Here is a 72089-nt window from a genome sequence, read left to right as displayed (position 1 = left end):
CCCTTGTTCTCCTGCTCTATGAAAATAATGACCCCATTATTTCTATAGCTGCTGGAGAAAAATCCTGTTTGACCCATTGTTTAATTTTTTTTCATGAAGATTGGGGTTATTTATGTTTTGATATCTATTCCATTAGCTTTTATAAATAACTTTTGAAAATATTTCCTCTCTTAAATTTTGTAAACATGTTGTATTTCTCAGCATAGGCATTCATAGTAATCATATCAGAATGCTTTGTAGGTATGTTATTCATCTATCTTTCCCAGAGAATCTGATTCCTCTCAACAAACTCCACTATTGAATGATGTGGCAGAAATAATGTTATATATTCATGAAAGGACTTGACTCTTCTATTTAAAAAAATTTTGTTTTGTTTACTAAAAAAATAAAATAACTATTAAAGTAGACATAATATTATATTAGTTTTAGGTGTTGAAAATGGTTATTTGACTAAATTTACAATATAAAATGGTCACCATAAGTGTAGTTACTATCTGTCACCAAGGATATTACATTATTGTCTTTATTCTTTATGTTGTACTTTTCATCCCCATTACTTATTTATTTTATAATTGGAAGTTTGTAACTCTTGATCCTATTTTGCCCAACTCCTACTTCTCTCCTCTGGCAGCCACCAGTTTATTCTTCACATTTATGAGTCTGTTTCTGTTTTTTGTTTCTTGTGTTTTATAGATTCCACATATGTAAATGAAATTGTGCAGTATTTGTCTTTGACTTATTTCACCTAGTATAATAACTTCCAAGTCCATCCATGTTGTCATAAATGACAAGTCTTCATTCCTTCTCATGGCTTAGTAGTCCAAAGTGTATAAATACCACATCTTCCTTATCCATTGTATATTTCATGTACACTTAGGCTGATGCCATATCTTGGCTGTTGTAAATAATGCTGCAATAAACACAGGGGCACAGACTATCTTTTTGATTCATCTCTTTGTATTGTTTGGTTAAATACCCAGAAGTGAAATTGCTCTATTGTATGGTATTTCTAATTTTTTGAGAACCTAATTTTTATTTATGGTATATGGAAAGATATATTTCCAAACCTGTCTTCCTCCCACATGTGTTCATGTGACCAAGTAATCGTGGAAGTTGTCAATGAATGGGGAGAAGTGATTTTGATAAAGATCTTTCCCACTCTCTCTATCCTGATCTATATGCCTGGAAATTAAAGATATGTTACTAGAGGTATAATGGAAGAAGAATGGATCATTGGGTTTATTACCTGGAGAAGGGCTACCAAAGAGAGCTCTGTGACAAAGCATATTCATGTCAGACTTAAAAGTGGGAAATGAAGCTTTATTTTTAAAGTCACTAATATTGGGTTTCTTGCCATAACAGATTATATTCTTCATACAGACAGAGACATGAAGCCCTGAAATTTGTGTGAGAAATGACTGAATAGGGAGAGAGGAGTACCTGAACTATATGGTAAAAAAATAGTGTTTGGCTAGTATGATTTCCCTTCAAGAAATCTGGAAATAGGATGTTGATAATTAAAATCACTTAACAGAACAGAATTTACTATTTGTATGGAATACACCTGCAAACTGTTATAGGAGAGTTCAAAATCTTTCACAACTGACATTCCTAAAACTGAAGTCCCTTACATTATCTCTATAACATATCCTTTAAATACTAAGTTGCATTACTTTGAATGGATTTTTATACCTAATACCTAATTTTCCTTAGGAAAAAAGGCTGTAGTCCTCTGGATTCTGTTATTAGGTATCTTGTCATCTGTGTAATCATCGTGAGAATCAAAATTCTTAGTCACAAGAAGAGCTGGATCCTGCTTCTTTAGTCAGACAATGAGTTCATTGAAAGGAAATTGTGTAGTTCACAGGGAAGGCTGGCAATGAAGGTCTGAGGCAAAGCAGCCAGGAGAAATGTCCTAAACACCAGGCAATACTGGTCTGGTAATAAACAGCTGTTAATGTCACCAAGCACTAGAAGCTATACTTTGCACCACTGTCAGTTCTGTGATAGAAAATAAAGTTCACATCAACAACTAGCAGAACAACTGCTAGAGTGTGTTCTGATCTTCATGTTTCTGGTATTAACTGGCTTATAAGAAAAGGTCTGTTGTAAATGAATATGTTGATAGTCCTCAAATATATATTGAACCCTTCTGTAATAGCATTCCTGGGTTCTATTTGGCACATGACTAACTAGAAACAACTTTGTCCTGGACTACTGGCAAAAACATGTAGCTAAGTTCTGACCAATAAGAGGTGAAACAAGTGATGCCACTAGGAAGAAGTAGCTATTTTCTTTCTTTTCCTTTTTCCTTCCTGCTGGCTACAAGATGTTAAGTGGAGAAGTCTTCTCTGACCCAGCAGCAAAACAGCCTAAGTAAGCAGGAAAACAATATTTTTCTTCCCCTTTAGTCCTGTCAGAAATCAAAAGTACATATAGTTGGTAAAAACTTTTATACCCCAATGCTATCTGCAATAATTTTGGGGGGAAAATGACTTTAAAAAAAAAAACAACATACACTAGAGTAAAGGTGGAATAAAAGGGTCCAATCAACAACAACTTCTACATAATGAAGATCTGTTCATAAGTTTAAGCCCTAAGGCATTACATCACAAGCTAAGAAACCAGTAATTTTTGTTTACGTAATATTTGGAATTTCTTAAACATGAAAAATATTCAGAAGCTGGACAAAAAAATCAAATAAATGAAACATTTCTCCTAAATAATCTTTCTTCATCCAAACTATAGATCACCATTGAATTTCTGAAGATCTTAAATCTAGCTCCATAGCTCTCTCTCTCTATTCTTGATCAATATATATCTGATTAGCAGTAGAAAAGTTTACCCGAGTTTTACTGACACTACAAATTCTAAATCACTGCTATTAAAAAATTATTTCATAGTTCTTTGTTATGTACCTTATGTGTTTATCATCTGTACTCTGCTTAGAACACAATAGTCATAGATATGACTACTAACATGAATGAACAGGTATTGGCAAAACCTCATGGAATAATGTAATATTTTTGCTATTTGTGTTTGCTATTTCTACATTTTAAAAATACCTTGAATATTTTTAAGGGAAACTACTGTTTCCCTAATGATTTGGGAAATTTTTTTTAATGTGAGAGAACATTTTAAGAAATCAAAATACTTTCCACACCTTACAAATATAAGCATACATAACTCTTAAAGTCTTATATTTTTCTTTTTTTTAATGATTGTTTATTACATGACTATATATCCAAACTGAAGTCTTGTTTTTAAGGTACTTGAGTCATTTTAATGAAATTCATTATTTTTTATGTACAGGTGTACTGTAAAAAGTATATGCACATGGTAAATTTATTCATTTATTTGTTGAATAAATAAAGCATTTCTTAAGTATATAATTTCATAGGTGATATAAACATATGCAAATGAGATGGAGGTTAAACTTATTTTGGACTTGAAATGTATATATATAGAATTGGTTTAACATATGCAACTACATACTGTGTGAAAGAAAAATGTCCTGCCCAAAACCAGTGTTTATGCAGATTTCTGGAGGAAAAAATAAACAATTTCATGATAAATTTTGGCACCAGTTTCCTTCTAACCCCAGGTGTCATTAATATATGTACATATATTCATATATATTTATATGTGTGTATATATATGTATCTTTCATCTACATATCAAATAACATAAAATTGTGATAAATATCTGTGAAGATCAGAGGATCTTGCAAAGTCGTTCAACATTATATCTTTTTTTATTAAGGTATCATTGATTTACAATTTTATGGTCAGATTTCACATGAGCAAAATTGTGGTTACTATATTCCCCCTGTTATCAAGTCCCCACCACATACGCATTACAGTCACTGTCCATCCGTGTAGTAAGAGGCTACAGAGTCACTACTTGCATACTCTGTGCTGTAATTCCCAGTGCCTCCCCTATATTATGTGCACTAATCATAATACCCCTTAATCCCCTTATCCCTCTCTTCCTACTCACCCTCTCCAATGCCTTTCCCTTTGGTAACTGCTGGTCCATTCTTGGGTTCTGTGAGTCTGCTCCTACTTTGTTCCTTCAGTTTTTACATCGTTGTTATATTCCACAAATGAGTGAAATCATTTGGTACTTGTCTTTCTCCACCTGGCTTATTTCACTGAGCATAATATCCTCTAGCTCCATCCATGTTGTTGCAAATGGTAGGATTTGTTTTCTTCTTATGGTTAAATAATATTCCATTGTGTATATGTACCACATCTTCTTTATCCATTCATCTACCGATGAACACTTAGGATGCTTCTATGTCTTGGCTATTGTAAATAGTGCTACAATAAACATAGGGGTGCATATGTCTTTTTGAATTGGTGATCCTGTTTTCTAAGGGTAAATTCCTAGGAGTGGAATTCCTGGGTCAAATGGTACTATTTTAGTTTTTTGAGGAACGTCCATATTGTTTTTCAAAATGGTTGAACTAATTTAGATTCCCACTAGCAGTGTAGGAGCACTCTTCTTTCTCCACATCCTTGCCAGCATTTGTTGTTGCTTGTCTTTTGGATGTTGGCCATCCTAACTAGTGTGAGATGATATCATATTGTGGTTTTAATTTGCATTTCTCTGATGATTAGTGATGTGGAGCATCTTTTCATGTGCCTGTTGGCCATCTAAATTTCTTCTTTGGGGAACTGTCTGTTCAGATTCTTCTGCCCATTTTTTGATCAGGTTATTTGCTTTCTGGGTGTTGAGGTGTATGAGCTCTTTATATATTTTGGATGTCAACCGCTCATTGGATACGTCATTTACAAATATATTCTCCCATACTGTAGGATATCTTTTTGTTCTACTGATGGTGTCCTTTGCTGTACAGAAGTTTTTTAGTTTGGTGTAGTTCTACCCATTCATTTTTGCTTTTTTTCCTTTGCCAAGGAAATGTGTTCATGAGATAGTTGCTCACGTTTATACTCAAGAAAGTCTTGCCTATGTTTTCCTCTAAGAGTTTTATGATTTCATGACTTACATTCAGGTCTTTGTCCATTTTGAGTTTACTTTTATGTATGGAGTTAGACAATAATCCAGTTTTATTCTCTTATATGTAGCTGTCCAGTTTTGCCAACATCAGTTGTTGAAGAAGCTATTTCCCCATTGTATGTCCATGGCTCCTTTATCATATATTAATTGGACATATATGTGTGTGGGTTTATATCTGGGCTCTATATTCTGTTCCATTGATCTATGGGTCTGTTCTTGTGCCAGTACCAAATTGTTTTGATTACTGTGGCTTTGTAGTAGAGCTTGAAGTTGGGGAGTGTAATCTCCCCTACACTTTATTTTTCCTTCTCAGGATTGTTTTGGCTATTCAGGGTCTTTTGTGGTTCTATACAAATTTTAGAACTATTTGTTCTAGTTCATTGAAGAATGCTGTCAGTATTTTGTTTGGGATTGCATTGAATCTGGACTGCTTTAGGCAAGATGGCTATTTTGACAATATTAATTCTTCCTACCCAGAAGCATGAGATGTATTGCCATTTATTAGTGTCCTCTTTAATTTCTCTTAGGGGAGTCTTGTAGTTTTCAGGGTATAAGTCTTTCACTTCCTTGCTTAGATTTATTCTTAGGTACTTTATTCTTTTTGATGCAATTCTGAATAGAATTGTTTTCCTGATTTCTCTTTTTGCTAGTTCATCATTAGTATATAGGAATGCAACAGATTTTTGTGTATTAATTTTGTGTCCTGCAACTTTGTTAAATTCAGGTATTAGTTCTATTAGTTTTGGAGTGGAGTCTTTAGGAATTTTTATGTACAATATCATGTCATCTTCAAAGAGTGAAGGTTTCGCTTCTTCCTTACCAATCAGAATGCCTTTTATTTCTTTGTGTTTCCTGATTACCATGACTATGATCTCCAAGACTATGTTGAATAAAAGTGGGGAGAGTGGGAATCCTTGTCTTGTTTGCTATCTTAGAAGAAAATCTCTCAGCTTTTCACCATTAAATATGATGTTGGCTATGGGTTTGTCATATTTGGCCTTTACAATATTGAGGTACTTGCCCTCTGTACAAATTGTGTAGAGAGTTTTTTTATGATGAATTGGCATTGAATTTTGTCAAATATATTTTCAGCATCTATGGAGATGATCATGTGATTTTTGTCCTTCTTTTATTGATGTAGTGGATGTTGATGGATTTTTTAATGTTCTACTCTCCTTACATCTCTGGAATGAATCTCACTTGATCATGCTGCATATTTTTGATGTATTGTTGAATTTCATTTGCTAATATTTTCTTGAGAATTTATGCATCTTTGTTCATCAGGGATACTGCTCTGTAGTTTTCTTTTCTGTGTGTGGCATCTTCACCTGGTTTTGGTATTACAGTGATGCTGGCTTCATAGAATGAGTTTGGAAAACTTTAAGGAGGATGGGCATTAGGTCTTTTCTAAATGTCTCATAAAATACAATGATGAAGCCATCTGGTCTTTGCATTTTGGTCTTGGGTGGTTTTTTGATTACTGATTCAATTTCATTGCTGATAATTTTTCTGTTCAGATTTTCTGTTTTTTCCTGGGTCAGTCTTGGAAGGTTGTATTTCACTAGAAAATTGTCCATTTCTTCTACATTATCGAATTTGTTGGCATATAATTTTTCATAGTATTCCTAATAATTCTTTATATTTCAGCAGTGTCTATAGTTATTTTTCCTTTTTCAGTTCTCATTCTATTTATCTGTATAGGCCCTAGTTTGGCTAGGGGTTTATCTATCTTGTTTATTTTCTCATTATATCTTGGTTTCATTAATTCTTTCTATTGTTTTATTCATCTCAGTTTTATTTATTTATTATTTGATCTTTATTATGTCCCTCCTTCTACTGACTTTGGGCCTCATTTGTTCTTCTTTATCCAGTTTCATTAATTGTGAATTTATACTGTTCATTTGGGATTGTTCTTCCTTCTTGAAATAGGCCTGAATTGCTACATACTTTCCTCTTAGAACTGCCTTCACTGCATCTCACAGAAGTTGGGGTGTTGAGCTGTTGTTTTCCTTTGTCTCCATATATTGGTTAATCTCTGTTTTAATTTGGTTATTGATCCAGTGATTATTTAGAGCATGTTGTTAAGCCTCCATGTGTTTGTGAACCATTGTGTTTTCTTTGTACAATTGATTTCTACTTTCATAGATCTGAGAAGTTGTTTGGTACAATTTCAATCTGTTTGAAATTGCTGAGGCTCTTTTTGTGGCCTAGTATGTGATCCATTCTGGAAAATGTTCCACATGCCCTTGAGAAGAATGTGTACCCTATTGCTTTAGAGTGGAGTGTTCTGTAGGTGTTTGTTAGGTCCATCTGTTCTAATGCCTCTGTCTCCTTACTTATTTTCTTTCTGATTGATCTGTCCTTTGAAGTGAGTAGAATTTTGTATTCTCCTAAAATAGCATTGCATTCTATTTCACCCTTTAAGTCTGTTAGTATTTGTTTCACATATGTAGGTGCTCCTATGTTGGGTGCATAGATATTTATAATGGTTATATCCTCTTGTTGGACTGTCCCCTTTATCATTATGTAATGTCCTTCTTTGTCTCTTGTTACTTTCTTTGTTTTAAAGTCTATTTTATCTGATACAAGTATTACAACTCCCACTTTTTTCTCCCTGTTGTCTGCATGAAATATCTTTTTTATTCCTTCACTTTTCATCTGTTTATGTCTTTGGATTTGAAGTGAGTCTGTTGTAGGCAGAATATAGACAGGTCTTGCTTTTTTATCCATTCTGTAACCCTATGTCTTTTGATTGGTGTATTCAGACCATTTGCATTTAAGGTGATTATCGATAGATACATACTTATTGCCATTGCAGGCTTTGGATTCATGGTTACCAAAGGTTCAAGTAAAGCTTCTTTACTGTTTAGCAGTATAACTTACCTCACTTCTTATGCTATTATAAACACAATCTGAAGATTCTTTTCTTCTCCCTTCTTTTTCTACCCTCTCCACTCTTTATATGTTACATGTCATATTCTGTACTCTGTTTATCCCTTGACTGACTTTGCCAGTAGCTGATTTAATTTTGCATTTAGTTGGTAACTGATTGGTCTACTTCTTTTACTATGTTTTCATTTTCTCTGGTGACAGCTATTTAGCCTTAGGAATACTTACATCTAGAGAAGTCCCTTCAAAATACATTGTAGAGATAGTTTGTGGAAGGTAAATTCCATCAGATTTTGCTTATTTAGGAATTGTTTAATCCCTCCTTCAAATTTAAATGATAATCTTGCTGAGTAGAATATTCTTGATTCTAGTCCCTTCTGTTCTGGCCTATAAGGTTTCTGTTGAGAAGTCTGATGATAGCCTGAAGGGTTTTCCTTTGTAGGCCACATTTTTTCTCTCTCTGGCTGCTTTTAATACTCTGTCCTTGTCCTTGATCTTTGCTATATTAATTATTATATTTCTTGGTGTTGTCTTCCTTGGGTCCTTTGTATTATGAGATCTGTGGTCTTCCTTGTCCTGAGAGTATTTCCTTTCCCTTACTGGGGAAGTTTACAGCAATTATTTCTTCAAACATACTTTCTCTGCCTTTTTCTCTCTCTTCTTCTTCTGGTACCCCTATAATGCAAGTTTTGTTCTCTTTGGATTGGTCACACTGTTCTCTTAATATTCTTTCTTTCCTAGAGATCCTTTTTTCTCTCTCTGCTTCAACTTATTTGTATTCCTGTTCTCTAATTTCTATTCCATTTACTGTACCCTTTACCTCTTCTAATCTGGTTTGCATTCTTTCATTGTATCTTTCATTTCAGCTTCTGTATTTTTAAAGGTGTCTATCTCCCTCTTGAATTAATCCCTTAGCTCTTGAATATTTTTCTGTACTTCCATTAGCATTCTTATGACTTTTGTTTTGAATTGTTTTTCAGGAAGATTGGTGATTTCAGTCTCACTGAGCCCTCTTTCTGGTGTTTGAGGGATTTTGAATTGAAGAAGGTTTGTCTTTCTTTTCATGACCCTATTGGATAGAGGGAAATATTAGATTTATTTAGGTGTTGCCCTCTAGTGCTATGAAGCCCTACTTTTCATAGATCCCTAGTATCTGGACCAATGACAGTGGTTGTATGTGAGTGGTGCCATGCCTATTCTAAAGAGCTAGCCTTTTCCTGCTTCCCACATGCAGTGCCTGCCTCCACTACCCTATGTCCATTGGGCTATGCACAGGGAGCAGCTCTATTTTAATCCTCTAAGGTGCCATGGGTAGGGTTGCCCTCAGGATGGCCTGGAGCAATGGCGGGGGTCATAGTCTGTTGGTACCAGTGCCTTCTGGGAGGAAAAAGCCCTTTCCTGTTTCCTGGATACACTACCTGCCTCTGTTTTCAGATTCAGTGATTGACACACAGGGAGTAGCCTCTGCATTAAGGCCCTAAGCTGCTGTAGGCAGGATTGCCCTCTGGCGGGCCTGGAGAAATGGTGTGGGTCACCACAGGTGAGTGGCTCTAGTGCCTGCCAGGAGGACAAAGCCCTTTCCTGCTTCCCAGACTTGGTGCCTGCTTCTTCTGTCAGGACCAGTGAGCCACATACAGGGAGCAGCCTCTGTGCTAATCTGCATAGTTGCTCTAGGTGGGACTTCCCTCCATCTGGCCTGGAGCAATGGCGGGGGTAGTGAGTTTTCATGCAGGTGCTGGTGTGGAGGAGGAACAACTAGGCTGCTTATCATAGCAGGAGGCATTGGGGCTGTGTTGCCAGCCAGGGGGATGAAGCACCTGGAGATCCTGAAAGTTCCCAATGTGCTGTGCTGTGTGCTGGGATGATTTTATCAACCTGTTCCTTCTTCTGAATCCTTGCCCCATTAGCAGTCCTCTCACTTTTGGGACGTCTTTCAAAGCACCCACCTTTCTTTTGTCCCAGGACAGCCATTTGTGGGAACCTGTTCACAGTCTCGGTCTCTGACTTTGGTTTTCAACCCCTCTAATCTCCAGAGCACCATGCAATGTGGGTTGAGCTCCCAGAGTAGATTTCTAGGGCTGGGAATTTAGCAGTGCTGGGCTTGTACTCCCTCTCTGCTCTGGTTCTCTTCCTCCCACAGGTAAGCTGGGGTGGGGTGAGTGCTTGGGTCCTGCCAGGTCATCTCTTTATTACTTTACCCTTTTCCATGAGATATTCTCTTCTCCCAGATGTAGACTGGCTGGTGCAATCTTATTTCTGGTCACTCTTTTAGGAATAGTTGTATTTGCTGTATTTTTGTGTTATATGTGGTTTTGGGAGGAGATTTCTGCCACACTCATGCCACCATCTTTTTTTCTCCCTCAACATTGTATCTTAATAAAAATAATTACATATATATATATATATATGTGTGTATATATATATTGATAATATACTCTCACTCTAAATTTTTCTACCCAAATAATTGCTATTTATAGCCATTCAGGTGTAACAGAGTGCCACATTTTGTTATCCATCTTTCTACATTTTTCCTCTTTTCTGCTATTCAGCCTTTCCCTCCTTGCTTGCAATGGGAACACCATTAGTTATATAATTATGTCTATAATATATTGAAATCATGCAGACACAGACATTCTAGGCACTGTCCATTACAGGTAATGCTTAATTTAATTATCAAAATCTTATGGTATAGGTATTGCTATTTTTATTTTGTAGATGGAAAAGTGGTATATTAGAGAAATTAACTTGAAATATTTTTTGGTATCTGAAATGTCCCAAATTTATGTCATGCTTTTTCAGAAAGATTGTCTGTATATGGATTAGGAAAACCTCCAGAGTCCTGTCCTTCATTATAAGCATATTATTGTCACAGACTTGCCCTCATATATTTGAAATACCTCTAGACTTTACATTGAAAATTAAAAATCATCTGTTTACTTTTGTGCAAGCTCTAATAGACTCCTTAGATAGCACAACAAGGCAGGAGTGCGTTTGCCTTGTTCATCCATTTATAATCAAGGCCTTTTACAATGTCAATTTTGGTGCATTACAATAAATAGTTATTGAATAAATACATAAATGTATAATTAAGATATCTCAAATGAACTGGTATATTGGAAACATTAGAGACTCAACTGATTTCTGATTCCAACAATTTATTCCGGTATCAAAATCATTTGATCTATAAGTTTAATCAGGTTGAAAAATTCAGCATCAATTTAGACAATTATCCTGCCAATATGAAGCCCATACATATATGATAAAAGATCAATACTCACTCATAATTGCATGATGGAGAGTTGAAATCAATATATACTACAATCATCCATCTTAGTTTCTTTTTCTTTGTTCAACATAAAATGTTAATATCATCTAGTCATGTTTCCATTTCAGAAGTATAAGTACAGACAAAAATATTCTGTAATAAATTATTTCAAGAAATTTGTAAGCAATAAATGATCAGTACTCAGATTTAAAATAATATTCCATGAATTATATTAAGATAGAGTGAACATTTAGAGATAACATTTTGAAAACTTTATATAGCACATCTTCATTAGTTTATTATTTTTTAAACATTGCACATTGAATTTCCATTTAGGAAACCAAATTATCTAATGAGCTTATTTAAACATGATTTCATTTCATTCTTTAGGAGAGCCAATCATATGACACTTATTAAATCATCATTCAATATTAAAATTCATACAGGAAAGGATCAAAGATCAGAAAATTCATTTCCATTATTTTCTGTCTAATTCAAAACTAATTCAGAATATTAAAATCACTTTTTATTGATAAAAATGAACTTGGTTTTCCAATTGATTAATCTCACAATTTTTTTCCAAGCTTTGCTATTTCTTGTCAGCCTGTCCTGTGAACCTCTCTGCTCTGCCTCCTCGGTATCAGTGACCCCTGGATTTCCACCCTCAGTCCACCTCCCTCTCCCTCTCTGCTTTCTCTGGAGAAGGTAACCTGCTCACACACATGTTATTCTATGGGCAATATTCAATTCTGTATTTCTAGCTCAATCAGTGTCCTGCTTTAAAAAAACTACTTGGACATATCAGGCACACATAAAACCTTAATTAATCTTGTTTTACAACCTTACATATTTGTCCCTGTACCCCAGTGGCCTTATTTTAGGTTTTCATTAGCTTCCACTTCTTCATGCTATAAATCCAAAGGTCCTTAAGCATATTTTTTTAATCAAATTTTTTCAACTTTTACCACCTCTCTAAGGAGTCTTTAAAATATGTGATACATTTTACTGCCACAAAAACAAAAGTATTACTGTCTTTGAGTAGACCAAAGCCAGATATCCTAAAATCCTGACATACACTAGATAACATAAGAAAGGATCCCTTCTCAAAAATGTAAATATTACCTATTTTAAAAGCAACGTGTTATCCACACTGTGTTACTTCCTTCTCTTATGCTTCTTCCTTCTTTTACTGCTATGATTTTCCATATATTTATTCATTATTTTTGATTCCTAATACCAGTTGCTATTACAGTATCTCAAAAATCTTGGCTATTCTACTGCAATATTTTCTGAACTGTTACATGAGTTGAATCTTTCATGTATCTCCTCAATGATATTTAAGTGCCTTGAAAACCCCAGACATTTTTCTAAGCAAAGGGGATAGAATAATGAGTAAATCAGACAAAATATACTCTTTTAAATAACCTCATTCTTATGAAAGAATATGAATGATATGAAAGTAAACAAATTCAAAACAAATCAGACATTAAAAAATAATATGTAAAAACACAAGTATGATGTGGTAGGCAATAACTGGGAAAGCAGAGGCAAATGGTGAAGCAGAGAAAGTAGCAGTGTACTGGACACATAGGACACCATTGCAGCTGACTTGGAGAGAATGAATTGGAGACTGAACTGTGATGAGGTTGGGTAAGTAGGCAGGAGGCAGTTCACATGAGCCATTGTAGGAAGGCCAACTGCATTCCAACATGCCCCAAATGAGGTCAGAACTATTTTGGCATAATTATTAATGGTGTAATTAATAATCTCTTTCACCCACAGAAATGTTTTTACCAGGAATTAAGTGATAATTCTACTTACAGAATATATTAAAATATTGCATGGACAATTAGTTCATTGGGAACTTTTTGAAAGTTTTTAACAATGTACTTGGCATGACATAATTTAAGTAAAACAACAATGCTGACTACTATGTGGAATTTTATTGGTGAAGGAGAAATAGGAATGGTTGGAAAGATTAGATGAAAACCAAACATAAGTATATTGCAGCAGACCTAGTAAGAGCTAAAATGGAACAGATGAGGGTTTATAACAGTAAGTATGGAGCTAAAGGAATAGTCAAAATCTGTTTAGGAGGTTATTACCATCTACAGTTGTCTATAATCTTCCTCTGCTCAGTTCATGTAGCGAGATCAACTTTATCGACCTTTCTCACATCCAAATATATCTAAAACTGCCTTTTTCTATTTCAGTGAGATCTTTATATTGCTAGTAACATAAGCTCTTTGAAAAAGAACTGATGGCTACATATCTTTGTGCCTTTTGAACTGCATTTCTTGATACATCCTAACTTTCACTCTACCAAAACTAACATTGACTTGATTTTCTTTCTTAGTACTCTCCACAATTTCACGTACATATGTAAATTTGTTAGCTTTTCTTCTTACCTGGAAATACTTCAACTAACTTTTCTTCATCTATTCATTCTTTGGACTGGGTAACCACTATTTGCCTTTTTGAATTCCCAGTACACTAATTCATGTGTTCTTCAAATCATTAAGCAGAAAATTTATTAGAAGTTCTGACCAAATCTTATCTTCTGTCCCCATGAGTTTTCTGGTATAAAAATACTGTTATTAGATACTTTAAGAATTAACATCATGTATTATTGTGCACTAGAATGAGATATGGAAGGCAGAGACCCTCTTTTTCTTTTTTTATTGAAGTATTACTCATATATAATCTTATATGGGTTTCAAATATACAACACACTAGTTAAACAGTTACCCATATTATTAAATATTCACCCCAACTAGTGCAGTTACCATTTGCCAACATAGGAAGATGTTACAGAATCATTGGCTATATTCTCCATGCTGTACCATGATCCCTGTGACCACCTTATAATATGATTGTGAATTTTTGTGCTCCTTTACCCCCCTCACCTTCCCCAACCACCCATGCCAACCCCTGCCATTTGGCAACAATCTGTCACTTTTCAGTGTCTATGAGTCTACTGCTATCTTGTTCATTTAATTTTGTTTTGTTTTTCTGTTCCACAAATAAGTGAAATCATATGATATTTGTCTTTCTACACCTGGCTTATTTCACATAGCCTAATACCCAGTCGGCTCATCTGTGTTTTTGCAAATGGCAGGATTCCTTTTTTTTAATTACTGAATAATATTTCACTGTGTACATATGAAACTTCTTTATCCACCCATCTATTGACACTTTTGTTTCTTACATATCTTGGCTATTGTAAATAATGTGACAATAAACATAGGGCTGCACATATCTTTTCAAATCAAAGATTTTGTTTCTTCAGGTAAATTCATATTATTGGAATTACTTTGTCACATGGTATTTTTATTTTTAGTATTTTGAGGAACCTCAATACTGCTTTCCACAATGGCTAAACCCCTGACATCCCCACCAAGAATGTAGGAGGGTTCACTTTTCTCCACATCTTCAACACTTGTTATTTATTGTCTTTTGGATGGTGGTCATTCTAACTGATGTGAGGGAATATTTCATTGTGGTTTTTATGAGCATTTCCCTGATGACTAAAAATGTGGAGCATCTTTTCACGTGTCTGTTGACCATCTGTATTTCTTCATTGGAAAAAATGTCTCCATCAATGTTTATATTGGGTTATTTGCTTGTTTGGTGTTGAAGCATATGAGTTCTTTACATATTTCTTCACATACATTAACCTCTTATCAGATAAATAATGTATTAATATATTTCCCCAAACTGTAGATTCCTTTTTGTTCTGCTGATGGTGTCATTTGCTGTACAGAAGCTATTTAGTTTAATGTAGTACCACTGGTTCATTTTTTATTTTGTTTCCCTTGACCAAGGAAATGTGTCCAGGAAAGATAAATTTCTAATGTTTCTATTCAAGAGATTTTTGCCTGTTTTCTCCTAAGTTTTATGGTTTCATGTCTTATATTTAGGTCTTTAATTCTTTTTGAGTTTACTTTTGTGTATGGAGTTAGACAGTAATGCAGTTTCATTCTCTTGATTGTAGTTTTCCAGTTATCCCAATAGCAGTTATTGAAGAGAATATTTTTTCCCATTTTATATCCATGGATTCTTTATCATATATTAATTGACCATATATGCATGGTTTTATGTCTGGGCTTTCTATTCTGTTCCATTGATCTATGGGTCTGTTCTTTTATTAGTACCATACTGTTTTGACTACTGTAGTTTTGTAGTATACCTTGAATTCAGGGAGCCTAAAACCCCAGCCTTGTTCTTCTTTATCAGAATTGCTTTGGCTATTTGGGGTCTTCTGTCATTCCATATGAATTCTAGGATTCTTTGCTCTCATTCATTGAAAAACATCCTTAGTATTTTGATAGTGATTGCATTGAATCTGTGAATTATTTTGGGCAAGATGGCCATTTTGACAATCTTAATTCTTCCTATCCATGAGCATGGGATATATTTCCATTTATTTGTATCTTCTTTAATTTCTCTCTTTAGTGTCTTATAGTTTTCAGAGAACAAGTTTTTCACCTCCTTAGTTAGGCTTACTCCTAAGTGTTTTATTCTATTTGATGCAATTGTAGATGGAATTGTTTTCTTGATTTCTCTTTCTGCTAGTACATTATTAGCATATAGTAATGCAACATGTTTCTGTGTATTAATTTTTGATCCTGCAATTTTGCTGAATCCATGATGTTCTAATAGCTTTTGTAATCCACTAATGTCCTAATAGATTTTATGGTTTAGTCTTTAGGGTTTTCTATGTATAGTATGTCAGATGCAAAAAGAGAAACTTTTATTTCTTCCTTACTACTTTGGATGACTTTTCTATCATCTGACTGCTGTGGTTAGGACATCTAGTTCTATGCTAAATAAAAGTGATGAGAATGGAAATCCTTGTCTTATTCCTGATCTTAAAGGAAAAGCTTTCAGTTTTTGCCATTGAGTATATTTGCTATGGATTATTCATATATAGCCTTCATTATATTGAAATACATACCCTCTATACCTGTTTTGTTGAGACTTTTTATCATGAATGGATGTTGAATTTGTTAAGTGCTTTTTCAGCACTTATTGAGAGAATCATGTGGTTTTTATCTTTCCTTTAGTTAATTTGGTGTATCACTTTGATTGATTTATCAATATCATCCTTGTATCCCTGGAATAAATCTCACTTGGCCATGATGTATGATAGTTTTTATTTATTTTTAAATTCATTTTGCTGATATTTTATTGAGGATTATTGCATCTATGTTCATCAGGGATATTGGTCTGTAATTTCCTTTTTATATAGTGTCTTTTTAGGGTGTTAGTATTAAAGTGATCCTGGTCTAAAAGAATGACTTTGGAAATATTCCCTCTTCTACATTTTGTAATACTTTAAGAAGGATGAGTATTAGATCTTCTTTATGCATTTGGTAGAATTTAGCTGTGAAGTCATCTGGTTCTGAACTTTTATTTGCTGGCAGTTTTTTAATTAAAAATTCAATTTAATTACTGATAACTGGTCTGTTCAGATTTTCAGTTTCTTCCTGAGTCAGTCTTGCAAGATTGTAATTTTCATGGAATTTGTCCATTTCTTCTAAGTTGTTTAATTTGTTGGTATATTTTTCATAGATTTCTCTAGCAATTCTTTGTATTTATGTGATATCCACTATAACTATTACCTTTTCATTTCTGATTTGTGGTTTACTCTTTCTTTTGTTCTTAGTAAGTCTGGTGAGGGATTTGTCTATTTTGTTTTTTTGTCAAAGATCCAGCTTTTGGTTTCATTGATTTTTTCTATTGCTTTATTTTTCAATAATTTATTTATTTCTGCTCTGATCTTTATTATGTCCCTCCTTCTACTACTTCTGGTTTCATTGATTCTTCTTTTTCTACTTTCTTTAATTGTGAGTTTAAACTGTTTACTTGGGATTGTTCTTATTTCTTGAGGTAGGACTGTATTGCTAGGTACTTCCCACTTAGAACTTCTTCTGTGACACCTCACAAATTTTTGCCTTTTGTATTTTGTTTTCATTTGTCTACATATATTGCTTTTCTGTTTTGATTTATTTATTGGTCCATAAATTTCTTTAGAAGTTTGTTGTTTAGCCTCCATGTGTTTGTGGGATTTTTTGTTTTATTTGTGTAGTTTATTTCTATATATACTATTGTGGTCTGAGAAGTTGCCTGATAAAATTTCAGTCTTTTAAAATTCTTTGATACTCTTTTTGTGACCTTGTATGTTATCTATTCTGGAGAACATTCTAGGTAAAGTTGAGAAAAATGTGTATCTTGCTGCTTTTGGTTGTAACATTCTGTAGATATTTGCTAAGACTATATGATCTAGTGTGTTTTACAGTTTCTCTGTTTGTTTATTTTCTGTCTGGTTGATCTATCTATTGATGTAAGTGGCATGTTCAGGTCTCCTAAAAATGAATGAGTTCCAGTCTAATTTTTCATTTAATTCTTTTAATATTGGTTTTACATATTTAGATGCTCCTACATTGGATGCATGTGTATTTAACATTTTGATATCCTCTTGTTGGACTGACCCCTTTATCATGTAATGTCCTTTTTTGTCTCTTGTTACTTGCTTTTTAAATTTATTTTTTATGATACAAATACTGCTAGTCCTGCTGTTTTTTCCCTATTATTTTCAAGAAATATCTTCTTCCATTCCTTCATTTTCAGTCTGTGCATGTCTTTGGTTCAGAAATGAGGGTCCTGCAGGCAGCACACAGATGGGTCTTGATTCTTTATCCATTCTGTCACTGTTTGTCTTTTGGTTGGTGCATTCAGTGCATTTACATTTAAGTAATTATTGATAGGTATGTACTTTCTGGTATTTTAGTAATTGTTGCATTTTTACTTCTTTTTGTTCCTCTGTTCCTTTCATCCTCTCTTATACCCTTCTCATGATATTTGAAGGTTTTTTTAGTTTTGTGATTGGATATCTTTTTAAAATTGTTATCTATTATAGGATTTAAGCTTATGGTTACGATAAGGTTCTTGGATTGCTACGTAACTGTATAACAGTCTGTATTAAGTTAATGATTGCTTTACTTTAAACACAATGTAAAAGTATTATTTTTTTATTTTCTTCTCCACACTTAATTTATTAGATGTTATAATCTGCATTTTTTTAGTATCTTGACTGATTTTGTGTATAGTTGGTTTTACTACTTTTGTTTTGTTTTAATTTCATAATTGCTTGGTAAGAAATTGGTCTACTACCTTACTGTGGCTTTATTTTCACTGGTAAAAACTATTTAGGCTTAAGAATGTTTCCATCCACATCAATCCCTTTAACATATCCTGTAATGCTAGTTTAGTGGTTGTAAATTCCTTCAGCCTTTGTTTATCTGGGAATTTTGAATATCTTTTAAAAATTTAAATGATAGTGTTCCTGGGTAGAGGATTCTTGGTTGAAGTTCATTCTGTTTCAATATATTAAATGTTTCATACCATTCCCTCTGGCCTATAAAATTTCTGCTGAAATGTCTGCTGATAGATTGATGGTGTTTCCCTTATAAGTAATTTTTTTTCTTTTTGGCTGCTTTCAATACCCTCTCCTCATCCTTAATCTTTGTTATTTTAATTACTCTATGTTTTTCTGTTATTTTCCTGGGATTTATTTTGTGGGGGCTTTCTGCATTTCCAGGACCTGGGTGCTATTTTCTTCCCAGCTTGGGGAAGTTTTCAGCAGTTATTTCTTCAAAGAACCTTTTTACCCCTTTGTCTCTCTCTTCTCCTTCTGGTACCCCTATTATGCAAATATTGTTTCATTTGGAGTTGTCACACAGCTTTATTAGCATCCTTTCATTTCTAGAGAGTATTCTCTCTGTTCCTCAGCTTTACTGCTTTTCTGTTCTCTAATTTCCATCTCAATTGTCTCCTCTACTCACAGCAATCAATTTCTCATTCCCTCTATTATATATATCATTTCAGTTACTCTATTCTTCAGCTCTTGCTAGCTCTTTTTGAACTCTTCTATCTCTTTTATGAAGTCTTCCCTGAGATTGTTAATATTTTTCCACAGATAAGTAAGCATATTTATAAATGTGACTTTGAAATCTTTATCAAGAAGATTGGTGATCTCTATATCATCTATCCTTCTTTCTGGTATCTTATCATGTAGTTGTGTCTGGAACATATTCCTTTCCTCATTTTTTCAGGGTATCTGTTTCTTCCTTTTTATTGGATATATCCTTTATGCTTCTTGGTCTGGAGCATAATGGCTTTATGAAGAAGGTGTCCTGTGGTGCCCCAAAGCTCAAAACTCTTTACTCTTCAGTGCCCAGTTCTCCTTTTTGGTGGAGTCCCAGCTGCTGTTGGTGGACTATGTGCAGGGCCATTCTGTCTGCCAGCTGTTGTCCCTCCTCTCCCTAGGATGGCAATTCTCCTCAGCTGGCCCCTCTGTGAGCCAGACAGTGTTGCTTCTGCTGAGATAATTGTTAATGGGGCCACCCTCTGCCTGCTCTGCAGTAATGGTGTCCCTGCAGGTCTAACCAGGTGTGCAGTGAGGTCTCTTGGCTTTGGAGATAGTGAGTAGCACTGGCATGTGCAGATATATGGTGCCAGGACACATAGGAGCAAAGGCAACACATTAGGCCCATGGCTGGATCATAAGCACATAGTTGTGCATCAGTGGCAGTATTTCCACTGAAGCATGGTTTCTGATGGTGGGCCAGGCCCTATGCATTCAGAGCTGGCTCATGCAGGCACCTCCTCAGTTGGTCTGAGATAAGGCCAAGAGATCTGGGAAAGCCTCCTTCTACCTGCCAGGCAGCAGTCTCCCTTTGCCTTCCAGACAGCCATGTTTGACTCCACTTGGCTAAGCAGACTGGGCAGGCTGGCAGGCTCATAGGGAAGCCCCTCAGGGCCGAGCTATAAGCAAGAGGAATGGAGCATTTGGGGCTCCAAGTGCCCAACCAGTTGGACCCAGGAAATGTTTCCACCTGTCCATTCTTCTCCTCTGTCCAACTGTCAGTCCTCTGGCACTGGTAATGGTAAATCTTTCAAACTACTTCCTCGGTTTTGAAACACTCTTTTTTCAGTGGTATTTTTTTTTCCAGTAATCAGAAAGAAAGGAAATTATTTCAATTATTTTGAATTTTGAGATTGACTTTTCTTTGAACAAATTCATGATTAAATTAGGCCAACTCTGGCTACATGATTATATTTATACCATTTGCAATCTGTCCCCAATTCTTTACCTTACACACAAGTGTTTTTCCCCTAAAAGGGTACTTTGTTTTAAACATTCATCTTTTGTTTTCTATATTTGCATTTCTAGTGTCTACTGGGTATTTGGATATCTGAAAATCAATAAATACTTGTCTTAAAAATATTTCAGTTGAATTGATATTTTGATGGAAAACCTAAAGATAAAAATTCATTGTTTTTTCCTTAATTTCTAATTCTTCCTTTATCAGTGATAAATTATCATTTGGAAAATTATAGAAAATTTATAGAATACTCATTGCAACCAGATATAAAATATGAATATTTGCTCTTGAAGCACTAGGTCTTACTTATATCAGCCTACTATGACTTAACATGCATGACCCTCACTTCTATTCTGCCTCAGTGGGGACATTTAGTTTCCTCTGTTGGAGACATGGCCAGCAGCTCTGCACCTGTGGTGTCTAAGTGAGGAAGTTGAACTGGTACTTGATATTTCAGACACTTTAAAACATTTTTTTGTCCCTAAATTGCCTAAAGTTAATTTTTAAAACTAGGCATCCCTTTTTAATTTTTTTATTGATAGATACCTAAAGTCTGTCAACATAAGTTTATATTGACATAAATTTCCAAGGTACTATTCAGATGTTGACATTTTCAAATACAATCATCATACTACCCATCTAAAAGTTAAAATAACCTAGCAATTTGATACTTATTTTATTTATTTAAGATATGTAAGACAAAGTCTTCTTTATAGCCAGAATTTTGCATGGCTGCTTCATTTCTACGGATATTCCATTTATGATTTTTCCTTTCATCTTAATATTTTATGTTTCTTGCTTACAACTTTTTTTTATCACAGTGTCTTGTTTCTGACCAACAAAATATTGTGGCTCCAAAGATTCTATTTAAAAAATCTTTTTTCACTGCAACTCTTTAGTGTACACTTTATCAGTTGACATACTGATCAGCAATTTAAAAGCCAAAAAATAAAATTCCTTTGGAAATATATTTCTTGAGAAAAATGAAGGCATTTTGTTTATTTCAAATATTTGATTTTGTTAGAACTAGTGTTTTGTTTTCATTAGTGTAACTTTTGAGAAATCTTGATCACATGAAATAGTCAATGGAAATGGAAGGAGTTTCAATATGTCTATAGCACACAATTATTTGGACTAATTTCAAGTTATAAGCCAAAATTTATGTTATTACCTACCAACACAAAACATAATGTTTATCATCTGATAACTAGGCCAAGTCTCTTATCAATTTTGTTGAAATCAAAGAAACAGAAACCAACTGATATGTAATAGATTTCTTTCTCTATCATTAGAAACATCTACTTTTTCAATTTCTTGAAATTTTACCAACAGCTTTATCAAGTCATGTTATGTGACTAATTATTATAGCCATTACACTTTCATGTGGAGAACCTTTATTTTATCAGATTTATAAACAATTAGGGATAATAATTATATTTATACATATTTGTTAGGGATAATAATTATAACATATTTATACAAATTATAACATATTTACACATATTCTATTACAGTTTTCAAATGAAATTTTTATGTATTGAAAATCTTAAGATTGAATTTTATATCTGTTTTCTAATTAAGTTTTTTATGATTTAATAATTTAGCAAAATCTTCCATGTCAAACCAATCAGCCATATCATGTTAAGTTCTCTAGTAATATTTATTTTCATCCTTAAATTCAAATAATGTTAGTGAATACCTAAGAAATATATTAAAATAATACAGATATATTATAAAATACAATTTTAATTCATGACATATCACTTGCAAATATAAATTATAATTTATCCATTTTATAATTATAAAATATGGTGATACAAAGCTTTTTATAATCCAAATTGCAATAAAGTGTTTCAATGTAGCATTAAAACAAATTATTGATGTAATGAGATGTATGATGGAGAAAAAGATATTATTTCAAAGGGTATTTATGGGTATGCAGATATCTGATTTTGAGATCTAAGTAATAATTAAATAAGAACATGAGTAAAATAAGACATAAATACATTAATTTTATTAGTTTTCACTATCAATTCCCTTGTATTTAATGAAAGAGAAAATTACATATTTATAAGATCAGTATATGAACCACAGGTACATTAGTAAAATAAGCAGAAAATACAACATAATGTAAAGAAAAATAAAAGAAGAAAGGATCATAACTTGAACAAACATTTCATGAAATTATTTTTGTAAATTTATGTTACCTATTTCATTAAATTATGAACAATTTATCTAAAATAAATCACATTTTTTTCGTTCAATACATCCAGAAAATTTTGACTGTTCTGGAGGTACTCCAATGACATTTAAAAGATTTGGCATCATAAGTAAATTTAGTTTTTTTTCATGGCTTTCCTTTCCAGCTACTCACTCATGCTAATCAATAGTTGTGAGGAAGCTTAAAAATATTGCTCACCTTTAGACTTTGCTTAATCATTTTGATATTCTGTCTTTTGATATTTTCTTTGATTTGTTTTTAGAAGTTTCATCTTGAGGGGCTATGCATTATTTGAAAATAATTAGGGAACAATGGAAAAGGAAAAATCATTTTCACCAACTTCTCTACTATATGTTTGAAATTAAAATATCTTAACAAATGCAAAATATTCTACTTCTGAAGCCTCATTAACTCAACAAGATGCATAAAAAAAGCAACAGTGATTTATGATATAATAAAACATGAAAGGAGCTTCTTCAAGAGCCTATAATCCTAATTGACACTTTCTTTTGCACCCCAAGCAGTTTTACTCTCAGGCACAATACATCAGAATAAAATTTAGGACAGCAAAAGGGTATATTTCTCTTTTTAGCAGATTTTAGGGAAGGGAATGTGGGAAAAGAGAACCAGAGATATGTATAAATCAATTCTTAGGAGATCAATTTTAGTAAAGAGACCATATGGAAATTACATATGTGGAAATTTATGTTTGTAACATTATCCATATTCTCACTGCTAACCTTGGAAACATTTCTTGTAGCATATTCTAAAGACTGTTTTATCAGAAGTTTCAGCTAGGACAATTAACATGTTGTGTAATTGATCTGAAAGATGAATAAGTATTAGCTTATTTATTGTGATGATCGTTGTAATTGCTGGGGCCAGGAAGGGCTAGTTAGTATATTAAAAATCCTCATTCATTGGCCAAAGTTATTCATTTCCTAGTACAGTTTTGATAGTTGTTTATTTGAGATGAAGTATGTAAAAGTACACTTTGTGTAACAATGACATCTAATTTTCTCAGTTAATGAATAATTTTGAATATTATATCTAAATCTTTATATTGGATTCTACAAGTAAAGGGTGGTCAATCACCAACTCCATTCTCAAGTAGACAATAATATATTAGCAGAAGCTAGCTAAGCAGAGACAATCAATGCAGAGTATGAATCATTAAGATAGGTTAGGCAGAAAGGTCACTGGAAAAATATTTATCTTAATTTTGACTGGAAAAAATCTTCCTGAAGGAAACAGATACAATGCAATCTGGATTATGAGAAGAATTAATGTAACAAAAGAAATACGTAAGAGCATGCTATGAAATAAAGATCACCTAACATACATTGATAAATTTTATCAGTCATACAGTGTGGACCAGAACAATTTCAGCATAGTTCTTTCAATAGGTAGTAGCCATATCCTAAGTGCTTTACTCATCTTATTTAGTAATTTGCTTATTGTAACTCTATGTCTTAAAAATTTTGTAAATGAAAACTCATTGCCAATGAGAGAGATGATATACAATAGATGAGTAAATATTCTCAAATAAAAAAGATTACCACCACTATTACAATCTAGTAAGTGTCTTAGAAAGTGATTAACTCTAATCATGGAGAAAATATATTAATTGTATTTTGTGTGTGTACATGCCTACGTGTGTGGGTATGTATGTGTTGGTGTGGATGTGGACTGAAGAATTAAATCTATTCAAATTTGGTGTTAGTTCAGAAAGAGTAAAAAAAATAATTGAGTAATTTGAAATTTAAAAATTATTCAGGGGACTTATAATGCACTAGGTTGTGAAACTAAATTCTGAAAAAAAAGTACTCGTTCATAGTTCTTTGTTGACATGGCAGACAGAAGAAACTCCATTGGTTTATAGTTGTTCAGGTAAAGCAGTGTAACAGTCTGTAGCATACTGATGAACTAGTCAATCTTTAATATATGACTAACATATCTTGCCTATTAAATTTTTGACACAGTAAGTTCTGAATCAGAACAATAGTATTTGTAAAAGTGCCTCATGAAGTTGTTGAATGACTTTATAGACCCAGACATTTTGGAAATGAATGTTTTAGAAATAAGAAATTGAAATATTTTAATCCACAGTGTTAATGTGTTTCTATCCTGGAAAGAAGTTGTTTTATTTCAGTATACTTATTGTGTTTATTATTAAACATTAATCTTTAAGAGAAGATGAAATATAAAGGAACCCAGAATTTTAGGCATGATTTTAATTTGAAAGAGGCAGTTGGAACTGTTAAGTATGTGAGGATACGGTGCATAGTGTAATCAGATTTGTTAAAGTTTGTTAATGTTATTGGAATGTGTAGAACTAATTTACTCTCTTTATTATTTTGACTTATTTTTAAAATATTTATTTAAATCTTGGAAATAATTTGCTTGATAAATCATTAGAGCATTCTATGAGGTATTGAACATACTTAAAAATAATGTTAACTGTGGAGACAGAGCAAAATGTTTTGGTAATTTAGCTAAATTTGTGAATGGAAAATGACATAGGGGAATTTAATATTTCAACTTGTCCAATGGAATATTAATTAAATCAAATGAGAAATAAAATTACTTGCAAAGTTAAATTGTAAGCTTAAAATAATCTGGCTTTTCAATTTTATGAAGTTAAGTTAAATTTTAATAAACACACATAATCAAACTGCAATTGTTCTATAGACACATACACAGACACACTTATTTACATACATACTCATAACACTCAAACATTAAAAATTCAAAATGACGCATATCAGCTTAGTGACCTTGGGAGAATATCTTAACCTCCTTAACTTCCCTTTGTCATAAAATAAAGATAATCCATAGTACCTATCTCGAAGAGTTCACTTGAGCAAGCAGAGCACTGAAAGATGAAAGTTTAAAAAAATTAAAAGTTGCTTGACTTCAAAAACATGCTCCAAAATGATAACAAATACAACCAAAACAATGATGTCACATTGTAATCTACTAAATTTGTTAAACATTTTCTTGCCTTTGTATGAAATGTTGTTTATTTTACTTATGAGAAATTACCTTAGGTGATGGTTTTCTTTCTTTCCATTGTGTAGTGAACATTATTTAGAAATACCATTTTTCAAAAAACATATGAAAGTTGATTTATATAATTCAAGGTATTTTTAATGTTTCCATAAATAATTATTGAGTATCTAATGTTTGTCAGGATTGGGCTGAGTGCTGGGAATCAAATGTGAAGAAGAAGACACAGAGTAGATTATTCCTTTTTTAAAGACTCAAATAGTAGTCAACATTCATTGAACAATAACGATAGACTAGGAAAAGGTTCTAATTTTTACGTACTGTATCTCATTTCTCTTTAATAGCATTCTTATGAGGAAAGTACTGTTAGTCACACATTTGACAGAGGACAAAACTGAAGCTTTGAGAGTTTCAGTTTCTTGTTCAGGGCCTTGGAGATAGACACTAGTAGAACTGACATTCACAGCCTTACTCAGCATTATGTGTTAAAATGGATTGTGTTGAAATGGATAGTAAACTTTTGTGTAAATTAGTCTGACTTTTATTTCAATATTGTATATTTCTATACATTTTATAATATTTACACTTATAACTTACATTTTTAACAGCTTTACTGAAGTATAATTGATATAAAAAGAACAGAATATATTTAGTATGTAGAATTCAATGAGTTGACATATGCAAAAATCCATGACACCATCACCACAATAGAGAGAATAGGCAGCTCCTGAAGTTTCCTTGTGTGTTTTTGTTTGTTTTGTTTTGTTTGTGGTACTAACACTTAACATGAGATCTACCCTCTTAGAAAATTTTGAAGTGCACAATACTGTATTGTTTACTACAAGCAATATGTTACACAACAAATCTCTAGAAAATATTCATCTAGCATAAGTGAACCTTTACACTCATTGAACAGTAGCTTATCTTTCCCTCACCCTACACCTTGCCAACACCAATAAATTCTTGGTTTCTATGACTTTGGCTTCTTTTTTATAAATAATAGTAAAATCAGTTGATAATCCTAGCATAAAATTAAGGAAAATTAGGAGATGTTTAATTGTTGTGTTCTAGTCCCTAACTAGTCTCTGCTTGTCTAAAATAGAATTCCTGCACTAAATAATATCACTTTTTATTATAATCTACTAACTGTTTATAATCCACTAAAAATGTGATTTTGTGATTAAAAGCAACATAAACCCTTAATGCCACTTTTGAGTTTTAGGCACTTTCGAGCATTAGATAACTTAATCATTTTAAAGTAGTTATAAAACATCATTTCCCTACAGACTTCACAGCATTTCATTTCTAGCCTAGTCCATTGGAGGAATCACCTTCAAAATCTGATATTTTATTTTTGAGGTATCATCAAAAACAATGATGTCAAATCTTATGTTCTTATTAGGAACTTCGTTTTCACAAACATGGGGAAATGGGCAGATACATAGTTATATCTAATTTCCATTTGTGACAGTTTTGGCTTGGAAAGTTAGGGCTAAGAATTTTTGTCTTTATAAAGAAAAGAAACAACACAGTCCATGAAAGAGTGTGGTACATGACTGACATGTCACCTGTGTAGTTTCAGGCTCACCAGCTCTGACTATGGAAGCTATTTGCTTTTTAATGACCATTTAAAATTGTCCTTTAATTTTATGCTCTCTTTTACTTTTATTCTTGTAATTTTTTTTTTTTTGCCTTCTCTTGCACTTCTTTTTGATGTTTATATCCTTCTAAACTTACATTCAATGAATCCACAACATTTTTTCTTAAGAGCTCTTTAAATACATTGAAGGGAAGAAAGGAAAGGCAAAAGATTATAGATCAGAATAATCAACAGTTGTTTTGTTCCCATTTATGGCAGTGGCAATGAAAATAATGGAGAGGAGGAAAAATATGTGACTCCTTTTCTATTTAGGTATATTAATTCTCAAAAGGAACAATGATTTGAAGACATGTGTGTAAGTGTATTTATGTGTGTGTATTTCCTGTTACAGAAAGGTAGGAGGGAGAGAAAGAAGAGAAAAAACAACCCTCAGGAAAAATTTTCCTCAAACACTGAAATTTTTCAGGGGAAAATTATGGAAAACGATTTATTTCTGAACTATATATAGTCACTAAGTGAGGCAGAGGAACAAGGAACAAAAGGAATGTCCTCATTTAAAATGGGAAATGCGAAGACAGTTTCCTTTGATTTCCAGGAGCAAAGTAATTCTTTGGAATATTCTTAAGAATATCCCAAATAATTCTATGGACTCTCCAATTAGGACAGTTCATGAGTATTTCTAGAAAATAAAAAGAAGACAATACAAAGCATTAAGGCAAATGCTCATATGTTCAAAAATGATTCTTTCATTCTTTTAACAACTTTAGTGAAGTATAATTGATATACAAAAAAGTACATTTAATGTATACAATTTGATGTGGTTGGACATATGTATATACCCATGATACTATCACTGCAATCAAGGTAACAAACGTGTCAATTGCCTTTAAAAGCTTTTTTGTGTCCTTTTTATCATTAATTTTTTTGTGTGTGGTAAGAATGATTCACATGTGATCTACCTTATTACAATTGTTAAGTGTGTAATATCATGCCCTTGATTATAGCTGTTATATTGTATAGCAAATCTCCAGAAATTTTTGAGTACCTTTTCATGTATTTGTTATTTGTTTGCTCATGATTTTACCATTTTTAGTTGAGTTGTATAACTTTCTTATATATTTTTTGTATGAACTCCTTATCATACAAATGACTTGCAAACATTTTACCCCATTCCACAGTTTGTCATTCATGCATTTGATTGTTTCACTTGCTGTGCTGTGCAGACACTTTTTAGTTTAATATAGTCCTATTTGCCTCTTTTACCTCTTGTTGTCTGTGTTTTGGTGTTATATCCATTAACTGTGCTTGGTGTCAATCCAAGAAAACATTAAGACCAATGTCAGTCTTTTTCTCTATGCCTTCTTCTAGGTGTTTTATAGTTTCAGATCTTTCATAATATTCTTAATCCATTTTGAGTAGATCTTTGCATATGGTGTAATATAGAGGCCCAATTTCTTCTTTTGCTTATGGATATCCAATTTCCCCAACCATTTGTAAAGAGGCTGTCCTTTGTCCCTCCTGTGTACGTGGCATCCTTGCCAAATATCAGTTGACTGTATATGTGTGGGTTTATTTGTGGGCCCTCTATTTTGTTCCATTGATGTTTATGTCTTTTTTATTCCAGTACCATACTGTTTTAATTACTATACCTTTGAAATACATTTTGCAGTCAAGAAGTATGTCACCAGTTTTTCTTCTTCCTCAAGATTGCATTCCTTTTCTTTTGGAAAGTTTCAGAGATGCTTACTCTATGTACTTTTAAAATGTCATTGTGATTTTATAGGGAAAAAATTGAATTTGTTGATCCCAGGAACATATATTAATATTAAACCATCCAAGACACATAGATCAATTGAACTGAATAGTCCCAGAAATAGTCCTAGACAGCTGCGACCAACTGTACTTTCACAAAGGTACAAAAGTAATTCAGTGGGGCAGGAATGTCTTTTCAACAAATGGTTGGATTTCCATAAGCAAAAAAAAAATTAACCCAAGTCTCACATTTTATACAAAAATTAAGTCAAGTGGATCATAAATTTAAATGTAAAATGTGAAACTTTTAGAAAAAAACCAGAAAATCTTCAGCACATAGAGCTTGGTGAAGTTTTTTAGATATAAAATTAAAAGCATGGTCCATATCTTAAATCAATAAAGTAGGCATCATCAAAATTAAAGTTTTGCTCTATAAAAGATAAGAGAATGAAAAGACAAGTTATGGACAAAGAGAAAACATTTGCAAACCACATATCTACTAGTGGATACATCTGGAATATATAAAGTATTCTCAAAACTCAAAAGTCTTTTACTAATAGTCTGATGAGAAAATGGACAAAATATGTGAAGTGACATTTCACCAAAAAGGGTGCACAGATGGGAAGCATGTAAAAAGATGTTAAATATCACGGGCCACTAAAGAAATGCAAATTAAAATAAGTAGTGATAGGATATCACTACATGTTTATCAAAACAGGTTAAGTTTAAATAATGACAATCTCAAGTGCTAGTGAACCTGTGGGGAAATGGGTACATTGCTGTCATACATTGTTATTGGGAATGTGAAGTAGTACTGAAGAATGGTTGGCAATTTCATAAAAAAATAGATATCATTTGACTCAGCAGTCACACACCTGACATTTATCCTAGAGAAATGAAATCTCATGTCCACACAGAAAGCTATTCATTGCAGCTTTATTTGTACTAGCCAAAAACTGAAAGCAAAATTTCGTACATCAGGGGAATTCCTAAACTGTGAACCATTCATAGCAAAGAGTATTATGCAGCAGTAAAAAGGCATGCACTATTTACCTTGCAACAGCTTGGCTGGATCTCAAGGGCATTACGCTAAGTGAAAAAAGCCAATCTCAAAAGGTCACATATTGTACGGTTCCATTTATCTAACATTGTTGAGAGGATAATTAAAAAACAATACTAAACATTCCTGTGCATAGACAAAAGATGTCTTTTTATTTATTTATGTGTTCACTAGTTTCTTTTATCTATCATTTGTAGTTTCCAGTGTATAAATCTTTCGACCTCCTTGGTTAAATTTATTCCTAAGTATTTGATTTTTTATACTATTGAAAATGGTATTTTTAAAATATCCTTTTGGATATTTCATTGTTAGCATAAGGAAATGCAGATTATTATTCTTGCTGATTTTGTTCTCTGCAACTATATTAAATTAACTTATAGTTCTAACAGTTTTTGGGTGAAGTCTCTACTATTTTCTACATATAAAGTCATGTCATCTGGGACCAGAGATAATTTTACTTCTTCCTTTCCAAATTGAATGAATTTTATTTTTTTTATTGACTAATGTTTTTTGCCTAGGATTTTTAGTAGTATGTTAATACAGGTAACAAGAGTAGGCATTCTTGTCTTGTTCCTAACATTAGCAGAAAACCTTTCAGTTTTACTGGTGAATATAACGTTAGATGTGAGTTAGTCATATATAACCTTTATGTGTTGAGGTACATTTATTCTATACCCAGTTTGTTGAGTGTTGTTATGGAAGGGTGTTAAAATGTGTTGTGTTTTTTCTGTATAAATTGAGATAATAATATGATTTTTATCCTTCTTTCTGTTAATATGAAGTATCACACTCATTTACTTGCATATGTTGAACCATCCTAGCATCCCAAGGTCAAGGTTAAATCTCACTTGATCATGTCATATGATCCTTTCAATATGCTGTTGAAATTGGTATGCAAGTGTGATGTTGAGGACTTTTACATCTATGTTCAAAAGGGATATTGGCCTGTAATTTTCTTTTCTTGTGATGTCTTTGGTTTTAGTATCTGGGTAATGTTGGTCTCATAAAATCAGTTGGAAATGTTCCTTTTCTTTAAAATGTTACATAGTTTGGGAAGGATTGGTGTTAATTCTTTTCTATATGTTTGGTGAAATTCACCAGAGACACAATCTGGTCCTAGGTTTTTATTTTGGACATGTTTTTGATTATTGATTCAATCTCCTTGCTTATTAGTTTTTTCAAATTATTCTATTTCTTCATGGTTCAATCTTAGTAAGTAGTATGTTTCTATGAATTTTCCCATTTGTCCCAGGTTATACATTTTTTCAGAGTGAAATGATATAAAATATGCTTTCCAACTACAATAATATGAAAATGGAAGTCAATAATTAGAAGAAGTAAAAGTGGAAAATTCACAAATATGTGGAAAACAATACATTCCTTAACAACCAATGGTCACATAAAGAATTAAAGAGGAACTCAGAAAATATCCTGAGACAAATGAAAATATAACAGTCCAAAACATGGAATGTAGCAAGAGCAGTACTGATGGAGAAGTTTATAGTGTTAAACACCTACATTAAACAGTATTTCAAGTGAATAACTTAATTAAACATATGAAGGAAACAGAAAAAATAAGAAGTAAATCCAAAGTTAGCAAAAGGATGGAAATAAATATTAGATCAGAGAAAAAATGAAATAGAAAACAAAAACATGGAAAACAACAAAACTGAGTTAGTTTTTGTAAAGATAAAAATAATTGACAAAATTTTAGCTATATTAAAAAAGAAAAGAGATAGACATTTCAAATAAATAAATTATAAGGGGAGACAATGCATTACAGTTGATGCCACAGAGATGAAAAATCTATTTTATGTAATTAGAAAATTCATTTCAAAGGAAACATGATAAATTGACATTTTCTCAGTGAAAATTCATTAGCAGAAATAATTTTATGATGTCAACCCAAATATTTTCTTTCTTATTGAAAAAACAATGAATAAAAATATTCAAAAAAATATTGTTTATAATTATAAATAGAAATGAATATAATATAAATGGTATTATTAAATCTACAAAAATACACATAGAGAAATTCCAGCAATAACTTTCTTTCAGACTGCCTAAAATGCAACTGGAATGAATCAGGAAGTGTTCTTTTTTTCCCATGTAGAAACAGTTTGTTAGGCATTTCAACTAAGTAGTTGAAATCTTAATAGTTTAAATTGTTCAAGACTCTTGAATATTAAAAAAGAATAATTAAATAAGAGCAGCAGTAAAATCTGAACTGCTTAGACATTTTCTTTTGCAAAACTCATGGCCAAAATGTTCCCATGGAAACAAACCCAAACTGCTTAAATATAGAATGCATCTTTTTAATTACCTTATTGTGCTGTCTAAATACATATATCACCACAAAAAATAACTAAAGTTTTATGCAATAAAACAACACATGTTGATGGTTTTGAGCTTAGTTATTTAATTCTAAAGTCATCACCCAACTGGCTTTTCCTTTTATAGCTTAATCTTGAATGAAATGATGAAAATTCACACTATACTGACACTGTAGTTGGGATAAAGCTCTCACAGAAAAAAATGAAAGTGGTGGAAGGAGATTACTTGTCCAGTACTTTACATATGGAAGTGTATGTATAAGTTATATGTAAATGTGTTTGTATATATACATATATCTCCACACATTTATTTTTTATGAAATTAGATGATTTATCATTAAAATTTTCAAAGAGAAGGACTTTGTACAGTCCCTTGACTCTGATAGGTATTTAGCTACATTATTCTGTTCTGAGAAAGCTCTGAGTGCCTGGCACACTCTTTGCCCTCTTGAGGATTCAGAACAATAGATTAACATTAATGTGTTTAATAAATGATATTCCATAAATCCCCTAAATTTATTTGATATATGGTACTATTGTCCTTGTACTAACAATACATTAGAGAAAACTCTAAGGTCTTTGCATTCAGTGTACATGACAGACCACAAACAAACAAAAAAATGTGAACCTCTAGTGAAAAATGCTGTTGAATACAAAGCATGTTGAAAGTCCTAGAGTTTAGCGAAGGTCTCATTAAAGACAATGTATTCTGATTGTTCTAAATGAAATGAGGGACAAAAATATGTTCAGACATGAAGAGTAGCAAATACATAGATTCTGAGGTGGGGTTATGAGCAGGACGGTTAAGGCATACTGTAAGTCTGGCTTCAATGGAAGAGAAAAGGGGAGAGCATCTGAGATAACATTCTGAGAGGCAGACAGAGATCAGATTATATAAAGCCCTGTATGTCACAGTATGTGAATTAGAATTTATTTTTCATGTAATTACACTGATAGGAACTTGTTCTAATGATAATGAAATTTTATTTATTTTATTTTATTTTTGTCGCTTATTTCAAAATCATATCTCTTGTTTTTTAAATTTTATTTTGGTATCATTAATCTACAATTACATGAAGGACATTATGTTTACTAGTCACACCCCTTCACCAAGTCCCCCCCACATCCCTGTTCACAGTCACTGTCCATCAGCTTAGGAAGATGCTGTAGGTTCACTACTTGTCTTCTCTGTGTTGCACAGCCCTCCCCATGCCCCCCCCACTATACATGTTAATCGTAATGCCCCCTTTCGTTTTTTCCCGCCCTTATCCCTCCCTTCCCACCCGTCCTCCCCAGTCCCTTTCCCTTTGGTAACTATTAGTCCATTCTTGGGTTCTGTGCTTCTGCTGCTCTTTTGTTCCTTCAGTTTTCTTTTGCTCTTATATTCCACATATGAGGGAAATCATTTGGTACTTGTCTTTCTCCGCCTGGCTTATTTCACTGAGAAAAATACCCTCTAGCTCCATCCATGTTGTTGCAAATGGTAGAATTTGTCTATTTCTTATGGCTGAGTAATATTCCATTGTGTATATGTACCACATCTTCTTTATCCATTCATCTACTGATGGACATTTAGGTTGCTTCCATATCTTGGCTTTTGTAAGTAGTGCTGCGATAAACATAGGGGTGCATCTGTCTTTTTCAAACTGGAGTGCTGCATTCTTGGGGTAAATTCCTAGAAGTGGAATTCCTGGGTCAAATGGTATTTCTATTTTGAGCATTTTGAGGAACCCCCATACTGCTTTCCACAATGGTTGAACTAATTTACATTCCCACCAGCAGTGTAGGAGGGTTCCCCTTTCTCCACAACGTCTCCAACATTTGTTGTTGTTTGTCATTTGGATGGTAGCCATCCTTACTGGTGTGAGATGAAATCTCATTATGGTTTTAATTTGCATTTCTCTGATGACAAGTGATGTGGAGCATCTTTTCATGTGTCTTTTGGCCATCTGAATTTCTTCTTTAGTGAACTGTCTATTCAGCTCCTCTGCCCATTTTTTAATTGGATTATTTGCTTTTTGTTTGTTGAGGTGTGTGAGCTATTTATATATATTGGATGTCAAGCCTTTATCAGATCTGTCATTTACGAATATATTCTCCCATACTGTAGGGTTCCTTTTTGTTCTATTGATGGTGTCCTTTGCTGTACAGACGCTTTTCAGCTTGATATAGTCCCATTTGTTCATTTTTGCTTTTCTTTCCTTTGCCTGTGGAGATATGTTCAAGAAGAGGTCACTCATGTTTATGTCTAAGAGATTTTTGCCTATGTTTTTTTCTAAGGGATTTATGGTTTCATGACTTACATTCAAGTCTTTGATCCATTTTGAATTTACTTTTGTGTATGGGGTTAGACCGTGATCCAGTTTCATTCTTTTACATGTAGCTGTCCAGTTTTACCATCACCATCTGTTGAAGAGACTATCATTTCGCCATTGTATGTCCATGCCTCCCTTATCGAATATTAGCTGACCATATATGTTTGGGTTAATGTTTGGAGTCTCTATTCTGTTTCATTGGTCTGTGGCTCTGTTCTTGTGCCAGTACCAATTGTCTTGATTACTGTGGTTTGTAGTAGAGCTTGAAGTTGGAGAGTGAGATACCCCCCACTTTATTCTTCCTTCTCAGGATTGCTTTAGCTATTCGGGGTCTTTAGTGTTCCAATATGAATTTTTGAACTATTTGTTCCAGTTCATTGAAGAATGCCCTTGGTAGTTTGATAGGGACTGCATCGAATCTGTATATTACTTTGGGTAGGATGGCCATTTTGATGACATTAATTCTTCCTAGCCAGGAGCATGGGATGAGTTTCTATTTGTTAGAGACCTCTTTAATTTCTCTTAAGAGTGCCTTATAGTTTTCAGGGTATAGGTCTTTCCCTTCCTTGGTTAGGTTTATTCCTAGGTATTTTATTCTTTTTGATGCTATTGTGAATGGAATTGTCTTCCTGATTTCTCTTTCTATTAGTTTATTGTTAGTGTATAGGAAAGCCACAGATTTCTCTGTGTGTTAATTTTGCATCCTACAACTTTACTGAATTCTGATATTAGCTGTAGTAGTTTTGGAGTGGAGTCTTTAGGTTTTTTATGTACAATATCATGTCATCTGCAAATAGTGACAGTTTAACTTCTTCTTTACCAATCTGGATTCCTTGTATTTCTTTGTTTTGTCTAATTGCTGTGGCTAGGACCTCCAGTACTATGTTAAATAACAGTGGGGATAGTGAGCATCCCTGTCTTGTTCCTGATCGCAGAGGAAAAGCTTTCAGCTACTCGCTGTTCAGTGTGATGTTGGCTGTGGGTATATCATATATGGCCTTTATTATGTTGAGGTACTTGCCCTCTGTGCCCATTTTGTTGAGAGTTTTTATCATGAACGAATGTTGAATTTTTCGAATGCTTTTTCAGCATCTATGGAGATGATCATGCGGTTTTTGTCCTTCTTTTTGTTGATGTGGTGGATGATGTTGATGGATTTTCGAATGTTGTACCATCCTTGCATCCCTGGGATGAATCCCACTTGGTTATGGTGTATGATCATTTTGATGCATTTTTGAATTCATTTTGCTAATATTTTATTGAGTATTTTTGCATCTACGTTCATCAGGAATATTGGTCTGTAGTTTTCTTTTTTGGTAGGGTCTTTGCCTGGTTTTGGTATTAGGGTGATGTTGGCTTCATAGAATGAGTTTGGGAGTATTCCCTCCTGTTCTGTTTTTTGGAAAACTTTAAGGAGAATGGGTATTATGTCTTCCCTGTATGTCTGATAAAATTCTGCGGTAAATCCATCTGGCCTGGGGGTTCTGTACTTTGGTAGTTTTTGCAGCAACTTCAATTTCGTTGCTGGTAATTGGTCTGTTTAGATTTTCTGTTTCTTTCTGGGTCAGTCTTGGAAGGTCGTATTTTTCGAGGAATTTGTCCATTTCTCCTAGGTTTTCAAGCTTGTTAGCATATAGGTTTTCATAGTACTCTCTAATAATTCTTTGTATTTCTGTGGGATCCATCGTGATTTTTCCTTTCTTGTTTCTGATTCTGTTGATTTGTGTTGACTTTCTATTCCTCTTAATAAGTCTGGCTAGAGGCTTATCTGTTTTGTTTATTTTCTCGAAGAACCAGCTCTTGGTTTCATTGATTTTTGCTATTGTTTTATTGTTCTCAATTTTATTTACTTCTTCTGTGATCTGTATTATGTCCCTCCATCTATCGACCTTAGGCCACATTTGTTCTTCTTTTTCCAATTTTGATAATTGTGACTTTAGACTATTCATTTGGGTTTGTTCTTCCTTCTTTAAATATGCCTGGATTGCTATATACTTTCCTCTTAAGACTGCTTTTGGTGTGTCCCACAGTAGTTGGGGCTTTGTGTTGTTGTCATTTGTTTCCATATATTGCTGGATCTCCATTTTAATTTGGTCATGATCCATTGATTATTTAGGGGCATGTTGTTAAGCCTCCATGTGTTTGTGAGCCTTTTTGCTTTCTTTGTACAATTTATTTCTAGTTTTATGCCTTTGTGTTCTGAAAGGTTGGTTGGTAGGATTTCAATCTTTTGGAATTTACTGAGGCTCTTTTTGTGGCCTAGTATGTGGTCTATTCTGGAGAATGTTTCATGTGCACTTGAGAAGATTGTGTATCCTGTTGCTTTTGGATGTAGAGTTCTGTAGATGTCATTAGGTCCATCAGTGCTAGTGTGTTGTTCAGTGCCTCTGTGTCCTTACTTATTTTCTGTCTGGTGGATCTGACCTTTGGAGTGAGTGGTGTGTTGATTTCTCCCAGAATGAATGCATTGCATTCTATTTCCTCCTTTAATTCTGTTAGTATTTGTTTCACATATGTTGGTGATCCTGTATTGGGTGCATATATATTTATAATGCTTATATCCTCTTGTTGGACTGAGCCCTTTATCATTATGTAATATCCTTCTTTATCTTTTGTTACTTTCTTTATTTTGAAGTCCATTTTGTCTGATAGTAGTATTGCAACACCTGCTTTTTTCTCTCTGTTGTTTGCATGACATATCTTTGTCCATCCCTTCTCTTTAAGTCTGTGCATGTCTTTGGGTTTGAGGTGCGTCTCTTGTAAGCAGCATATGGATGGATCTTGCTTTTTTATCCATTCTATGACTCTGTGTCTTTGGATTGGCGCATTCAGTCCATTTATATTTAGGGTGATTATTGAAAGGTATGTACTTATTCCCATTGCAGGCTTTAAGTTTGTGGTTACCAAAGGTTCAAGGTTAGCTTCTTTACTATCTTACTGTCTAACTTAACTCAGTTATTGAGCTATTATAAACACGGTCTGATGATTCTTTATTTCTCTCCCTTCTTATTCCTTCTCCTCCCTTCTTCATATGTTGGGTGTTTTGTTCTGTGCTGTTTTTAGGAGTGCTCCCATCTAGAGCAGTCCCTGTAAGATGCCCTGTAGAGGTGGTTGGTGGGAAGCAAATTCCCTCAATTTTTGTTTGTCTGGGAATTCTTTAATCCCTCCTTCATATTTAAATGATAATCGTGCTTGATACAGTGTTCTTGGTTCAAAGCCCTTCTGTTTCATTGCATTAAGTATATCATGCCATTCTCTTCTGGCCTGTAGGGTTTCCGTTGAGAAGTCTGATGATAGCCTGATGGGTTTTCCTTTGTATGTGACCTTTTTTTTTCTCTGGCTGCTTTTAATACTTTGTCCTTGTCTTTGATCTTTGACATTTTAATTATTATATTGTCTTGGTGTTGCCCTCCTTGGATCTCTTGTCATGGGAGTTCTGTGTACCCCTGTGGTCTGAGAGGCCATTTCCTCCCCTATTTCGGGGAAGTTTTCAGCAATTATTTATTCAAAGACACTTTCTATCCCTTTTTCTCTCTCTTCTTCTTCTGGTACCCCTATAATGCGGATATTGTTCCGTGTTGCTGGGTCACACAGTTCACTTAAAATTTTTTCATTCCTGGAGATCCTTTTATCTCTCTCTGCATCAGATTCTCTGCTTTCCTCTTCTCTGTTTTCTAGTCCATTAATGATCTCTTGCATCTCATCCATTCTGTTTTGAAGTCCTTCCAGTGCTTGTTTTGTTTCTCTATTCTCCTTCCTTAGTTCTTGCATATTTCTCTGCAAGTCCTTCAGCATGGTTATGTTTTGTTTTGGATTCTTTTTCAGGAAGACTGGTTAAATCTATCTCCTTGGGTTCCTTCTCAGGGGAAGATGTAGAAGATATCAAAGCTGTCTGGGTTAGTCTTGTCTGGATCAAATTTTTTTGCCTTTTCATGTTGAAAGGTACAGTGGAGTGCTATTGACCCATCTATCAGCTGGGAGAGTCAAGCCTCTTTCCACTTGGCTCCTGGCCTCTCTTTACTGGGACAACTGCGACCCCTAGTGGTTTGTGTCGGGCAATTGCGTGTAGACTGGGTCTCTGTGTCTTGCCCGGCCGGTATGGAGGAAGCTCCCTTGCTGTGGGTGTGGCCAGCCTCAGGCTGCTGCTCTGCTATGGCGGGGCCCGGAGGGGTAATGGACGGGGGGCTGTTTGGCTGTTTACCTCCATGAGGGGTCTCAGTGCTGTTGCCCAGGGGTTAGTGCACACGGAGTTCCCTGGAATTTACAGCTGCTGGACTGTGACCTGGGATGCTTCCGTCTAACTGTGGGTCCCTGTCCCTTTAAGACTTTCAAAAAGCAGTCACTTTTCTTTGTCACCGGGGCTCTGGCTTCAGGACCCACTCACAGGTCCTACTGTCCTGCTTCCCTAGTTTCCAGCACCCCATGCATGCACTGTGTCTGCACTCTGGTGTGGTTGGCTGGGGCTGGGTGTTCAGCAGTCCTGGGCTCCCTCCCCCTCCCGCTCCGACTCCTCTCCTCCTGCCGGGAGCTGGGGGGAGGGGTGCTCAGGTCCCGCTGGGCCGGGGCTTGTATCTCACCCCTTTCACCAGGAGCTGGGTTCTCGCAGGTGTGGATGTAGTCTGGCTGTTTTCCTGTGTCTTCTGATCTCTCTTTTAGGATTAGTTGTATTTGTTGTATTTTCAAAATATATATGTTTTTGGGAGGAGATTCCCACTGTCCTACTCACGCCGCCATCTTGGCTCTGCCCCCATCTGATTATGACATTTTATATCTTAAAGTTATTGTCTTGTAGCTTGAACAATAAACATGGCAAGTAGGGAGGACAAGAACTGAAACAAAGAAACACCTTATGAGTTTACTTCAGTAAGAGATAATTGACTTGTTAAATTTGTTTTCCTCATATTTCAGATTTCAGACTTAAGTAGTTGAGTCATGTTTCAAACAAAGCTAGTAAGTGTTACAACTGTGATCTGAATCCAGGCAACCAGAATCTACATTTTTAAGTATTAGACTATATATTATACTCTAATAACAATGAGGCTCATTTAGAGAAAGTTAGCACTGTGATGCAACACATTCAGTGACATGCTGGAGAGTTGTGTATGTAGTGTAGAAGAAAAACTACATGTAACACATATATGTATGTGTATACATATATGTATATGTATATATATACATGTATGTATGTCAAGAGACATTTAGAAAGATAGATTATAGGTGGTAGAGAGATAAAAATATACTTATCATGTTTTTTGTTGTTTTGGTGTACCGGTGCAAATGGCAAGTCCGATTACTAAGTTAGGAAAATCTGAAGACTAGGTATTTTATTCTTTTATTTATGCTGAGGAATTTGCATTTGTGCATTAAGCAAGATTATATTTTGACATATAAAGTGTGGGATATGCATCATATAAGCTCGTGGAGAACTGGAATAGGCAGTTACTTCTGTCTGAATTTTAAGGTATGGAGGTAAGAATTTAAGAACCATAAACATATAAATGTTTTTAAAAGAATTATTTTTAAGGGGATTGCAAATATAATTAATAAAGATAGAAGAGGTCCACATGCTGACAAAATTGTATTTCAGCCTTTAGGACTTACAAATACAGGAAATCCACATGGACATTAAGGAAGATTAGCCAGTATGATGAATGGCAGAGCTGGGAAGCCAAGTTATAAAAAAGTATTAAAAAAGAGGAATCAGCTATGTCAAATGTAGCTGAAAAACTATGATAAAAAATGCAAATTGAGTATTGTATCCCCATTAAGTATATATCCATTTTTCTAATGATGGACATTTAGATTATTTCTGTATCTTAGGTACTGTGAATAATGCTATGAACATGGGAGTGTAAAATATTTGCTCAAGATAGTAATTTGATTTCCTTGGATATACGCAGAAATAGAGATGCTGGGTCATATGGTAGATCTAATTTTAATTTTTTGAGGAAATTTCAGACTGTTTTCCATAATGACTATATCAATTTTGCCAGTGGTGCACAAAGGGATCTTTTCTGTTTTCTTTACATCCTTGTGAAAACTTGTCATCTTCTGGCTTTTTGTTAATTGTCATCATAATGGGTGATAGTTTATTGTGGTTTTTATTTGTATTTCCCTGATGATTAGTGATGGCAAGCATCTTTTCATATATATGTTCTACATTTATGTGTTTCCTTTGGAAAATTGTCTGTTCAGGTGCTTTTATTTGGGTTATTTTCCATTTATTCATTTATTTATTTCCTATAGAATTTATGGATTTCCTTATTTTCTTTTAACATTAACTCATCAGATTTATGGTTTACAAATATTTTGTATTGGTCATTTTCTCAGCTTTATTGAGGTATAAATGAGACAATTATAAAATAATGTATACAATGTGATTGGGATATATGCATACATTGTGAGGAATGCTTCAAGTTAATCAACATATCCATGACTTCACATATTTATTTATTTTTTCTATTTTTGTTGAGAACATTTAAGTTCTACTCTCTTGGTAAATTTCCATTATACAATACAGTGCTTTCAACTATAGTCACTATGTTATACATTAGAACCTCAGACCTTATTCATTTTATAGATGAAAATTATACCTTTTCACCAACCTCTCCTTACTCCCCCAAGTCCCCAGTCCTGGGCACATATTTTCCACTCTCGTTTTCTATGAAATTTTTCTTAAGATTCTTCATCTAAATGATATTATGCATTATTTATCTTCCACTGTCTGATTTATTTCACCTAGCATAATATCCTCCTGGTTCATCCACAATGGAAGGGTTTCTTTCTTTGTAAAAGCTGAATAGAATTCTAGTGTGGGTGTGTGGGTGACATTTTCTTAACCCATTCATGTACTGACAGAAATTTAGGTAGTTTTCATACTTTTACTATTATGAATAATGCTGCAATGAGCATGGAAGTACAAATTCCTCTTTGAGATATTGGTTTCATTTTCCTTGGATATATATTCTTAAGTGGGATTGATGTATTATATGGTATTTCTATTTTTAATTTATTGAAGAGTCTCCAAATTGGTTTTCATCGTAACTGAACCAATTTATGTTTGCATTAATAGATTGCAAGTATTCCCTTTTTTCCACATCTTCACCAGCATTTCTATCTCTTGCTTTTTTGACAAAAGCCAATCTAACAGGTGTTGAGTTGTTTTCTCATAGTTTTGATTTGTATTTCACTGGTGATTATTGAGTTTGAGCACATTTACATGTACCTGTTCATGTGCATGTCATATTTAGCAAAATGTCTCTTTAGGTTCCTTGCCCATTGTGGAGTAAATGGCAAAATTTCCAGAATCTTCTGCCTGGTCTTAGTCCATTTACATATCAGTAAGTGTTTGTAATCAGAGCCTCCTGTCAATCTGGGGCAAGGAGTAAAGAGAAAACTGCCATTCTCTCCTCCCCTCCATTCCTGGTATGTAATTGTTCTGGCATTTGCGAGTCACCAAGGACCCACACAAGGAGTTTCTGACATAAGGGGCAGGTGGGGGAAGCAGAGCATGAGCCACGTCCAGCAGAGTTGGACAGAGCTGGGCCTGTCCAGCAACTGTAAGGAATAAAAACCTTTCTCCCAACCTGCACTTTCCTTTGACTTATTTCAGTTTCAGTGGTTTCACAGGGGGACCCGATCCAGGCCAGGAAAACCCTTCCCCCAAGAGCTACATCTAGCGTGAACTGGAAGAATCTAGTGAACCTGAAATCTGTCTTCAGGGTGCAATGTTTGGGTGGGCTGCTCCTATAGATGGTGGGGAAATACCCTTGGATACCCCTAGGGTTGGTGCGGAGACACCTGGGGACTTACCTATGAGTGCTGGGGAGTAACCTGAGGATCCCCCTGTGGATGCTGGGGATTCATCCAGAGATTCCCCAATGGGAATGTGGTCTGGAGTAAAGTACCTCCTAGATGAGTGGGCCCCTTCCCAGAACTGGGGAAGGGTGGAGACACTGGAGGCAGCAGAGTTGTCCCTCTGCAAAATATGGGACTCCTTAGGCAAACTGAGTGGCGATGGTGTGCCAGGAAATGTTGGATGGCTATTTCTTATGGCATTGGAAAGGGTACTAAGGAAAGAGATGCACAACAGCATCAACTGGAAGAATGGGGAGATGAATTGTGGGATGCTCTGAAAAAGGAACAAAAGCTATTAAGAACTGAGATCACACTGCTGAGAGACATACTAACGGTGAAGGAGGCGGAAGCAGAAAAATGTGAGGTGCAAGAGGCCATGGGGGAGGTGAAGATGGGGTGGTTCTTTTAGCTCCAGAGATGGTATAGGAGATGTCAGGGGTGGAGGATCTGGGAGCTGGGTTATGTATGATAAGGGCTTGGGGCTGAGAAAGGGACTGTTGGTGAGGCCACACCTGGGGCACAAGCCCCTCCCATACTGAAATCCCACCAGTTGTAATTAAGAAAAGAAAGATGCAAAAACTACAGGTTCTTCAGGAAGAGGATCAGCCTGTTCCCCAGGCTGTGGAGCACTCCATGCTCCACACTAATACCTAGGTAGCCCTGGCGGATATGAGCACTTTTTGGCAGAAGCCCTCAGAAACTGCCTACATGGCTTTTTTATCTTTGGAATTTAGGAATAGAAGGCATTGTTCTATCTGGGTCAGAAATGGGGAAAATGGCTCCCCTAATGACTCACCCCTCTCTCCAGCAGAGGTTACAAATTGCCTGTCAGACCCCAGTGAATCATGCACTCTGGGACTGGCTGACAGCAGCCCTCGTGGCAATTTGGCCTATCAGGGCTCTTTACCGTACTTACCCCTAGCTGGTAAATATTTTCAGAGCCCCAGCAGGTTTTATGGGAGTTGGGCATGAAAAACATCATCTACAGTGTGGACTGTCAGGGCTCCAATGAGGAATTGTTCACCATGCAGATGAAAAATCTGGTGCTCCAAACAGCTCCCCCATCCCTCTCTGGGTTCCTAGTGAGTATTCTTGCCTCCCACATAGAGCAACCATTCAGTGAGGCTACTTGTACTATAGCGGATATTGAGGAGGTTGAAATAAGAGCACAGAAGGAAATATTGTCTGCAACTGAAAGAAGAGCTTCAAAGGGCCCTGTGAAGTCTCGAGGACCCAGATGTGGGTATAATTGATAAAGGTAGGGGCAGTGAAAGGAAAACTTGGTGGACAGCCCAACAGAATCTTCTTAGAACTTTGGCATCAATTAAAGCCAGAGCAGAGGTTCCAGCTGCTAAGTTCCAAGACATGGAAGCCAGAGGCAAATATGAGAGCCTGCAAGACATTCTGGGAGAGAATACCCAGACCCTGTCTGGGCCCCCATCCCACAGGAGGTAAATTAGGTATTGCAGCTTAACTGAGGGGGCCTCAAGGACCCCACCTTGGGGGACATGGGGGAGCCAGAGGTCACATGTAGAATAAGCAACTCACTGGCCTCCAATGAATGTACAATGTGTCCTAGAACTGGTGGACTCAGGAGTTGAATGTTCTCTGATTTATGGCAACTCAGCAGTTTCCTGGGATTCCCACTGTGATACATGGTTATGAGGGTGAGGCAAATAGAATTAAGAAAGCCCAAATCTCATTAGGAAAAGGACATTCATCCCCAAAGGAGTATTCTCTGTTTATTTCTCCCATCCATGAATATACTTTGGGGGTGGATATCCTGCAGGGCCTGTGGTTACAGGCCACTGCAAGTGAGTTCAGACTGAGGGTACATGTGGTATAGGCAGTTCTGAGGGGACATGCTAAGCATCTGCCTGTAAATCTGTCTGTACCTTGTTAGGTTATGAATACTAAGCAATATATATTGCCTGGGGGTCACAAAGAAAGTGAAAAGCTCTAGAGAAGCTGGAGAAGGTGGGCATCATAAAGCCCACTCACACTCCTTTTAATTCCTCAGTGTGTCCAGTGAGAAAGCTGGATGGATCCTGGCATATGACCATGGATTAAAGAGAATTGAATAAAGCCATGCCCCCTTTGCATGGTGCTGTCCCCTCTATAGCAGCCCTTACACACACCCTCAGTCATGAACTAGGGACATATTATGTCATGGTCCTTGCTAATGTTTTCTTTATTGACATAGCACAAGAAAAGTCAGGAACAGTTTGCCTTCATGTGGGAAGGCCAACAATGTATGTTCACTGTCCTTCCACAAGGATACCTCCACAGTCCCACCATTTGTCACTGACTTGTGGACCAGAACCAGCATGGGAGAAACCACCAATGGTGCAGGTGTGTCATTATATTGATGACATTATGCTCATATCTCATTCTCTTACAGATCTAAAAGGTGCAGCACATAGACCACTGCAATATCAATAGGAGAAAAGATGGGCTGTGAACAGCACCAAGGTTCAGGGGTCTGATTTGTCAGTAACATGCTTGTTGGTTGTCTGGTTGGGTAGGACTAAAGTTATCTCAGAAACAGTCATAGATAAGTTCTGGTCTCTCCCTATCCCTACCACTGTGGCAGTATTACAAGAGCTTTGGGGTCTTTGGGGCTACTGAAAAGTGTTTATCCTGTACTTGGCACAAATTCTGAGGCCCTTATACTGGTTGGTACAAAAGGGCATTAGGTGGGACTAGGGTGTGACGTGTGCAGCTGCTTTTACTGCTGTCAAGTCAGCAGTCAAGACCATACAGGCCTTTAGTGTAATGGACTCATCAAGGCCCTGTGAACTAGATGTTCATGTAACTGAAGATGGTTATGGATGGGACTTTGGCAGTGGCTTGAATGGACTCACAAATCTATGGGATTCTGGTCCAAACTGTGGAAAGGAGCAGATGTCTGGTATACCTTGATGGAGAAACAACTGGCCGCAAGGTAATATGTCCTGCTGGTTATGGAGCCCAGCACTGGAACATCTCTGACCAAGGTAATAACCACTTATCCCATTATGGGGTGGATGTAAGAACAGACCCAAAGGCCATAGAGTGACATGGCGTAGATATCAACACTGGCCAAATGGGATGCATATTTACAGCAGTATAACACCCTATCCACTAGTCCTTTAATTGAATAACTCCAGTGCTTACTGGGACCAGTGATGTAAACCAGTGGAAAGCAGAAAGAACTTGCTTTGGAGCCATTAGTAACAGAGAGCCCTGATAAGGAGGAAAGAAACCCTATATTTGAAGATGCTTGGATTACAGATGTCTCTAGTCATTGGCAGCCCCTGAAATGGAGGGATGCAGTTTATCATCCTCAGACTGAGACAATATGTATAGAGGATGGTGAGGTGCAGAGCAGTCAATGGGCAGAGTTGCAGGCAGTATGGCTTGTGATCACCCAGAAGCCTTCTCCAATTTGTCTGTGTAGACAGTTGTACAGGCTATCAGGGCTTCACCCTATGGCCACCAACATGGTACCATGCCAACTGGATGGTTGATTAGTGGCACCTTTGGGGACAAGAGTTGTGGCCAGACCTATGGGCCTCTGGTCAGACTAAAACAGTTACCATGTATCATGATGTGTGGGTGTGGCCTTGAACATTTTCACACATGGACCAGCAATGGCTGGACCTTTTGGAGCCTTTGGGAAAAGGCCTAGAAGCTGGCCTCCTGTGTGTTCCTGGGGTGACAGCAGAGTGGCCCCAAACAATCACAGCAGTGTACCCACAATGGCCAGGACATCAGAGCATCTTATGGGGAAGTTTGGTTTTGCCTTTATGGCCAATGCATGTGCCTGTTGTAGCCCTACATATTGACCCATCCATAACTCCCACAAGGGGAGGGGGGAAAGCTGATAAACTAACCAGGGTGAGACCCCATGCCTGCCACTGTCTTATCACAGGACCACTCTCTTGCATGTATCCTACCTGATGGACAGGATTTGTCTATACTGGTGTCATTAAAATGTGTATCTTATCACCCTTAAGGTTATTCTCTTCTACAGTCCTTATGGATTGGGCCATAGCTTCTTCTTGCTGAGTGTGCACAGAGCTCCTTAACGGTTCAACTGATGGCCTTGGGTGGAATGGGAAAGCTATAGACTTAATCTGAGTAGGACTTTGAACCTAGTTGTATCCTTAGGTTTGAAGATTGTTATGAATTTATTGCAACTATATTTCTGTTGTTATTGTATGTTATTAGTCTGGTTACAGTGTTTTCTCACACAGGGGCCATTGTGGAAGATTAGGGGCATCTAGATTGTAAGGTGAGAATTCTGGAGGGGTGGATTGTTGGGTAAATGGAAGAATTTCCAGAATATCCCACCTGGCCTTCGTCCATTTACATATCAATTGGTGTTTACCACTGCGGAGCCTCGCATCAATTCTGGGCAATGAGTGGAGAGAAAATGGCCATTCTATCCTCCATTCTCTTCCTGGTATGTAATTATTCTGGTGTTTGCCCATGAAAGACCCACCCATGAAGTCTGTGCCTGCAGGGGAAGGGAAGCAGAGTTTTGGCTGTGGCCACAGTAGTCAGATGTAGGCAGACCTGGCTCACAACTGTAAGGAATAAAATCTTTTCTGCCAACCTACTCTTTCCCTTGACTTATTTTGGCTTCACAAGATTTATAGGGAACTCACCCCAGGTCAGGACACCCTTTCCCCAAAAGCTACACCCATCTAAAATAAGAATATTTGTTTTTGGCTTTTGAGTTGTTTGAATTCTTTGTACATTTTGGATATTAACCCTTTATTTGATATGTGGTTTAAAAATATTTTCTCCCAATCCGTGGATTGCCTTATTTTGTTGATTATTTCCTTTGATGTGCAGAAGCTTTTTGGTTTGATACATCATGTGGGTTTTTGGTTTTATTTTCTGTTGTTGCCTTTGCTGCCTGTGAGAACAAGTGTAGTAGGGATCAGTTATGCTGGTAAATAATATTTCAGGGGTTGAGACTTGAGCATTGCAATAAATACGGCTGGCTAACAGAAGGCACACTTTTTTCAACAGAGGACATGGGACTCCAACAGAGAGTGGTGTGAGTGAGTTTGGGGAGATAAGCATGACATGTATATTCTAAGTCTCATAGTCCATGTTAAGCACTATTATTTCTTTCTTCAACCAAGGGCAATGATAATATGTGGAGGTGTTTTGGTCAGCATATTAACATGATAATTTTCTGCTCACTCTGTGTAAGTCCAGGGAAAGGAAATCCCGTGGCAAAATACCTCTAAAAACCAAAATAGGTCAAAGGGAGAAATAAAGTTTAAAACCCGTTTATTGCTCACAAACCCCAGTCCCAGGCAGTCTTTCTTCTCTGCTCCAGCAGCAACCACACCGGCCCTCCCCCTCACCTCTGAGATACAGATAAACCCTCTGTTGCCCAGGTAATCAGCCACTGTAATGGAAATGAACTTCTCCACCCCTGAGGAAAGATGCAAATGCACTAAAGCCATAGTTCTCTCCACCTCTGAACACTTATTGATATGCAGATGAACCAAAGCCAGGCGAGATATTCTGGAAATGTTTCAATTTTACCCACACTCTGTCTCAGAATGGAGAATGAATTAGAGAAGAATAATTGGCTAATGTGGCAACAGTAAATATGAAGTGAAGCTGAAAGTTTAGAGAAATATTTGTGAGGTAGAAACAATAGAATTTTGTACTTGAGAAACATTACAAAGTCATTATTTCTGATTTGAGTATATTTTAGTTTGTTTCTTATAAAACATACAAGTGAAAATGAGTAACTATTTTGGAGATCAGAAGACAAATCTGCTCTGTGCAAAAATATTGAAATTTTTACGGATTTTTAAGCAAAAAATTAATAGAATTATCAGAAATTAAAATAGAAAATATACTTAAAACATCTTTTTTATATGTAAGTATAACTGATACACAATATTATATGGATTGAAAATATTTGACATAGTGATTTAAACAGTTATGCACATTATTAAATCCTCACCCCAACTAGCATACCTGCTATCTATCAACATAGGAAGATGTTGTACTTGTACTTGAAAAAATTTTCATTTTTTCCTTTTATCGAATGCTATACAGTGTACAAGATTAACAAGAGCTGAGAAAATTGTAAGATAAATTTTAGCCGAAATAAGCAGGCAAAGAGAGGCAACAAAGGGCCAGGTAGTTTATTTGAATGCCACTCCCAGGTGATGTTCCGTGGTCTGGGTGTCACAGGCCAGGGAATTCACACCCGGTCAGGGAGGTGGGGGCTTATAAGGGTTTAGGAGGGGGAGGAGTGGGCAAGCTATCCTAGGGGGCGTGGAGAGGTATGATTGGCTAAAGGTGACATAATAGACAATTAGAAACATTTTTTCCTGCCAAGAGGGAGGAGGCTGACATCAGGGTCTTAGCTGGCACATCAGAAGGATTTAATTCAGGGAGAGCTGTCCCCTTTCCATATAAGGCATGGACCTTGGGGTCTGGTCTGTTCTCCCCCTATGGCATCTCTCTGTTCTGTTTGCATGTCCTTGTTTTTCCTTCCTCCAGCCTAACATTCCAGGCTTTGGGTCAAAATGGGTGATGACTTGATCTGGCTACTTCCGGCTGACAAGGGGCATCGTGGGGGTTTGAGGCTGGCATTAGGCTGAAGGAGGGGGTTCAGTGGGAAGAGACGCATAACAGTGAAGTAACATCTGGTTGGTGGTGGCTTGGGTCATCTAGGTTAGCCGCTGTTGGAGCAACCTGAGGACACAAGGGGCGACTAAGAGTAAATCACAAACTGTTATTAAGGGGCCCAGTAGGGGCATTAGCCAGGCCATTGTGGGGGACTGGAATTCTGGATTTAGTTTACATCTTAATGACTAGTATTAGGATTTAGTATAGATAAGACTGCATTATTGAAACAATATTTTTCTTTAAAATCACCCTTATTTTTATTAGAAGTAGCCAGATTAAGAAAATAATTAACAGTTGGCTTGATTATTTGCATAAGTGCAGCAAGAAAAGCAGTTGATTACATGGGCTCTTTTAAATATGCTTTGCTGGAACTTTTGGTAAGGAATTTCAGATTGAACTTTTAAGGGCTTCTTGAGGCCAGAAAGCCAAGCCAGACTTGCCATCAGGTTATGCCTGCAGTACCTGTACATTTGGGTGAATTCCTCTCTTCTTGAGTTTCCCAAGACATTCCTGAGGTTCCTGCACTTGCCAGGCAGTGACTTTCTTTAGTCACCTGGTAAGGCTGCTGGGAACTCTGTAAGCAAGGTACTAGGCCAATTCTTTTAAGGGGCTTTTTTGGCTTTATAAATTCAATCTTAGTTCCTTAAAGCTGTCTGTTCATATCTGAGTTTACACACGTGTCTCTCAGGTATGACTTTCCAGTAAAGCCTTGGTAATGTAACCAGTGATTTTAATTGGTTCTCTTACAAGGAAAGCAGATTCTTATTGAACTTGTGCAAATAAACATAGTGCCATTAAATATAAAAATAGTTACTGAGAGTTTTTAAATTCTGGAGGGATCAGGTAGAGAGAAAGATAGTTTCAATTCTGCTTATAAAGGCAGTCATTTACTAAACTGTTGTCAGCTTAAGAGAAAAAGCTCAAAATACTTTATCAACAACATTTGAAACAAAAAGCCACAAAATCATCTTCTTTAGTTTACTTAATCCTATGTAACTAATAAGAGTAATAAAACAGTGACTATAAATGATAAAAGACTTACAAATGACAATGGTTAAAGATTTGATGAGAGCTTACTGTAAGACAGTTGACATAAGGAAATTCTGATATTTCTGTAACATAAAACATTCAGTAACAAAGTTTAGCATTATTCTTTTTGACAGTGCTTTCTAGGTAATTAAGCAGGTAATTATATATCAGATAAATAAGTTAAATTAGCCAAATACTTTCTCCAATGACAAAAAGTTCTTCTGGTATGTTCCAGGGGCCCTCTGGAAAATATTAGAGTTAACTAGAGGTAAAAGTACCTTTATGAATTTGATTTTTGGAAGCTGTTTAAAGTTTTAAGGCACTTGCTTAAATAAGATTATAGGTTGCTATGAAGCAATACTTATCTATTTAACCAGAATGGCAATAAAATACCTCAAAGGCAAATAAAGAAGGTTACACAGTTGTTAGCAAACTTTAGCTTTTAGTCCTTTTAATATTAAGATCTCATTTTCTTAAATACTCTGACAACTCATTGAGACTTTAAGCATGAGAAACTGTTTTGATAAAACAATTAGAGAACTTTTTGAAATTTTCCAATATTAAGAGCAGACTGTTAAGAAAACTTTGTCTTTTTTAACTGAAAACGAAATTCTAATTTTGCTGTGTACTTTATACCAACACTCATTTGCTTTAATTTTATATAGCATGACCATATTAAATTCTTCCAGAAACTTTCTACAACCTTTTTATATTTAGATTTTTCTCTCAAAATGAACAGCTGTACTTTAGAACAAAGTTACTTTCTTTTATCAAAAGACATATTTTTTAACATGCAGAAATGTTTTCCTTATTACTTAAAGTAGTTTTAATTAGAACTTAAAACCATTAGGTACCTAAATTTTTAGTGAACACTGAGAAGTAGGCTATTATAAACTGATACACTACTGTTCTTTGGATTGACAAATTTATGAATATTTTATAATTTCTGTTAACTATGAGCTTTATAATACAATCTCTCAGTAAGCACAAAGTATATCTTTTTAATTTAGCAAAACTTTAAGATTTTAGGTTACTACAAAGATTTCTAGGCTGTAGATAGGTATACACACTGTAACACACAATTAAAAGGTGTTCACTTGCCACACTTATTTAGTTCACTCATTCATAACAACTATGCTGGAATACTTACAAGAACTTTACTGAATATTAGACAAAGCCAAGCCTTTAAGCATTTTATTCTTAAAAGATTTAGCAGATAACATCGACTTAAATGACCTTAGGTAAACTTAGGCAGCTGATAACAACAAGGACATGCCCGCCTCAGCCAAACCCAAATTAGCATTAATGCTTAACATATTTATCAGATTTTCTGGAAGTTTTAGAATGTCCAATTTTCACAAACCCTTGTTTTTAAATAAAATATTTTTCATCTACACACCTAGACACACAAACGTACAAACTGAGATACAACTACAGTCAGCAACACCCCTACACAAAAACATATACACAGACAGAAAAACTGATATAAAGACTTGAGTCACTGATATGCAATTGCCTTCCCTCTCCTCAACTTCTTCTCTGTGGCTTTTGGAATCAGAGGGCGGGAGGAGTGTGTTCTGGTGGTGGAAGAGGGTGGTGAAGGTGGAAGGAGAGGGGGAGGGGGCGGTGCAGCTACCGGAAGAGAAGAGCAGGACTCTGACGTGGTTGAGAATGCAGGACTTTAAGATGGTGGCAACACGTGGGAAGACAAAGGACTTAAAGATGGTGGTGGAGAGAGGGGGAGGGGATCACGAGCTGAGGGAGGCGGGCGACTGAGGTTTTCTGGAGGATCTGAAAAGGAAGGACTGAGCATTGTAAGAGGCTGACAATCTTTAACTGGAGATCAGGCCAGGAGAACCTGAGTCATTGAATACAACATAAAGGTCTGGATGAGAGTGCAAAGTCCAAAAAGCCTGCACTTAGGGGATTTCACTCTACTCTCTGCTCTAGTGGCAATAATTAATCAAGGTGGTGAGGAGGCTAAAATTGAAAGTTCCCTCAGGGGGCCAGTGAGATTTGTTGTCCAAGGGATACTGAGGCCTGGCCTCAGAGCAAAGAAAGACTAGCTTCCATTTGCGAACTTCCTGGGACAAATATAGAGCAGCTAGATTAGAAATGAGACACCACAGTGGGGTCTGAGCCTCTGCTTTTGGAGGCTGGTTCCCCATGTCTGCACCAGCCCCCAACTAATCCCACTGAGAGGAGCGCCCAGCGTCCCAAGTGCTCCAAGTCAGGGGAGACGTCCTGGGAGCCTGGGGTAGGGACATCTCCCCCACAACAGGGCCAGGGGCAGGCTGGATGCCTGCAGAGGGTGGACCACCTGGACATACGTACGATTTCTAACGGACCAGGTGAAACGGAGTTGGGGAGGGAAACAGACCGGGGGAAACTGAGGGACTCACTGGAAAACAGTTGATGCAGCAGAGAGCAGGCTAAGTCTTGGGTCAGGGAAGGAGGGGGCAGGGCCACGGTGGCCAGTAGGGGCCCTGCACTTACGCTCCTTCCTGGGATTTCGGCACTAAATGTAAGATAAATTTTGGCCCAAATAAGCAGGCGAAGAGAGGCAACAAAGGTCCAGGTAGTTTATTTGAGTGCAACCCCCGGGTGATGTTCCATGGTCTGTGTATTACAGGCCAGGGAAGTTACACCCAGTCAGGGAGGTGGGGGCTTATGAGGGGTTAGGAGGGGAAGAAGTGGGCAAGCTATCCTAGGGGGCGTGAAGAGGTATGATTGGCTAAAGGTGACATAATAGACAACTAGAAACTTTTTTTTCTGCCAAGAGGGAGGAGGCTGACATCTGGGTCTTAGTTGGCACATCAGAAGGATGGAATTCAGGAAGAGCTGTCCCCTTTCCATATAAGGCATGGACCTTGGGGTCTGGTCTGTTCTCCCCCTATGTCATCTCTCTGTTCTGTTTGCATGTCCTTGTTTTTCCTTCCTCCAGCCTAACAACAATGACCAGAAAAATAACAACACAATCTCTATTGAAGAAAAGTAGAATTATGCATTTCAATTATATTGTTTTAATTAATTCAGTTTGTATTTGTAAAATATCTACATTATTTTACCAAATTAAATAACCTCAAAACTAAGAGCCAGTGGAATATAGAAAGAAAAAAAAAACAAAAAACTTTACTTAAGTATGTCCCGATATTTAGTTTTAAAGAGCTAATAAAAAATACTCTTTTGCATCAGGTGAAAATAAAAGTATTTCAAATAATTTAAAAAAGCTACACTGTTTATAATAGTTGGAATTCTGTTTATTTACCAACTCTTTCTGTTTGTTTTTGAATTTGTTAGCTCTTTTATTTCTTGTTTTTGCTTGAAGAAATCCATTAGATGAATTTTTGATTACCTTCATAATGCTGTTGATGCCGGGGTTCTTGTTTGCAGAGCCGAAGAATGAGCTTCACAAACAGTCAAGGTAGGAGAGCAAGATACAGGCTTTTATTTAGAGATAAAGAGAAAGGACAGAGCTCCCAGCTCATGCCAGGAGGGGACAAGAGAGTCCGTAGTGGTGTGTTGTCTTGGGGGTTTTATAGGCAGTTGAGGATTTTTTGAGAACATTAAAAAAACTTAGGGGTTGTGGACTTGTTAAATGGTTCCTGAATATTAAAAATTAGCTTAATGTAGGGAATTTCCTGCCTTGATTTCTCTTTGGGACACTGGTGCCTTGGTCCGGGAGCACATCAAAAGTTTTCCTGCCCAGCCCCCAACTTCCTGGGTGTTAAAATGCAATCTTATCTTTAAGATGGAATTCTTCCTGCCTTTTACCATGCCGTCTACAGCTGGGTCTGCATGCTAAGTTAGTTTCTCAGTTTGCAAAATCACCTCCTCAGATCTGAAGGAGGAAAGACAACACATAGGCCTGGGCCTTTTAGCATGCTAAAGTGAATCTTACACATGGTTACAAATGATTAGCATAATAAAACATGTGCTACTCTTCTTTATCTGGGGAACATTAACTGATTTCACTGAAGAATAACTCTAGAGCTCAATGTTTAACACAGAGTTTTAGTAGGGCGGTTTCCTTGCATGTGACTGCAAATATCCCGCCCTGCCCCCTCCGGAGGCCCTCACCCTACTCTGACTACATCCATGGTCCCTGTCTCACTGTGATATCCTTTATTTTTTCATTTGATATTGCCATAATACTTGAGTAAAATAAAGAGTAAATTTAAAAGATATATGTTAGAATAGAAATTATAAGTCTAGCACCAGAAATTACATTAATACTATATTATAAAATAAAAATAATATTTGGCTGGTTGATAATTAGAATGTTCTATGTTTAATTTTTTCTTAAAGGTTCAGAATCATGACAGTAACTGAAATTTTATGTTTTCATTGACTCCATTTCCTAAATTAATCTATTTTTGTTACTAAAAAGTTCACATATTATTCAAATATACTGCTGTGATCTGAAAGATATTGAGACAACAGCCCACAAGATAATTTGTTTTCTTTCTTTGAAACAATCAAAACAATTTAATCACCAATGTAATATATAATGATTTAAGTGATAGGGTGAAATAAATCTGTGGTGAGGGCCAGGAATACAAGCTAAAGGCAATACCTGTATCAGCATATCTTCCTTTCTTCTTTATCCTACTCTTGCCACACTATCTTCTTAAAAAATACAGAAAAATGGAAGTTAAAAACAAATCTTATTAGGTATCTCTTTATTTAATGTAATATAAAATACAGCACAATATCTATAAAATGTTCTCACAAAAAATTTGACCTAAGTCTAATCACTCCTAGACCTAATGCTTATTTACAGGAAATCTGGGGAATGGGGACATAATTAAGGAATATCAAATGACACAAACAGAAAAGGCCGTGATGTGAAACTTTTTCCAGGACAACTGAAAGCTTTCTTGAACAAGTCTATGATATAGAAAAGGTGTTTTGAGAAGGAAATACTGTCTGGATTAGGGGAAAAACAAGACAAAGAGAGGTGTTTTTCCAAAAAAGAGAGATAAGATGAAAAATTTAGAGGTTATTTGATACAAAAAGAAGCCATAAAATCATGAGCTCAAACCAGATTACATGTGAGGACATCTTTAGGCCTAGATTCAGGGAACTGAGGGCCTTTATCAAGGAATGAACTTGAAAATTATTTGGATTTCTTGGTTAGGCTTTCTGAAAAATCTGTATTTTGGCACTCTTAGCTATTAATATCTACTTGATATGGCTCTACACTTGCAAGATTCCAAGTTGGAATTAGAAAAATGTAAGTGTCCTGTGGCTTAAACTAATTTGCCTGTGACCTGACATGAAGGTTGAACTGTTATGACAATGTAAAACTGGGCTACATAGCCAAAAATGTGTGTACATACATTAGACCTTGGATTCTTCAGGCAAGATTCTGAGAAATAGTGAATTTATATTCAAGCTGATGCAGGATAAGAGCACAACTGGACCAATCAGTTGTCCAGTGATGTCAGGCTTGTGAACATTTCAGTCAATATATTAAGAGCAAAGTTGAAGGGAAAAAATGTTTTATATATTTACGTATATTATATATTTTTATTATTTTATTAAAATATAAGATATATATATATATAAAGATGTAAATAAATGTATATAAACATGGTGTCATATTTGCCTTTTATTGCTATGGAACATAAGTCCAGAGACTACACGTGTAAACATTATTAAAATGTCATAGAATTTAAATATCATAAAGTTAAATCATATTTAAGTTAATACATTAATAACTGGTTTATATCCAAGGAAAATGATACCACAATAAATTATTTTACCATTTCATGATGCATAGCCTGAATTCTATGCCAAATTATACATCAGTACATTTCCTTTATAAATTTACTTTCAACAGTTTGGAAATAGTAAGTCATATTGATTGGTCATCAGCTTATTCAGTGAATCGTTCAGATATTAATGGTTAGTTGATCAAAATGATGCAGAAGTTATTGATGGTTTATTTGTTATGGTTCTGTTAGTAGTCTTCCCACAACTAAAACAATGAGGAGCTTAATATTAACATTCCTAAGTTTAAATATTTTCATTAATGAAGAAATGGGAAATGTATACCCAAATCACTAAGTCGCTCACTTAGATAGGTTTCTTTCTCATATTAAACACTTCAGTATTTTAATGAGGCTTAAAATATTCCACATTGATTTCCACCAAATGCTATATATGATTTATTTTTCCAATATGGGTAAAAATGATCAAATATTGGTTAAAGGCAATTTGACAACTGAAATCCAACTTTTCTTATGTAACTTTTTTTTCTGTTTAATGCTTTTTGTAGCCTTTCTAAGAATAACTTATCCAAGGTCACTAAAATTGTCTCCTATGTTTTAGCTCTGATATTTAGGTTTATGATCCATTTCAAGTTAATTTTTGTATGTATTATGAGAAAGGTGTTAATGCTCATCATTTTCCTAAATGAATTTCAGTTTTTCCAGCATTCATTGTTGAAATGATGGTGTTTTCCTATTGAAGTACTCTTGTATCTAATTCAAAAACTACTTGGCTGTAAGAGTTGAGGTGCTGATTCTGTACTCTAATTTGTTCCTTTGACATATATGAATATTCTTATACTATCACTGTACCCTCTTGATTCCTGTTTCTTTATGTATGTAATGAAGACCAGTAATAAAAGTTTCTCAACATTAAAAAACTGTTTTAGCTATTCTAGGTCCTATTCTTACATATGAAATTTTAGACTCAGTTTGTCAACTGTTACAGAAATTCTACTAGGCTTTATTTTAGATTCAAATGAATCTAGAGATCAATTTGAAAAATTGTCTGATTTGGTATCAGTGTCATGTTGACTCCATAAAATAATGGGACATTTTTCACTTGTCTGTTTTCTAAAGAAATTTCTATAGAATTATTACTTATTCCATAAGTATTTATTGAATTCATGAGTAAGACCCTATGAGCTTCTAAGTTTCTTCTTGAAGAATTTAAAAAGTTCTGAATTCATGTTTGTTTGTTTGTTTGTTTGTAGCTTAAAGAGTATGTAGATATTTTATTTGTCCTAAATTTAGATCTTATCAATTTAGATCTAGTAATTTTCTTTCAAGGAATTTGTCTCATACTAGGTTGCTGAATGGGTGGACATAATGTTTTGATTATATTCATTTTTAAATACTTTTATTATCTATAGCATGAGTATGTATGTGTACATAACTCTTCCCCTTTTCATTACTGAAACTTGTCTTTTGTATCTTCTATTTTTCTTCATCACTCTATTCGGACATTTATGTTTTTAATGTTTTTCTTTTGTCTTTAAGTAGTGTCAATTTTGTTGAGTTTTTCAAAGAATAAACTTTTGGTTTCATTGATTTTCTTTACTGTTTTCTATTCTATTTTTAAAAAATTTCTGCTCTAATCTTTATTATTTCCTTCTTTCTGCAAGCTCCCAGTTTAGTTTGTTATTTTTCTAGTTCCTTAAATAATACAGTTAGATTGTTGATGTGATATTTTCTTACCTGTTAACATAAGCATTTATAGCTCTAAACTTCCTTTTTCACTGTTTTCACTGTATCTCATAAATATGGCATATTGTGTTGTTCTTTTCATTCATCTCTAAGTATTTTCTAATTTCCACTGTAATTTATTTGATTCAACAACGTTAAGAGTATATTGTTTAATTTTTACAAATTTGTGAATTTTCCAGTTTTTCTTCAGCAGTTGATTTCTATCTTCATCCTCTTGTGGTCAAAGATACTTTGTATGATATCTATCTTATGAAATCTATTAATGCATAATTTGTGGCCTAATATATGGTCTATCTTAGAAATGTCACATGTGCACTTGGATATGTATTCCCCTGCTGTTGTATAAAGTTCTGCATATGTTCATTAGATCTACTGGGTTTACTGTTTTGTACAAGTCCTTTATTTACCTATCTTTGATCAGATGGTATCAATGGTAAATTCTACCAATATTAAAAATAAATAATGCCAGTCTTTCTCAAACTTTGTCAAAATCTGAAAAAGAAGGAAGATTTCTAATTCATTTTAGGAGGCCAGAATTTCCCTGCTATAAAAGCCAAAGACACTAAAGAAAAAAAGTTGCAGGCCAATATTCCTTATGAACACAAGTACAAAAATCCTCAACAAAATATCAACAAACTGAATTCAGCAGCATAGTGAATAGCTTACACACATTGACAAAGTGGATTTGTTCCTGGAATGCAAGTGTGTTCAGCATATGAAAATTGGTCAATGTAATATACCACATTAATAGAATGAAGACAAAAAGCATGGTTATCTCAACTGATGAAGAATACCATTTGAAAAAATTGAACGTACTTTCATAATAAAAGCATTCAACAAATTAGGAAAGAAACTATTCAACATAATTAAAGCCAGAACTCACAGGAAATATACTTAATGGTGAAAGATGAAAGGCTTTCCCTCTAAGACCAAAAACAAGGTAGGGATGCCTGCCTTGGCCACTTTTACTTAACATAGTCCTGAAAGTCCTAAAGAAAATAATCAAGCAAGAAAAAGAAATAAAAATCATCCAAATTGTAAGGGAAGAAGTAAAATTATCTCTGTTTGATGATAATATTATCTTACAGGCATAAAAATTCTAGATTCTGCACACACACACGCATATACAAATTAGAAGTAAGAAATGAATTCAGCAAAGTAGTAGGATACAATGTCAATATATAAAGGTCAGCTGAATTTCTATATACTAAGAGTTAACAACCTGAAAAGAGAATTAAGAAAAACAATTCAATTTACAATGACATAAAAAAAATATTTAACCAAGGACATGGAATACTTTTATCCTGAAAACTGCAAAACACTGCTGAAAGAAATTCTGGAAGACAAAATAAATGGAAAAAGATTCCATACTCATGGATTAGAAAACTTAATACTGTTAGTATGTCAGTAAAGCCCAAAGCAACCTACAGGATCGATGCCATCCCTATCAAAATCCGAATGACATTTTTTGGCAAAAATAGAAAAACCCATTCAAAATTTCATATTTAATCTCAAGTATCCTTACATAATCAAAACAATCCTGAAAAAAAGAAAATCTGAAAGACTCACACTGCCTGATTTCAAAACATACAATCCTTCAGTGATTGATCAAAACAGTGTAATACTGACACAAAGACAGATATATAGACAAATGGAGTAGAATACAAAGTCCAGAAATAAGCCCTCACATACATGGTAAGATTATTTTTGTCAAGGGCTCCAAGATCATGTAGTGGAGAAACATTTTTTTAAACATACAGTGCTGGGAAAGTTAGATATCATATGGATACCCAATTAAGTTGGACCATTACCTAACATGATATGTAAAAATTATTTAAAATGGATCCATGACATAAATACATGAGACCTAAAATAATAAACTCTGAGAAGAAAATATAGGGCAAAACTTTACAACATTTTACAACATTGTTTGGCAAAGATTTCTTGGATGATACCAAAGGCAAAATAGGCAAAAAAAAAAAAGGCAAATTTGATTTCACGAATTTTCTTTTAATTGTGTATCATAATGTTACGGGTCAGTGAACTGTGTAATTCGTCAGGTCTTGTCTTGAAGGAAAGAATTCAGTTGAGAGACCGAGTAGAGAGTTAAAGCCACAGGCAGTTTTTATTTAGTACACCTTAATGGTGGGAGTAGCAATCTGCGTTGTGGCACCAAGTACGTTGCAGGTCAAGTTTGTTCCTTGGTTCTTATCCATGCTGAAACAAATCGAAAGGCAGAGATACAACAGCAAAGAAGAAAGTTTTATTTGAATGCACTCCAATGGAGGAGTGGGCCAGAGTCAAGGTAGACAAAGGCCCTGAACTTTTTAGGGGAGGGTCTATTTATCATGTCCTAGCAGGGCAGCACCTTTGATTGACAGGGTAAGGTCATTTGATTTCCATTTCTAGTTATATACCCACTCCTCTTGGTGTGCATGTCTTTTCCCTGAATAGACAGGACCATGGTGGAGGAAGGAGGAGCAAAACCGCTATTTTATTTTATTTTATTTTATTTTATTTTATTATTTTTTTAAATTAGTTAATTAATTTTGTTGTCATTAATCTACAATTACATGAAGAATGTTATGTTTACTAGGCTCCCGCCTTCACCAAGTCGCCCCGACAACCCCCATTATAGTCACTGTCCATCAGCGCAGTAAGATGCTGTAGAATCACTACTTGTCTTTTCCGTGCTGCACAGCCCTCCCCATGCACCCCCAACATTATACATGCTAATGCTAATGTCCCCTTTCTTTTTCCCCACCCTTATTACTCCCTTCCCTCCCTTTTTCCCCAGTCCCTTTCCCTTTGGTAACTGTTAGTCCATTCTTAGGTTCTGTGATTCTGCTGCTGTTTTGTTCCTTCAGTCTTTCTTTGTTCCTATAGTCTTTGGGTTTGAGGTGAGTCTCTTGTAAGCAGCATAGAGATGGGTCTTGCTTTTTTTATCCATTCTATTATTCTGTGTCCCTTGATTGGTGCATTCAGTCCATTTACACTTAGGGTGATTATTGAAAGATATGTACTTATTGCCATTGTAGGCTTTAGATTTGTGGTTGCCAAAGGTTCAAGTTTAGCTTCTTTAGTATCTTACTGTCCAATTTAACTCACTTATTGAACTATTTTAAACACTGGTCATTCTTTATTTTTCTCCCTTCTTATTCCTCCTCCTCCATTCTTTATATGTTGGTTGTTTTATTCTGTGCTGTTTTGTGCTTCCTTTAACTGCTATTGTGGGTAGTTGATTTTATTTTTGGCCTTTAGTTAGTGTTTGGTTGGCCTACTTTCTTTGCTGTGATTTTATTTTCTCTGATGACATCTATTTAGTCTTAGAAGTGCTCCCATCTAGAGCAGTCCCTCTAAAATACCCTGTAGAGGTGGTTTTTGGGAGGGAAATTCCCTCAACTTTTGCTTGTATGGGAATTGTTTAATCCCTCCTTCATATTTAAATGATAGTCGTGCTGGATACAATATTCATGGTTCACAGCCCTTCTCTTTCATTGCATTAAATATATCATGCCATTTTCTTCTGTCCTGTAAGGTTTCTGTTGAGAAGTCTGATGATAGCCTGATGGATTTTCCTTTTTAGGTGACCTTTTCCCTCTCTCTAGCTGCCTTTAAAACTCTGTCTTTGTCCTCGATCTTTGCCATTTTACTTATTATGTTTCTTGGTGTTGTCCTCCTTGGGTCCTTTCTGTTGGGAGTTCTGTACACTTCCATGGTCAGATCGATTATTTCCTCCCCCAGTTTGGGGAAGTTTTCAGCAATTATTTCTTCAAATATTCTTTCTATTCCTTTTTCTCTCCCTTCTTCTTCTGGTACCCCTATAATATGGATATTGTTCCTTTTGGATTGGTCACACAGTTCTCTTAATATTGTTTCATTCCTGGAGATCCTTTTATCTCTCTCTGTGTCAGCTTCTATGTGTTCCTGTTCTCTGGGTTCTATCCCGTCAATGGCCTCTTGCATCTTATCCATTCTGTTTATAAATCCTTCCAGAGATGGTTTCATTTCTGTAATCTCCCTCCGGACATTTGTAATCTCCCTCCGGACTTCATCCCTTCACTCTTGCATATTTCTCTGCAGTTCCATCAGCATGGTTATGAGCTTTATTTTTAATTCTTTTACAGGAAGACTGGTTAGGTCTATCTCCTTCTCAGGGTTTGCCTCTGTTATCTTGGTCTGTATCAATTTCTTCTGCCTTTTCATGGCAATAGATATATTTGTGGGGAGCTGACACGAGTGTTGGGTAAGAGAAAGTCCCTTCTTGCCAGTTTATGGCCTTCCTCTCCTGGGAGAACAGCGGCCTCTAGTGGCTTGTGCTGGGCAGCTGCATGCAGGCCGGGCTTCTGATCTTGCCCGGCCACTATAGAGTTTATTTAGCTCTGCAGTTGCTGTGGGCATGGTCTGCCTCAGGCCACTGCTCCAATATGGTGGAGCTGTGTCAGAGGGGGAACAGGTGGGAGGCTGTTTATTGTGGTGAGGGGCCTCTGAGCTGCACTGCAGGGGTTCGGGTGCCCAGAGTTCCCCAGGATTCACAGCTGCAGGGCTAAGTTGTCCCAGGGCGTTTCCGTCCAGCTGTGTGGTCCCTGTCCCTTTAAGACTTTCAAAAAGCACTTGCTTTTCTTTGTCCCAGGTGCGCCGGCTGCGGGGACCCATTCACAGGTCTTACTGTCCTGTTTCCCTAGTTTCCAGCACCCCACGCACACACTGTGTGTCTGCACTCTGATGAGGATGGCTAGGGATGGGTGTTTAGCAGTCCTGGGCTCCCTCTCCCTCCCCTCTCTGACTCCTCTCCTCTTGCTGGGAGCTGGAGTGAGGGGTGCTCAGGTCCCACCAGGCCGCAGCTTGTATCTTACCCAGTTTGTGAGGCGCTGGGTTCTCATGGGTGTGGATGTAGTCTGGCTGTTGTCCTGTGTCTTCCGGTCTCTCTTTTAGGATTAGTTGTATTTGTTGTATTTTCAAAAATATATATGGTTTGGGTGGAGATTTCCACTGCTCTACTCATGCCACCATCTTGGTTCCCCTCTGCAATTTTATTTTAATGAGATTATGATGAGCTGTGGTTTATGTAATTTTTAGTTTTATTCACTTGTGTCTGCACTTTAATCTGACTGGGAACAGTTTAGCCTGGGACTGATAGGCAAGGAAATTATCTCCCTGGAAAGCCTTTGTTGTCTTCAAGTGAGACCCCCTAACTGGACACTTTTTTCCCTTGAACCTTTTCTTCCCCTCCCTCAGCTGCTCATCTGTCTTTCTACCTAACACAAGACACTCTGAAGAGAGGAACAATGCACAAAATGGGAGATAATATTCAAAATTAAATGTTTTATGAGAGATTAATATCTACAAAATAAATATGACTCCTAAAACCTAACAAAGGTTGGTTCAAAAAATGGGTAAAAGAATTAAACAGACATTTCTCCAAAGACATATGAGTGGCTAATGAGCACATGAAAAGATGATCAATATTACTTATCATTAGGGAAATGCAAGCCAAACCACAGTGAACTACCACTTCACACTCATGAAGATGTTACTATTAAATCAAAACAAAGAAAGAAAATAACTACTATTTTGGAGAATGTGGAGAAAATGGAAATCCAATGCACTGTTGACATGAAAATAAAATAGGGCAGCTACTGCCAAAAATATTAAGGCAGTGTCTAAAAAACTAAAAATTGAGTTATCACATAATGCAGCAAATCTACTTCTGGGCATATAATCAAAATAAAGCAAGTCTCAAAGAGATAGTTGTACAATCATATTCATAGCAGTATTATTCAATGTGGCCAAAACATGAAAGTAACCCAAGGATCTATTGATACATGAATGGGTAGACAAAATATGGCATGTAATGGAATATTAGCCTTAATAAGAAAGAATTCTGACAAGTGCTACAACATAGATAAACCTTGAGGACATTATACCAAGTGAAATAAGCCAATCACAAAAAGACAAATACTGTATGACTCCACATACATAACATACCTAGTGTAGTCAAATTCATAGAGACAGATATGTAGAGCTCTGGTTACCAAGAACTACGGGTAGGGAAGAATGAGCAGTTGTTGCTTAATGAATATAAAGTTTCAGTCTTGCAAGATGGAAGAGTTCTGGAGATTGATGAAAATGATGTTTACAGAACAGTATTGATGTACTTAATACAATTAAACTATATACTTGATAATGGTTAAGATGGTAAATATGTGTATTTTACATTAATTTTAAAAAATGAAAAAGGACAAACCATTTTTGTTTAATAATTTTTCTCTATAATTTGTCTACCTTTTATTTTATTGAGTTTTTGCTACCTGATTTTTTCATTATGACTTTGTGTCTCATTTATATTACCTAGCTTTTTACGGTGGAAGCTTAAAATATTGATTTTACACCATTCTTTTTTTTCTAGTATTGGCAGTGCTAAACGCTTCCCTTAATCACTGCCTTAGCTTGGTTCCACAGGTTTTGATATATTTCGTATTTATTTTATCATTATTTATATTCTATTTATTTATTATTTATACATTATTATAATAATATACTTATTTACATATTAGTTATTTTATATTTTACATTTTCATTTTACATTTACATTTATATTTTACATTTTCAATTTCTTTTCAGCTTTCCTCTTTATCTTTGTAATTTTAAAGTGAGTGTTTATTTTAAAAATAATTCTTTTCCACTCACTTTGTTATGGATTTCTAATTCAATACCATTGTGGTTAGAGTACATATTCTTTATAACTTTAAATCTTTAATTTTTTTAATGCTTGATACCTTGCTGAAAATACCATGTGCACTTAGTATTAATTCTTGACATCAAGAAAAATGTTTCAATATAAATTAATATATATTATATATATTTTTTGATCATATATTATTATGGTATATAATAACATGATATATTATATTAATGTGATACTACTCCCAGTGTCAAGATAACTGAAGTTGGGATTGCCAATTTATCTAAGAGATAATATATGTGCTTGGTCACTTACAACATATGATACTATCATTTCCTTTAATATTTCACTAATAATAATTATTACAGTTTCTTAATTTTTTAGCTATATGATATATGTAAAATTATGTTGATAAATTATTTACATTTCACTTGTTTGGGATCTTTTAATGTGTTTTTTATTTGCTATGTACTTCAAGTCGACTATTAATATTATTTGGAGAGCTTTTCTATTTGATTGTCAATCTTTCTGCATTGACATGAATTTCACTTTATTATATATAATGACCTTTTATCTCTTATATAGGTTCAGTCACTTTTTTTCCTATCTATGTTATATCTTTCACCATGAACAATTTACAAATCTCTGTATAGTCTGATATATCTTGGAGGGGAGTTGACTGTTTTACACCTGCTGTGATCTTACCAGAGACTTCTAGGCTTGAAATATATATGTTGTCTTAATTTTTACAAGATATATATTTTTTAATTTTATTAACTAGGCCATTACCCTATCTGGAATTAACTTTTTTTTTTTTATGATAGGGAGCTTAAGTTTGTTTTTTCTTCCATTTGGATAGGTATTTTTGACAATATTAAATATTCTTTCTTATTCTTAGTATCTTGAATTTCTAGCTTTGTCTTGTATTGATTCAAAATTAACATTGAGGAGATAATATACTCTCCACAATGATCTTTGAACATTTTAATATATGTAATAATGAAGCTAAAATGAATTTTAGTGCTAAGATGTTCTACAGACTATTCATTTTTAGGGGATTAACTAAAAATAAAACAATTCTATGATATTATTATTATCGCCAGATACATTTTAGAAAACTCAGGAGTGAGACTTAGATTTAGTCAGACAAGTTCTAAACACCCAGTACCTAAGCACTGAATGCAATCTCTCTTTGATATTGATATTAGAATTTTTAATAACAAAACTCTAAGCAAGGGGAAAATTATAAAATACTTTCTAAGCTTAAGGGAAATAAAATTAAGTTTGAAAGGTTATATTTGATCCAACTGTTTATATTGAAGACACTCTAAAGGTATTATGAGCTTCTAAGTATTGATAGGTCATTAACACCCTCAAATGAGAAGTTTGGTTGGGGGAATAACTTACAGATTTGCTGTTGTGAGGAATAAAAGTCAATGCCATATAAGAGTACATTCATACCAAAACATAAAAGCATAATAATTGACCGGGGTGCTGGATCATTTAAGTCATTGAATAAAAAAGCCCTTAGAATGAATAGGCTCAGTGACTTGGAAGACTACATAAGAAAATGGTAACCTAAGCCATATTCAGTTGTAAATACACTCCTATCCTTAAAAAATAAAATTTAAGAACAATGAATCACAAGCAGTCAAATCCACTTTTCTAAATAAAGCAATGGCTTAAGACTTAACCAATCAAATGCTTCCCTTGCTTTGCTCTACCTGCACCCTGTAAAAGTCTTTAGCTCCCATTGGTGAGTTCTTTTGGTTTAGTGCAGCTCAATGCAAATCTGTTTGCTCAAAAGAATTCTTGAACATTTTTATTTACCTGTTTATCTTCTAACATGTTATACAATTTGATTAGATCATATTGTAGAATGCTTTGTGCATGTCCAGTATGATTGTCAATATTTTAAAATAATATATTATTTCTCAAATTTTGGCAAACATAGAAGAACTTCTTTTATAGAAGAGTCTGGCCATAATTAGATGAAAAATGCAATACATATGAATATGATTAATAGGATTCATATGAATTCTGAATTATGGTAAATTAATATTGACTTAAAATAACTTTTAAATCCACAAATTAAAAAATAGATGCCCTCAGACTGAATTAGAACAAAAAAGATTTACCAATGTATTATTCAAAGTTAAGCAATTCTACATAATAATGCAGTGATGTTGAAAATAAAATGCAAAATGAAATAAAAAAACTAAAAGGAAAATACACATTAAAAGAAAGCCTAGATTATTTTAATAAATTATTTATTACATTTTAATAAAAGTGAATTTTAAACTCATTTCTTGTTTTAAAAATGCTTAACCTGTTTTCTATTATAGCCTGAAGCAAAGCCCTAACAAGTGACAACAAAAATGGACCACTTCCCCCACAAAAAAAGTAAAAACAAAACAATGATCTTGAAATATTAATATCTACTGTTGGATGAAATCTTTTGAAAATTTTTTGCTTATAAATAAAAACTTCCACAACGAAAATCTAGGAACTATTAAAGTGAGAAACATACATTAAATAGTGATAAAAACAGGAAAAAGTACATTCAGATTAATACCACTTATTTACTGAAATTATTTTGCTCAGAGTTTAATTAATATTCAGAAAGTGTACATTTCCTGGATTATCCTGGCACAAGCATTGAGTTAGGCAAACAACCCAATTTTTCCTTCACGCCAGCTGGATGCAAGTAATACTCATTAGTTCAGCAAATCATGTGTCTTCACTTGTAGCAAACACATCCTTTAGATATCACTTTTCATTTTTCTATTAGATTAGCAATAGCTAAAACAGAACCTCACTCTCCCATGAAATTTCATTTTCCTGTACTTAGAGTGCCGTTGGAAATATTATCTGTGCATTTTGAAATATTTTTTTTAAGAAAACGTTGGCATCATTTTTGTGTTCAGTAGATTTGGACAGATTCCCTGGCTGTCAATCTCACCATCAGTGGAAATTCTCCAATTCACTCTTCAATTTAGAGTGATATTTTGTAGAGACAAAGTGAATCATACCAGTCTCACATCTAGAAATTTTTTGTAATTTATTAATTTTAATTTATTTTTAATTATGAAGACAAATAATTACAACATTGCATTAATACCTTTAAAAGGGATAGCTCTGACAATCTCTGCAACCTCGTGTTTCAACACATTCACCTTCTTCCCCAATCCCTTTTGTATTTTCTTCAGTCCTAAAGAATTTTTCTGTGTTATTTATATGCCATGTGCTGTCCTACCACAGTGATTCAATTTTATTTCACAGGGATTTCCAAGTAGCATCCTTACATGTATTTTGCAAGACTATATTTTCATTATTGATAGACACTATGCAAATTTTAGCTTGCCATTATACCTTTAGTGCCAGAGATAGTATCTGTTGCACTGTAGCTGTTTGATAAAATTGTTAAATGAGTAGCAAATGTATCTTTATCAATTTAGTTCAGTCACCAAGATAATTTCCTTCTAAATTTGGCCCTTTAACAGAAAAATATCTTAGTGACTAAAGAATATATGTATTCAGCTATTATTATTGTTTTAAATATGCAGACTCAAAACGTATCTTCTAATTTCTGCCAGTATTGTACTGCTGTGTTTAAAATGGTGAATAATTAAGCAAGATCATACTTCTGTACCTTTGATGTTTATTTACTAGCTCAAATCCTCTCTTTCTTAAAGACATGCCTGACATTTGATTTCACTAGAGAGGAAAAACTAAATAAAATATTACTAATTCATGAACTTTTAAGTCTAAACAGCCTACTTGGAGGGAGATTTGTTGCTAACTATGTTCTTGTATTCAGACTTTTCTTTTTAAATTCATTTAAAAATAAAATTAACTGCAATAGCAGGTCATATGATTTTCCTGATTATGAAAGAAGAACATAAGTTTAAATAAGACAATATCTTAAAAATATAAAATGTTTAAAAATTTAATTTTTAAATGAACACTCAGAAATGTTTAGTAATTTTTGAAAGTAAATAAAATTTAAGAATATAAACAAAATAATGTTACAATCTATTGCTCATTGTAAAAAATGTACACTTAAGTATTCAATGAAGCTGTCAGGGCCCAGGGTTTCTGTTGAGGTTTTGGGGCAATGCAAAGAGCAAAGAAGGTGGCAAGAGTCATCCTGGAGGGTGCTCAAAAGAAGCCACTTTATTCTTCATGAAGCTGCACTTCTGACACTGCTGCAGTGCTAATTCATGGTTGCATAAATATTGAAGATGCTCATGCATGTGGCCTTCATGGCCAGGTGCCTGGACTTCAAGGCCCTATGTAGCTCCTCACTCATGGGTACAATACATGTGTCTTCAGGTTTTTCAAGGCCAGACATATTTTGGGTGAAGCAGCACACAGATGTCTCATAGAACAGCAGGAAAGTGGAGGGGGCCTTTTCTACATCCCATCCCTTTCTATAGGACAGCAGCAGTGTGCTTCTTTGCACACAAAGCAGAGCCCTGTGCCCAGAGCCCACAGAAACATCATAAAGAACAACAACAGACAAGGAGGCCACATGCCCCAGTGGCCACTATGTTTAGGAACCACCGCCAAGTGGGACCAAGCTGTTACCACTAAGTAGACAGGGGATCTTAGGGTAAGGCTTGTAGCTGTGACTCTTCATCATCTATTTCCATGAGTGCAGCTTATATTTGCTGCTGGTGGTCTAGGATGTAAACACAGCAGTCAATGTGCAGTAAAGCACAGGTGACCTCTTGTGCAGCTGTGCATATACAAAGAGCCATTCTGTCTCGTAAAATCACCTTTCGCATTTGGGTGACTTCATCTAGCAATAGGGCTAGCAAGGACCTTGTTATATTCCAGGCATGAGCAACATGCTGTTTCAGGGCTTCTATTTGTAATTCTACATCTACGGTGCTGGGTCCTGAAAGGAAGATAGCCAGGGGCTAAAACCAACTGCCATCCATTTGGGATGATGCCAACAGGAATATACAGCATCACAATAATATGTAGGCCTGTGGATAAAATGACAGTTTCTGTGGCCAGGATTCTCACCTGGCCTTGGTTGACTAGCTCACTGCACACCTTTGGGCAATAAATGGCTGTTGACTCTATAAAAAGAGTTCCACCCAGTGCTCTGGGCATGACATGGTGGCAGGGCTGCAAGGCTGCAGGAGAGCAGAGCAGAGGCTGGAGTGGTGGCAGCGCCGAGGACAGAGGCCCAGAGATGGCTATGCTGACAAAGGGGCCCAGAGGCAGAGACTGGCTTGCTGCATGCAGACTCACTCTGAGTGAACGGGATTTTAGTGACTGACCTGCCACTGTGAGAATAAAGTTGGGTATAATCCTTTCACTCCAAAGAGCGTTTTGTTGTCATTTTCTTTGGTTACACTGAATCCATGGCAAACTTGCCTGGGGCTGAAACCCATTGGCAAGACAATTGGCAAAAGTCGGCAGGGTTCATTGTTGACCAAGGAAAAAGACAGGCTGCCCTTATGGGAGGGGTGCTTCAGTGGGCTGCCCCTGTGAATGGGGGACAGTGGATCGTCCCCCAATGGGTATGTGGTCTAAGCTGGCTTGCCTCCTAGAGGGCCGGGCCCCACCCCAGGACTGGAGGCAAGTGGAGGTGACACCTGAGGCAGTAGGGGTGGCCCTTGGTATAGTAAGCAGAGCCTTTGAGAAGCAGAGGGCCCGGGAGGCAGCGGGGACTGTGGGTTGGCTGCTTCTCACAGTCTTAAAAAGGTCTACAGAGGAGACCCAAGGAATGGTGGCATGAGAACGTGAGCTGCAAACCTCTGTGGATTCCCTGAGGAAGGAGATGGGCTTGATTCGGGAGGAGGCAGCATGAGAGCGTCAGCAGCAAGGTGCCATTGGAGACGAGACGGCAGTGCTGCCAAGTGCTCTGAAGGAGGAAGAGGCCATCAAGGAAAAAGGTGAACTTCTGAGGGAAGCACAGGCAGAGGTGGCACCAGACGGTCAGCTGCAAAGCACTGAGCTGAAGGTGAGAGACCTTCTGAAGACTGGGCTGGCCTTGTTGCGAGGCACTGTAGCAGAGGAGGCACTTGGAGGAGTGGAGAGAAAGGTGCCATCATCCCAGAAATGGAGGAGCTGGGGAAGGATGAAGGGGTGCTGACGGTGGCACTGGCCCCTCCTGTATTGAAAGCATGCCCAGTGGTTGTGAAGAAAGTAAAGACCCAGCAGCTGAAATTTCCCCAAGAGAGGAGCAGCCCCCTCCCCAGGTCGTGGAGCACTCTATGGTCCACCCCTATACTCAGGCTGAGCTGTTGGCTGTGGGACTTGGTGGTGGATGGAATTGTTCTTTCGGGATCAGAGATGGGAAAGCTGTCTTCTCTGACAGTGCAGCCCACCTTGAGGCAGTGATTAAAAATGCGAGGTGACACATACAGTAGCTGAAGCAATGAGAACCCAGAAAGAAATGAGACCTGTTACTCCCAGGAGGAATTTGAGGGACCTCATGAGGTTTACAAGGACCCAGACGTGGGTGGATTTTACAGGCAGGAGCAGATGAAAGGAAATTAGATGGGAAGCCAAATAGAATCTTACTGGAGCTAAGGCAACAACTGAAACCAGAGCAGCAGTTCCAGCCATTAAGACCAAAGAGGCAGAGGTCAGAGACAGAGCCTTGAGTCTGGCCTGTATGTCTACAAGACATTTTCTGGAGAGGCTGGAGAACAATGTTTGAGCTTCCTTTCACAGGGACCATTGCAGAGGACTAAGGGCACAGAGATTGAGAGGAGAGAATCCTGGAGGGGTGGAGTGTGGATAAAATGAGAGTTCCTGTGGTCAGGATTCTCACCAGGCTGTGGCTGACTAGCTCACTGCACACCTGTGGGCAATACATGGCTGTTGACTCTATAAAAAGAGCTCCACCCAGTGCTCTGGGCACGACATGGTGGCAGGACTGCAAGGCTGCAGGAGAGCAGAGCAGAGGCTGGCGTGGTGGCAGCACCAAGGACAGATGCCCAGAGGACAGCTGTGTTGGATGGCTTTGCAGAGAGGCCTAGAGGATGGCTGTGCAGAGGAGCCCAGAGGCAGAGACTGGCTTGCTGCATGCAGACTTGCTCTGAGTGAACGGGATTTTAGTGACTTACCTGCCACTGTAAGAATAAAGTTGGGTATAACCCTTTCACCCAAAGAATGTTTTGCTGTCATTTTCTTTGGTCACATTGAATCCATAGTGAACTTTCCCAGGGCTGAAACCTATTGGCAAGACAGGGCCCCAGCAAGGTTTGTAGTATTTGTCCTGATAAGTATGGGTGGCCCAATGTACAACAGCCTGTCCAATTTGCATGGATATAGGACCAGCCATATTACCCACATATCCAAATGTTTTCTCCTGGCAGGAGGTCGGTTGACACAGTGCCCACATGGGTGCTACAATCCCACCAACACTCAGGGGTGAGACTAACACTGACATTGGCACAAAGTTCTCTGGTCAACCAGCCAACCAGGCAATTGGGTATGGAAACCTGCTGTTCAAAGTACAGCGGAGCTATGGTTTGCACGGTCACATGTACACTAGACACCCATCCCCAACCATTATACATGGTACCTTCCCCAGATGGAGTGCATGCTGATCGTCAGATTGACTGCTTGGTTGTATGCCATTTTGCTTCACCTTCAGCATTATTGCAGTTCCATACTCAAAGGTGTTCCCACATGAACAGGTTGGTGGGGGCGATTTTCCATGGCAGTCTGTCAGTGATTTCTGTGGGCAGTTTCATACACACCCATCAGTGGGAGACAT

This window comes from Manis pentadactyla, chromosome 19 (assembly GCF_030020395.1).
Source record: "Manis pentadactyla isolate mManPen7 chromosome 19, mManPen7.hap1, whole genome shotgun sequence".
NCBI classification, from domain to species: domain Eukaryota; kingdom Metazoa; phylum Chordata; class Mammalia; order Pholidota; family Manidae; genus Manis; species Manis pentadactyla.
This window is presented reverse-complemented; position numbering follows the sequence as displayed.